Source organism: Notolepis coatsorum (assembly GCF_963971535.1).
Source record: "Notolepis coatsorum genome assembly, chromosome: 1".
Taxonomy (NCBI): domain Eukaryota; kingdom Metazoa; phylum Chordata; class Actinopteri; order Aulopiformes; family Paralepididae; genus Notolepis; species Notolepis coatsorum.
This window is the reverse complement of record NC_140165.1, coordinates 25,275,886-25,347,974: the sequence shown is the minus strand read 5'-3', so window position 1 is coordinate 25,347,974 and position 72,089 is coordinate 25,275,886. Positions and strand designations below refer to the sequence as shown.

Below are 72,089 nucleotides of genomic sequence, written 5' to 3'. Positions count from 1 at the left end.
CACCAGTAATAAGCCTAAGAGCAGAATGATGAACTGCATTCAAGGGCAGAGTAGAGGCAGAGGCTGTTACAGCCACAGCCAGGGCCTTTCTCTCCCCTGTCTATTAGCAGGTCCCCGCTACCATCTCTGGTGGGGATGAGTCCGCCTATGGGAGATTGACCATCTGCTGACCTGGTGTAGCCAGAACAATCTGGAGCTGCCAAACCTGCCAAAGACGACGATGGTGCACTTTTACACAGCCATCATTGAGTCCATCCTCACCTCCTCCATCCCAGTATGGTACGCTGCAGCCACGGCCAAGGACAAAGGCAGGCTGCAGCGTGTCATCCACTCTGCTGAGAAGGTGATCGGCTGCAATCTGCCATCCCTCCAGGACCTGTACGTATCCAGAACTCTGAAGTGTGCAGGTAAGATTGTGGCCGACCCCTACCACCCCGGTCACGACCTGTTTCAGTTACTCCCCTCTGGCAGGAGGCTGCGGACTGCGGTTCATCAGGGCCAAAACCTCACGCGACAAGAACAGTTTCTTCTCCTCTGCAGTGAGCCTCATCAACAAGGCTCAGAACCCTCTCTGACACCCCCCCACTGTGTTACATTAACACACCCTACTGGCCTATATACTTGCCCACTGTATTGTTACATTCTAACTAGTGTATATAATTGTATAATTGACTACATCTGCCCAGTTGCACAGCCCTGGCCTACTCCTTGTTAGGGTAGCGATAACTTCAGCCCAAGAGCAGAACACAGGGAGAGGAGAATTAGGCGGTTTAGGTTGTTTAATACCAAGGTACCATGCAGACAGGATTTTAGAATGAACAGGAATGTGCGACAGGTACGAGCAGGAGCACTCCTCGTGATCCACGGGAACGTCCAGGCGGGTGGTGTCTTGGGAGACAGCATAGACCGAACGGCAGGCGATCCAAGGTAGGTGTAGCAACACTCGGACAGGGAGTGGCAGGAAACCCAGGTCTCTTGTCAGGGCTGGTGATGACCTGACGAGTCTCAGGTGCGTCGATTGATCCCAGGTGACAGCGTGTGGAAGCTGGGGTAGGAAGCTGCCCATATAAGGGCGTGGAAGCAGGGGGAGAGAGAGAGGCTCTGGCCGTGATTGTAACACTCCTATTCCTATTTACTACATCTATCTATTGAGCTATATTTAATTTAGTTTATATCCCACATAATTTTATTCAACCTCTTATACAGTCATACAGCCCTGGGCCCTCATTTATCAATGTTGCGTACGCACAGATATGTGCGTAACCCGTGCGTACGATCATTTCTAAGCAACGTGTGGGACTTATCAATTTGAACGTGTGCTTGACTTTGTGCGTATATATACGCACAGCTCCGACCGTGCGTACATGGCGCCCAGCGGTAGAATATGGAGACTGCATACGCGGAAATAAGCTTTCGTGCATTACTTCCAACACTGGTGCGTGTTCTGTATGAACCGTAATTCATTATAGTTAATTGTAAAATAGCGACAGTAGTGTAATTATAATGGGCTCATGCGCGAACAAGAGGTTGGCCTGCTTGTTTGGCACGGGGGGGCAGACGCAGAACACCCACCTCCAAACGCGATTAAATATTGTTTAAAATAAAAAGCGAAATACTATTATTTTGTGTGTCATGTTTCCAAATAAGATCGGTCACAATGAAATGCTTTCTACTTCAATTTGTTGGTTAGAATAGATGACCTCCGTTGAAACTTCACTGAGACTAAAAGACAGTCTATTTGTGAGCTCCCGCACAGACGTGATAATAATAATAATAATAATAATATAGCTTCATTTTACATAGCGCCTTTCAAGAGACCCAATGTCGCTTTACATAGGGGAAAAAAATAACAAAGTAACTTAGTGGACAGACACAACATATAAATATGATGATGGGATTCAAGTTCGCGTTTTTATTGATCACATAGGCAGGCTATACATAGGCTACATGGCACGGTCCATCGTGACATTGGAGATCGATCGAGCAACTGTCTGTACCACCCATGTAGCTGTCAAAGCTCCATCACAAATGCAGTTATGTGAATAGAAAGGTTTTTGTATATTCTCGTATTATTGTTTATATAGGCTACCTAATACCGACATCAAAATAGATTGTACGCCTCTACAAATCATATGCAGGTAGAAAATGTACTTTAATCCCTGGGTATTAATCGAACGAAACGAAGAAAAAGCAGTCATATTCCAGCATGGTTATTAATGACCAGTGTTGTGCTAGTTACTGAAAAATAGTAACTCAGTTACTTTACTAGTTACTTCATTTCAAAGTAACTTCGTTACTGTACTAGTTACTTACACCCAAAAGTAATGAGTTACTGTGAAAAGTAACAATTTAGTTATTTAAAAAAAAAGATAAAAAAAAAAGATTGCTCCCGAGTCCCATGCCCTATAGTACTCAAAATCGGTTGATCAACTTGACAGTTTCCATTCACATCACCGAACTCTGCTAAGCAATGTGGTCTAGATACAAACACAAATCTGACACAAACAAATGTTGTCCCGAGTCATATAATAAGAAGTGCGCCGGTTGAAGGAACAGCCTTGATGTCGCCGGAGCGTTTCATTATAACCATTATAATTCAAGGGTACTACGACTATGCTTGCACCTCATGGTACCAAAGCACCTCAAAGGCGCTTAAAACAAAATTACAAACATCACAAAACAAACTGGTCAGACTACTACTTGACCTGAACCCCAGAACCCACCTCACCCCTGCCCACTTTGACAACCTAGGATGGCTTAGAGTAGACGACAGAGTACAGCAACTTGCAATGGGCCTGGTCTACAAGATACACTATACGACCGGGGTACCCATGTACATGTCAAAATACTTCCCAAAGGTCAGTGAATACCACAACCACTACACCAGAGGAAGCTAAACAAATCATGTAAAACCCAGATTCGGCTCAAACAAGGGACTAACGTTTCGCAATTATGCCACAACAATGTGGAACGCCCTACCCAAAGCTAGGGGTAACAGTACTGTATATTTGAATACCGTTTATGTCACAAATGTATCAGTACTAAATACCTATATGTCCCTATGCCATAAATGTCATGTATGTTGTGTATGTCATAAATGTCTATATGAATTGAAAATGGGGGACCCTGATGGAAACAAGACAAACGTCTTTCTCAGGTCTGCATCCCCTTAACACTTGTATGTATTGAGCCGTACTGTATTGTACCCATTCTGCAATCTGTTAAATAAAGTTTTCATTCATTCATTCATTCACCATCTTGCAAGTTGCAACGTTGTTTAAGATATCAATCAAAGCATTGCAACGTTAGAATAGTTAGGATATCAATTGTGCATGAAAGGACTATATTTATATTGTTTGATTAGTATTATGAGATTCCCTGGCAGATTTCGTACAGTCAAAATCCGTTGATCAACTTGAGTTTCAGTGAACACATTGCACTGACTCACCAAAGTCTGCGGTGGTTGAGATGTAGTAACGTTACGTTAGTCCAGTTGACTCCAGCAGCGCCTCAAACATGTTCTTTATCTCGTTTCCATGTTGTATATTAATTATCTCTCCAAGTAGTTGCTAAATGGTTTGTTAGTTTGTTACTGCGTTCTTTTTATGTCGATTCATAGCGAGCGTTTGTTTTGTTTACAATAGAGAGGGTCTATTTCTTTCCGTAGCCGCATTTCTTGCGCACTTCTGATTGGCCAGTGGCCAGACTCGCCTCGTATCATTCTACGCGGGTGGGGATGAGGATAATAATAATAATCACTACCGCTCGCTATCAATCTACGCCGTATATAACGCAAATAACGCAGTGACGAACCATTCAGTAACGTAAGTAGCGTTACTGAATTTCAAAAGTAATGCGTTAGAGTACTAGTTGCGGCAAAAAGTAACTTCGTTTCTGTAACGCGTTACTTTGTAACGCGTTAGTCCCAACACTGTTAATGACACCAATGGCAAACAGTGGTTAACGGTCTTTATTAGTGTTTGCGGTGCCCAGGCAGCAATGGTCTTTAAGTTAATAGATATAATTTCCGACATCACCTTGTAGCCTACATGTCTGTCAGCCTGTCGCGTATTTCTCCCAGGCATTCGCTCGGCTTAGTCCACTTTTCCACATTTCATGGGGGTGTTTCATGACCATATATGGTTAATTACGGGCGGTGCTATATGCAAATACGTAAAACCGTGCACGAGCGCGGAGTGTAGAACAAGTGGCATTTATCAACACGGAGTGTGCGTAGAACCTGTGTACGCACGTGTGATAAATCCCGATTTTTCTGTACACATTCTAAATTCTGTGCTTAAGAACGAAAATAGAACACTTTCTAAGAATTGTTGATAAATGAGGGCCCTGGCCTATATTTTATTTCATAAATATATTATTCTAGTGCTTAACTTAGATCATATTTCATTTTATTTTACTCAACCACTTTATTGTATTATCTGTCTGTTAATGTCTGTCCACTAATGTCGCACCAGTAACGTCCAAAGCAAATTCCTTGTATGTGAAAAGTATACTTGGCAATAAAGACCTTTCTGATTCTGATTCTGATTCTTAGATGGGTCTCTCCATGTTCCCACTTCACCCTCAGCCTGCCTACCTGGGCCGGCCTACACACTGAGAACCATCACATCATCACAGAGCCAGGATAAGAAGCCTGCACCCCTGCCACTCCTGGTCCAAGTGTTGTTTTCACCTGCCTTGGTAGTAGGACCTTCTCTGGACCTCTAGTTAGCTGTTACACAATTCTGTGTTACTCCTTGTGTATTCTGTATGCTCAGTACTCTGCGTCAAACTTACCCTTGTTCTCCTGTGTGTAGGATCGCACACCTCTGGCCTGCACCACCACCGTTGGACCTCACCAGCCTGCACTATCCCGGGCCTCTCACTCCAACGATTGACTCCCTGCCTTCCTTGTCATTCTCTGGGTTTCACATTAAATACCCTAAACCGCCTCATTCTCCTGTGCCTTGTGTTCTGCTCTTGGGTTCTCCCGACACCCCCCCATAACAGAACACTCTGACCACCATGGACCCAGCACCACAGGATTCAGGAGAATTGGACCGGCTCCAGTGGGCCCTCACCAGCCAAGGAACTCTGGTAAACCAGCACACACACATGCTCCAGGAAATATCTTCCGCACTCCAAGCCCTCACTTCCAACTCTGCACAACAAGACAATCAGCTAAGTCAGATTGCCGCACACCTCACTGCCTCTTCAGCCCAGCCCCACATACCGGCACCTGCCCCTGACCGCCTGCCCCACAAGCCCTTATTCAGCCTCAGTACAAAGAGCCTTTTGTCTCAGCACCCGAACGCTATGACAGCGATGTCACTAAATGTCTGCCTTTCCTTTTTCAATGTGCATTTGTGTTTGAACAACAGCCCCTCAGCTACCACACAGAGAAATCAAAGATTGCTTACCTGATGGGGTTGCTCAAGGGAGATGCGTTAGCGTGGGCATCAGCGCTCTGGCACCGTGGGTCACCCTTTTGTTTGTCTTTTGTCAGTTTCACCGCTGAGCTACGGAAGGTTTTTGACCATCCCGTCAGGTCCACCGCAGTGTCAGTGAATACTCTATTGAACATATCTTTTCTGCCAACTCCGGGTGGAACGATGAGGCGCTAAAAGGGGTATTCCGTCATGGACTCAGTCAGTGACATTCTCAAAGACAAGTTAGCCGCTAGAGATACGTCGGATTCTTTCGATGAGCTAATTACTCTATCTGGAATCTGGACACTCGTCTCTGGGAGCACTGTCGAGAGAGGGCCAGTGTTACCTGTCCCGCGATGGCGGAATCACCTCGTTCTTCCCTCGGCCTTCAACACCCCACTCTGTCATTTTGAGTACAAAGTCATGCCATTCGGGTTAACAAACGCTCCCGCTGTCTTCCAAAACCTCGTTAACGATGTTCTCCGTTCTCAACTGTTCAGCTTTTGTCTATCTGATGATATTTCGATTTTTTTCCCGCAGTGTTGACGAACATATCCAGCATGTCTGCCAGGTCCTCCAACGACTGCTGGAGAACAAACTATTCGTCAAGGCTGAGAAGTGTGAATTCCATGTCCACTCCGTCGGGTTCCTGGGGTACATCATAGAGAGCGGGCAGATCAGGATGGATCCAGAGAAGATCAAGGCGGTGTCATAGTCACGGCGAGAGCCTTCCTCACCCCTCCTCCTTCCACACCATCACGGTGGAAGCCTTCCTCACCCCTCATCCTCTCACACCATTATAGGGGCAGCATCCAACCCCAGGATTCCCACGCTCAATTAACGCGGCTGTGAGGGATTCCCTCGTCAGCAAATTCCTACTTCAGCCCACGGATCCTGCTCTAGTTAGTTAACCTAACTTCCTAGGTACGACAACGAACCCTAGCCTTGCTACTCTATCCTTGTTGAAATACCTTGTCCTAATCTTGCGCTCGTCTAGACAGGGTTATCCTCTTAGTCCCGGACTATTTGCTCTATCCCTAGAGCCTTTGGCACAGTACATAATCCCAGTCCATAGCGCCGATCTCAATTAAGGGAACACAGCATCACATTAGCTTATATGCGGACGATGTATTATTGTTCATGCAAAACCCTACCACCTCCCTACCTCATCTTCTCAAAGTAATAGATGATTTTGGCAATCTATCGGGATTTAAGATAAACTGGCCAAAATCGGCCTTCCTTCCACTCAATGTGACTGCGAAGGCTACCGCCCTCCCAGCAAATATACCCATGGTAGAACACTTTAGATGTCTTGGAGTTGAAATATTCCCCACTATATGCCAAACGGTGAAGTATAATTATTCCGGATTCTTAGATAGGATCACAAATGACTTCGGCAGATGGTAAAGATTAAAAAACTCATTACAGGCCCGAGCATCAATAGTTAAGATGGATGTTTTACCCAGGATTAACTTTTTCAGCTCGATGTTGCCATTACCCCCCCCCCCCCCTGTTGGTTACTGGAAAAAATTACATTCCGCTGCATATAAATTCATTTGGAACAACAAACCTCCACGAATAAAAAGATCCACTGCACAGAGAAATAAAGCCGACGGGGGTTTAGCATTTCCAGACTTCAACTATTATTTTAAAGCGTTCTCTTTAAGACCACTGATCACCTGGTTTGATTATCAAGCATCTGTATCCTGGAGACCATTAGAGGAGAACATAGTGGCACCACATAGACTGCAGGATATAGTGTACACCAACTTATCAATTAAGCAATGCAACTTGAGATTTGGCCCTCTTATTACACATGTGATCCGGATATGGCGTGACACACAGAAAAAGTGTACAAACCGCCATAAATGGCACAGTCATTCTCCCCTATTTAATAACAATTTACTCCTTATTGCACAACAACCTATCAGATTTCCTAAATGGGAAAAGAAAGACATACATACATTGGGGGATATCTTCGATGACCATGGTTTCTGCAGTTATCAAGATATATTTAACAAATTTAACCTCACCAGCTCCACTTATTTTTTCTATCTACAATTAAGAGCAGCTTTAAAGGCTCACGGAGTTCCATTAAAGATTCCACTTGAGCACCACAGATTTTACAAATTCTTTTATGGAAAGGAGACATCGAGAGGCTTCGTCTCTGACTTTTATCGTCACTTACTTACGTCCTCATATGAAATCCTTCCCCTAGACTCGGTTTGGAGGAAGGATATCCCAAACATGGAAGTAGATTTTGATTGGGATGAAGTCTGGGCAAACGTACGGCTATCATCACGTAACCCAGATCACCAACAGATTAACCTTAACTTTGTTCATAGGACTTACCTGACTCCTAGACGTTTGCACCTAATGGGGCTCAGACAAGACCCTCGATGCTCCTTATGTTTAAAACGGTGATCTTGGTACATTTATGCATATGTATTGGGAATGCCCTCCTGTTAAGATATTCTGGGAAAAAGTAACCACTCAATTATCAGATTTTTTTTCTCTGACCATACCTATACTGCCTTCTGTATTGTTGTTGAATGTTGTTTCTCAGTTATCAACCTCTGTACATGTAAAAAGACTAATTTTGTCCGGTCTTACGGCTGCCAAAAAGTTGATAGCGTCACGCTGGATTCAACCGGATAAAATGTGCCGGAAGGTGTGGGTTCTTACCTATCTCGATGTGATTTATCTAGAGACATCTACTGCACGAATTTGAGGTGTTAATGAAGCCAGCATAGCAATCTGGTTAGCTGTGGTGGAGAAGATAAAGGGAAGCATATGAACTTGTAATTTCTGATGTTAAATGGAATAGTGGATGTATAGTCCAAGAGGGGGTCCTGAGGGGGGGAGGGGTGGAGGGGGAGGAAAGAGCAAGGAAGCAATGTATTGTATTGTATTGTATTTATTATTTTTATGTCTTTTAATCTACATTTATTTTGATTTAATTACTGGACTGTCATTATTGTTATTATTATTTCTGTCACTGTCATGTGATTTATCATTGATTTGTACTGTTACTGTATTGTTTGTCTAGTTTTATGTTAAAAAAGGGAAAATAAAAAACATTTGTTCAAAAAAAAAGAACCTTGCCTACTGTCCGTTCACAACCCACCATTGTACTATGTATCAAACCTTAGACTGGCCTTCTCCTACTTTAAGAAGACAGAGACATTGGCTGCAATTGATTTTCAAATGTATCCATTCTGACTATCCTGCTTACCTGAAACAGTTGATGGTCCCTTTCCCTTGCACTTATCGTCTAAGACACTCCGTACAGTATTTTTTCACAGTTTCTCCATTTTCAAAAGCAATGGCCAAAAAATCTTTCATGTTCAAAGCCCCTTCGGACTGGAACAATCTTCCGGTGTCCATTCGGTCCATATCTTCATTTTACCTCTTTAAAAATGCTCTTTGTTCTAATTTTATTGGCAAGTGTACATGCTTCCTTGGTGGGGCTCCTGCGCTGGTGAGGGGACGTGGAGCACAGCCGTCCTTTATGCGGGTGTTACGGGTTAGCTAGTTGGCTCTACTCCTATTTTTAGGCAGGGGGGGCCGATTGGTTGATTTGGGGCGCTTGTTGGGCAGGTTGATTGCTCCTCTTCTCCTGCCAGTCCTGGAGCTCAATTTCTATTACATCCTGTATTCTACTCACCCTTTGAATGTTTTGTTGGGCCTTTCTCGCGGCGGCTGCATCGCAGGGTAAGCATATTTGTTTGCCCTGCGGTGGCAGCGTCATGTGACTGCCGGGGAGTGGGCCTCTTATGATGGAGATTGAGACATATCCTCTTATCCTCTTATAATGAGACATATCCTCTTACAATGTGTACTTGTTCTGTTGTGTTTTTGTATGTCCTGTATTTATTACATTTTTGTTGTTGTTGTTGTTGTTGTGTGTCATGTGTTACATTGCACAAAATGTGGGACCCTCTCGAAAACGAGATACTGTATCTCAAGTGGTTTTTCCCAATAAAAGAATTTCAATAAATATTCAGACAGGCAAACGTCTGAATTCCCGCCAGGCCCGGTGGGCGCTGTTCTTCTGCCACTTTAATTTCACCCTGACCTACAGACCCGGATCCAAGAACCTCAAGCCAGATGCCCTCTCCCGCCAAAGATAAGAGGCTCCTGTTCGTCCCAACACCATCCTTCCCTCCTCCTGTGTGGTGGCCTCCACTACCTTGGAGATTGAGTCTGTTGTCAGGAAGGCCCAACAGACTCAGCCAGACCCAGGTAACGGACCCCTTAACTGGATTTTTCCCCCTGACTCTGTCCGCTCTCAGGTCCTCCAGTGGATCCGCCTGCCACCCGGGATCAACCGGACCCTGTCCCTGCTGAGGCGTCACTTCTGGTGGTCCACCATGAAGGAGGACACCCATGCCTTCATCCTGGCCTGCATCTGTGCTCGTGGGAAGTCCTCCCACCAACCTCCTGCTGGGCTACTCCCTCCGTCACCTGTCCCGGGTCGACCATGGTCCCATCACAAGACACTTGGATACACCCCTTTCCAAGATGGCAGCATCCCAATAGTCTGTGCTAATTGTTTGTTAATGTTTGGTCTTTTTTGTTGGTTTTTAGTACTTTTTGTTGGTTTTTAATACTTTTAAATATCCATTTTTAGTAAGTAAGTAGTAGTCTTAATTTCTTTAATCGCAAGTTGTGGATACTACAATGCTGCATGCGTGGCAGCCAGGCACTAATTGATCTTCAGCCAGCTGGCTCCGACAGGCTACACCCAGGCTTCTGGAGCAACCTACCAACACCAGGCCCAGGCTACTGGAGTACTAGCTCTAGGCTCCACTGGACTCCGACAGGCTACACCCAGGCTTCTGGAGCAACCTACCAACACCAGGCCCAGGCTACTGGCTGCTAGCCCCAGGCTCCACTGGACTCCGACAGGCTACACCCAGGCTTCTGGAGCAACCTACCAACACCAGGCCCAGGCTACTGGAGCTACTAGCTGCTAGCCCTAGGCTCCACTGGACATCTCCATTCTCCAGCAGCCTTCCAGCCTGCAACCACCAGGACTATCTCGGGCTACAGCACAGCAGCTAGCCTCCAACCAACTAAACAGCCCAAAGCCTCAGCAGCTTACCTGGCACTACCAGGTGAACCACAGGCACACTGGAACAGGCTAAACAGTTAAGTAAGCTTGAGAACTTCATTGACTTACACTACGACAACATGGTCAAATCACCGGTAAAGACTAACAAACAGAGGCAGCTTCAAGGTGCTAAATCACAGAAGATCACAGACTCTGTCAAGCCTTCTCCATGTAAAAGGGCACGCTCTGATGCTGAGAGTACTGAGGAGAACTCCACATATGGTGCACAGGCAACCAGTGAGGGGGACACTCATTTGATAACATTAGAGTCCATCAACAAGAAACTGGACAAACTGGGAATGTTAGACTTGATGATGGAGCAGATAATAAGCCTTAGAGAAAGCTTAGAGTTCAGTCAGGAACAAATTGTCGAGTTGGTTAAGGATAATGCGGAGATGAAGGGTAAGATGGAACTCATGGAAACCAGAGTTAACATAATTGAAACAGAAAACAAAAAGATGAAAGAATCTCTTCTTGATGTACAGTGCCGCTCAATGAGAGACAATATTGTGTTTACTGGGTTACCAGAGAAGGAGGGAAAGGACTGTGAAACTGTCATTAGGGAGTTCATGTCAGACCAGCTTAGTTTGCCTACGGACACTGTTCGGGGTATCACATTCTCTCGGGTGCACAGAATGGGAAGACCCTCAAAGGACAGACCCCGTGCAATTGTGGCTCGTTTCGAACACTATAAGCAAAAGGAACTTGTCAAGGGGAGGGGCAAAGAGCTGAGAAATACCACCTTTGGCATGAATGACCAATTCCCTCATGAGATTAATGACAGCCGTAAAGTACTTATCCCTATCCTGAAAGAACATCGAAGCCAAGGCAGATGGGTCGCTCTGGTAGTTGACAGACTGTACATTGAACACCAACTTTTCAGAGACTCCAACATCACACCCTGGTTATTTTAATGTCAAGGTAGATGAACTGATCTTTTTATTTTATGACTGGTAGGCCTACCAAGGATTCCTGCATTAACAACCCAGGAGAGAACAGCAAAACAGCTCTAATAAGTAGAAGTAATAAACTGTCGCCCAAGGCTTTACTTGCTCATTTTAATGTGTGTAGTCTGAGGAACACGGTTTTCCAGTTTTTATCTTATTTTGTTTTTATCTTATTTTATTTTAATTTCTTATTTGATCTTGTTCATTTAATTAAACTAAATCATGACAATGTCACTTAAAATACCTAAAAAAGGTCTAAGACTTGCTCATTTGAATATTTGTAGCTTGAAGAATAAGGTGCATGAGCTGAGCTCTATAATGCTAGATAACAGCTTACACATAATGGCTATTTCAGAGACACACCTAGATGAAATAATAGAGGATACACCACTGAATATACAAGGATATAATATTTTTAGATTAGATAGAGACAAATATGGAGGGGGCATTGCTCTCTATGTTCAAAATCATATCCCGGTCAAAGTAAGAAAGGACTTAAGTATTACAGGGGTGGAGGCCTTATGGCTACAAGTTCACATGCCTTATTTGAAACCATTGCTTATATGCTGTTGCTATAGGCCACCAAGCTCTAGCATTGTATACTTAGACAATATATGTACAATGCTGCAGAATGTAACCGACAGAGATAATGAAATCTGTATATTAGGAGATATGAATATTGATTGGTTTTCCAGAAGTTGTACACTGAAGAAGAAACTGAATGATGCGGCCGCTGTATGTAATTTGTTTCAAATTATTGATGTACCAACAAGAATTAATAATAGTGCAGGATCAGTCTCATCGACCTGTATAGACCATTGTTTTACGAATGCCAGAGAAAAATGTTAAAAAGTTGTATCTGAGCCTGTGGGCTTCAGTGACCAATGACCACAACATTATTGCGTTAACCTTAAAGATGAAGGTTCCTAAGGTAGGACCAAAAATAATTTATAAAAGAATATATAAGACATTTTCTGAGGATGATTTTATTAATGATGTAAAAAATTTACTCTGGAATAATGTGCTAGAGACAAGGCATACAGAGGCTGCATTAGAGAAGTTTATGGAATTATTTACAGATGTCTGTGACAAACATGCTCCTGTAAAGAAGCTCTCCGTCAGAGCAATCAAAACACCCTGGCTGGATCCTGAGTTGAAAAATGGCATGAAAGAAAGAGACAGACTGAAAAAAGTAGCTATTGCATTAGAGAATCCAGAAGATTGGAAAGTTTACCGCTCATTGAGAAACAAAATAACCAAAATGAATAGGCAGAAGAAAAAACATTATTATCAAACCAGATTGGAGGAGTGTAAAGGAGACAGTAAGAGGCTATGGAAAACATTGAATGAAGCTATGGGTAGAAATAAAATGGGCAAAACGCCATCATTTATTGAGTCAGATGGTATATTCATCACTAAACCATTTGACATTGCAACCCATTTCAACAACTACTTTGTTTCCAAGGTAAACACAATTAGAAATCAAATGTTGCCAATGAGTGGTAAGCTGTCAGACTCTGTAATTAAAAAACATATAATGTATGACAAGAAATGCCGATTTAAATTCAGGAGCACAAGTCCAAATGATATTGAAAAGCTCCTCATAGCACTTAAACCAGATAAACCTTGCGGTGTTGATAATCTGAATGGCAAACTGCTACAAATGTCTGCAAAATTTGTGGCTAAGCCACTATCACATATATTTAATTTATGTTTTGAAGAGAGGGTCTTTCCTCAGCCTTGGAAAATAGCCAAAGTAACTCCACTACCAAAGAACTGTAAAGAGCCATTTACAGGTTCAAACAGTAGGCCCATTAGTATTTTACCAGTAATAGGTAAGTTATTGGAAGGAATTGTGTTCAAGCAGATTCAAAAGTATTTCAATGAAAACAACATTAATTCTGATTTCCAGCATGCATACAAAGCAGGATACTCTACAGGAACTGTTTTAACATCTCTTACAGATAGCTGGCTACAGCTGATTGATAGGAAGTTAGTAGTGGGTACAGTGCTCTTGGATTTCAGTGCGGCTTTCGACATCATAGATCATGACCTATTATTATTGAAATTACACACATGGGTTTGAAGACACTGCCATGGAATGGATGAGAAGCTACTTGTCTAATAGACAACAATGTATTATATTTAATGGTTCCATGTCAAATATGGTAACACTCCAGTGTGGTATTCCCCAAGGAAGTTGTCTTGGACCCCTCCTTTACTCTATATTTGTAAATGATATGCCTTATGTATTGGAAAGTGCAGGTACAGCGATTTATGCTGATGATACAACTATATATGCATCCGCTGAGAGCACAGAACAAGTGAATAAGATACTTCAGAGTGAATTATTTATGATTTCGAATTGGATAACTGAAAACAGACTAAAACTAAATGTAGCAAAAACAAAATGTCTTATACTCGGCTCTAAATATGCCTTAAGGTCGGAGCATAGACTGAGTCTCTCATTACAAGACGCTGGTATTGAACAAGTGAAGGAGGCCAAATTGTTGGGTGTAACTATTGACGAGGCACTACTTTGGTCTACCCAGATTAACAATATGGTTACCAGGATGAGTAGAAACATCTCCATAATAAGAAGAAATGCCTACCTCCTAACAAATACAACAATTAAAATGGTAGTACAATCTTTAGTCTTGTCCCATCTTGACTACTGCCCAGCAATTTGGTCTAGCGCGTCAAAGCAAGAGCTTAGTAAACTCCAGCTCACTCAAAATAGAGCTGCCAGACTCACTCTTCACTGCTCTATAAGGAATAGTGTGGAGGGAATGCATGCTAGACTGTCGTGGATGAGGGTGGAGGAGAGACTAGCATGCAGTTTGATTAGGTTTTTAAAGAACATTTGTACCTTGGGTAAACCCACTCAATTGTATTCTATGCTTTTATCCACCAATGATAGACATGACCATAATACCAGACATGCTTCAAGTAGTCGCTTCACCCTACCTCTGCCTAGAACCAACGCTCTGAAGAAAACTGCAATGTATAGAGCCATAACATACTGGAATAGGATCCCATTACATATTATACGGACGGAAAACAAGGACAGTTTCAAAAAGAGACTCAAAGGAGCCATAATCCGGAAGGAGATTAATATATGTCATGCATGAGTGTAGCTGCAGCCATGTTATCCAAAACGTCTTCTGATCACTTTGTGTTTTCTTTTCTTTTTAAAGGTATGGTGAAATTGATGTTTTAGTAACACTGATGAGCATTCTAAAAGCAATTCTTAAAAATATTCAATTTTAAAAACAATCTTAAATTGTATTTAACACTGTATTTTGTAATTTGTTTTGTTTTTTGTTTTCTGTTTCTTTGCTTGCATGTAATTTTAGCCATCTTAATTGTTAGTTTCATTGTGTATTGTATGTTGAGTACTGGCTTTTAATAATTAGTAACATTGATGAGCATTCTAAAAGCAATTCAAAAAAATACTCAATTTTAAAAACAATCTTAAATTGTATTCAACACTGTATTTTGTATTTTGTGTTGTTTTGTTTTTTTTGTTTTCTGTTTCTTTGCTTGCATGTAATTTTAGCCATCTTTGTTAGTTTTATTGTGTATTGTATGTTGAGTACTGGCTTTTAATAATTCTGTTTTGCAATAATTGTTTTGTATGTTTTTTTGTGTGGACCCCAGGAAGATTAGCTGGTTGCCATGGCACCAGCTAATGGGGATCCGTAATAAAATCAAATCAAATCGCCTTGGATTTCGTCACTGGTCTTCCTCCATCACATGGTAACACAGTCATTCTCACCATAGTAGACAGATTCTCCAAAGCTGTCCATTTTGTTGCCCTTCCCAAACTCCCCTCTGCTCCAGAGACCACGGACCTGCTGGTGGTCCATGTCTTCCGCCTTCACGGGATACCGGTGGACCCACAGTTCATCTCCAATAAATAAATAATAATAATAATGGATTGGATTTATATAGCGCTCTTCTCTGACTCAGAGCGCTTCACAGAGTCCATTATTTGTTCACTTCATACACAGTCATACCGGTGGTGGTAAGCTACAATTGCAGCCAGAGCTGCCCTGAGGCATGTCTGGAGGCATTCTGCCAAGCCCTGGGTGCCTCTGTCAGTCTCTCCTCAGGGTACCACCCACAGACCAATGGGCAGTCTGAGTGGGCCAACCAGGACCTCGGGGCAGCCATCCGTTGTGTCACAGCCTGGAACCCCTCAGCCTGGAGTGACCACCTGCCATGGATTGAATACGCCCACAACTCCCTCTCCACTGCAGCCACAGGTCAGTCTCCCTTTGAGTCCTCTCTGGGCTATCAACCCCCCCCCCCCCCCCCACAACAGAGGCATGTCTAAAAGTTATTTGGATCACCGATTGGGTGATCCAGATGAAGTTCACTGGCTCAAACTGTGCCAATTGTGTTAAGGCGGAACTTCACAGATTTTTTTACCTGAAGCCTATCGTTGTGTTGTGAGGACAATCACACATAATACTTACGGTCAGTAAGTAAGTAGTCATTTACCAACCGTAGCCATGTTTCACCGGTTTCAATTGAAACAGCCCCACCTGCTAGCAGGGCCTCAGATTGACAAAGCGAACACACCTTAGATTGACAAAGAAAATGCAGGACTGTGCCAATGTGGATAACTGATGCATGATGGAAATGCTTGAAAAGGCACATCACCAACACAGAGATGTTCAATGATAAGGTCTTTCACCTTGTAGAAGAAACCTTGCTCTATAAAACAAGTAAAGGAAATCTTCAAGGTCTAGTCCTTTTTAGGTTCCTAGTAGTTGCAGGGACTGTCTGGCAGCAGTCCCTGCCCACTGTTGTGGAGCCTGATGGCCGCTGGTATGAAGGACTGGCCGAGGCGGTTAGTTGAGTGTCGGGGGGGTATGAGTCTGTGACTAAACATGCTTCTCATCTTGACTAGCTCGTCGTAGAGGGGGTGGGAGGGATTCTCCAGGATAGCAGCCAGCTTCCTTCTCATCCTCCTCTCTGCCATCACCTCTAGTCTGACAAGCTCAACTCCCACCACGGAGCTAGCCTTCCTCACCAGCTTGTTCAGTTTGGTGGTGTCCCTCGAGTTGATGTAGCCCCCTATGCCACAGCATAGAAGAGGACGCTAGATTCTATTATTATAAGGTGGCAGCTTTTCAATAAGTATACTATACATACATTATATTTATCACATAAATATCACATCACCATAATCCATAACAGAGAGAAAAACAGCTTCAATAATCATTGTGATGAACACGAGCGTCACAGTTTTTCCTGGAACTACTTTATGAAGTGACAGTGATCACTTAGAAAGTAGTTCAGGTTCAGGCAGACTCGAGGCGATCGCTTTAACTCATATCTATCTACCTGTTGTCTAATGGTAGTTGTTTATATTTGGATCACGGATCCACGCGTTCTGGGTTGTTTGTATTTCTTTAAACCAATCACAATCATCCTGGGCTGCTATTCTTCACCTGTGCCCTCCAATAGTGTCTCAGAAAGCAGAAGCGGAGGATAATTCGGCATGGCATGCTTATGACCACAGTCATGTGATCCAGACTATAACAAATCAGACAGGCTTATTAAAACGGGTGTAGTCTCCCTTTAACCAAGACACTGACTGATCTATCCGCAAAATGTATCGTGCTCAACAATGGCAACACAACACTAGTGTGAGTTAATGGTGCATTGATGCCTCCCTGCGATTCATGCGGTTCATGCGTGCGTGCTGGTGATGTGCCTCTCCAAGCCTCCACTGCCTCACACTCTCCTCCCACACTCAACCTCCTCTCTCTCTCTCTCTCTCTCTCTCCCTCCCATGATCCCTGCACTGTAAGTGGGTCACATAGCGTTACAGCGTGGCAGAGCTCATTCAGCAGGGCCCAGATGAAACCCTCCCACGGTTGATTCATAGAGAAATAATGGGGCCAGCTACTCCCGCTCCCCTCTGAGCACGCAGCCAGAGCAGTAGTAAGCTGGCAGGGACAAGCGCTGTAGGGTTTCATTCTATAACCCCGACCCCAAAACACAACATTCAAACATTCAAACAGCCTCCCCATCCAGCTGAGGGCACCACAGAGCCTGGACTCTTTTAAAGCAGGCCTGAAAACATTCTTATTTCAAAAGGCCTTTGATTGCTAGCTATTTCTTGCGATGACATTTTATTTTGTATTTTATTAATTAATAAAAAAGAATTTTACTATGTTTTAACCCTGTAGCACTTTGGGATCCTAGTGAACGAAAAGTGCACTACAAATACAATTTTTTATTATTATTATTATTATTATATTATTATTATTATTATTATTATTATTATTATTATTATTATTATTATTATTATTATTATTATTATTACTGCTACAAAAATCATGTGAAAATTAACAATAGTTCATTCATTCAATCTTTAAACTCATTGAGGGCAAGCTCTCATCTCCAATGACGTTAAGCCTACAAACATAATAATAGATACACGATAAATACAATAAATATACAATAAACAATACAATATACAATAAGTGCAATTGTAATAGAGTTTGTGCAATCAATTAGATTCTGGTGGAATGGTTGGTCATTAATGTACATATATTAAAACAGCTTGCAGTGGCCTTGAACCCTTGAGACAAATAACCATAATACGTCCATTTTCAGCCCACTTTTGTAGAGTAGAGTCCAAAGTACAGTAGTTCATCTGAAAACTTTGTCTCAGGGATTTATTTGAAATGTTGGACCAAAATAGAGTCCAACATCAATATAGTGTCAATATAATGAGTCAATGTATAATGTACACTGATATTTATCGACTGTAACGATTGCAGCAGCGTATGCATTTTTGGAAAGATGTTCTGAACTTGGTCCCGCCCCCTCCCCCCCCCCACGACACGCTCACACGCTGCAGAAGTACGGTCCTGCCCCCCCCCCCCCCCCCCCGAAACGCTCACACGCTGCAGAAGTACGGTCCTGCCCCCCCCCCCCCCCCCGACACGCTCACATGCTGCTGAAGTACGGTCCCCCCCCCCCCGACACGCTCACATGCTGTTGAAGTACGGTCCCACCCCCCCCCCGACACGCTCACATGCTTCTAATCTACAGTGCATACCACGCATACTAACATACTGTACGGAGAGAGGGCACTGAGTCCATCGTGGTCTCATGACTTGGCGCATTAAATACCGAAAAGTGTTTCCTCATCGTTCCCTTCCTAGAATAGGAGCACTGATGAGGTCAACTACAGGGGAACACCGCCCACATGAACCTGTTAAGATCTAGCCCCCCCCCCCCCCCCCCTGCTGTTCTCGTCATAAATCGATCAATACAGACCGCATTAATTAATGTTGTGTTTCTTTTTCAAATGTAGCCAAGAGTAAAGACCCTAACCCTATCAAAACAGCAGTCAAAGTCTATATTTTCAGGCATACGTTTGTTTACAAATTATTTAAAAAAAAATCGAATATAAGAGTTTTTGAATAATTTCTGAATAATGTGAATTCTCTGTGCATTGCATCGGAAAAAGGTGAGTAGTCACGCGAGGAAATGACTAAATCCAGATTTAACACTGCAATTTGAAAGAGGAGATTTGGCCCTATCCATAGATAGACTTGGACATAATAAGGTCATTTATAGGCCTATATTATATATTCAAATGCATTATAATTCAAATTGCATGTGTCCGGATGGCAGAATTCAGTACTGTATCTACAAATCCTTGTTTAATCATCTTCCCATTATTCATTTGCTTAGAGTTTTTGTACACTTGATCTCAAGAAGGTGCTGAATGAGCTCAGTGAGCGAAATCTGATCAACCGCAATGTTAGCATGGTGTTATTCACTGTCAAAGATGCAAAGAAAAATGATAATTTATATTCTCCTTTGTTTCATTACGATTTGCTCAAGCATAGTAACAGACACAATATTTCTGATACTGGGAATACATTACCTGAGGTCCATAGATGTTCCTAGATACCAATAACATGCCAATTGACCTTGTAGAAGTGGAGCAATCTTCCATTTACTTGGGAATGTACTTTTAGGCGGATTTTCGGAAAATAGGGCTAGAGAGCTGGCTTCCAATATACTATTTCCAAGGCCCAGGGAAGTCGATCGATATTTGTGAACATGAGCTACTCTCCCTCCCGAAGCCAGAAACCACAGAAGTGAGACTCAGACTTGTAATGTCAACAGGTATGAAGTCTGGAGCTGCTCCATAGACCAGGGGTTCCCAAACTTTTCAGGCCGGGACCCAGAAAATAAGGCGTCAGAGAGCTGCGGCCCAATGCACATCGTCAGGCTTTTTTGCCAGGCGACTGATTTTTTAAGCCAAATATCACTTCAATCCTATTAAGTTAGTTCAAGTTAGTTATTCATTTATATGTGCTATTTATGAGAGGGCTAACTTGTTGCAAAATAATAATGATAATAATAATAGCCTCATTAAAATACTATTGTTGCTTCGGTTGTTTTCAGCGTTTTATGTGCATAATCTGTTATTTAGTTTGAAATGTTCGTTGAAATAAGTAGATTTTTCGTTTTTGTTTATTTATTAAGTTAATATAAAACCATATAGTCACATTTTAGAATACAATAGAATAGAATTTTAGAATACAACTAGAAACACTGTCCTGGCCTGCTTCTAAGTTCAGTGGCCTAAAAAAAAAAAAGAAAAAAGGTTTTTTCTTTACTTTTTTTTTTAAAATCATCTCACGGCCCTCCCGTGGCTGCTCGCGGCCCACCTTTGGGTCGCGACCCCGACTTTGCGAACCACTGCCATAGAAGACGACCTCCGTCTTTTATTTCTTACACCTGAATGAGCTTCATTCTATAGTAGTGTTCTCAAGATCTACCTGTATACTCTATACTCTATGGCTATGCTGTATGCTCTGTGTCATCTTCGTCATCTCTCCCAATTCATTGTCTATGGACTATGGTGCAGCTGCAGACTTTATGCCTCACAAGTTTTAGTTGTAACACCCTTTGGGAGGAAGTTGATCATATTCACTAATATTCTTGGACTGTGTTAGACCATATGAATAACATGTACATACACATGTAGCTGTACATATATAGTGGCATACATACACATGTAGAGCTGTGCAGATATAGTGGTATACATACACATGTAGAGCTGTGCAGATATAGTGGTATACATGCACATGTAGAGTTTCAAGTTTCAAGTTTCTTTATTAGTTGTCATACAGAAATAAAGAAACTTTTGCATGAAATGCTTCTTTCTGTTTTGCTCCTGAGAGTGTGCTAGATCAAATAAAAAGATAGTATAAAATAAGTATAATATAAGTATAAAATAGAAAGTCAAGTACGTAAACAAGTGTAAATGTTAGGGCAGCGGTGGCGGAGCCCAATAGCAGAACACAGGGAGAGAGAGAATGGAGCGTTTTAAGTAGGTTTTAATTCCTTTGGGTTCCGAACAGACAAGGCAGTAGAGAATATACAAGAATGTGCGACTTTGGACGAGTAGTGACTCTTGCTAGAGTTCCTCAGGAATGTCCAGGCAGGTAGTACGTCAGGAGACAGCATCGGCCAGGAGTGGTGGTCCTGGGCACAGGGAGAACAGAGGTTAGGACATGGCAGGCAGTACAGACAGAGCAGGCAAGGCTAAGTATGTCCTCGTACCTAGAGTAGATAGGATAACACTGAGACGATCAGGAACAGGATCCGCAGGGTTGATATCCAGACCGTTGCTGAGCTGACGGCTCTCAGCTGGGCTGATGGGCTGATGACTCTCAGCTGGGCTGATAGATGGCGTCGGAAGCTGCCCATATAAGGGCATGGAAGTAGGTAGAGAAATGGCGGCTCTCGCCATGATTGTGACAGGACCCCCCCCCCCCTCTACGGGCGCCTCCTGGCGACCCTCCAGGCTTGTCCGGATTGGCCCGATGGAAGTCCTGGATGATGAGGGCAGGATCAAGGATCAGCTGGCGGGAGATCCATGCTCCTCCGGACCGTAGCCCTCCGAGTCCACCAAGTATTGGAAGCCGCGGCGGCGCACGTCCAGCAGCTGCTGGACAGTGTAAGCGGGATGGTCATCAATGATCAGCCGGGGAAGGTCTCGGGACGAGAGCCAAACCATCTGACCTGGTTGATAGTTGGGAGCCGGGGTCCGGTGGCGGTCAGCGAAGCGGCGATTCCGGTCAGCGGAGCGGAGCAGCGCGGCTCTGGTATCCTTCCATATCCTCCTGCAGCGACGAAGGTGCGCCTGCACCGAGGGGACTGAGATCTCTTCTTCCTGAGTAGGAAACAGTGGAGGCTGGTACTAGCCCAGAGAGGATTCGAAAGGGGACTGACCTGTGGCAGCGGAGGACAGGGAGTTGTGAGCGTATTCAATCCACGGTAGGAAGGCGCTCCAACCAGAGGGATCCTGGGTAGTGACGCAGCAGAGGGCGGACCCTAGGTCTTGGTTGGCCCGTTCCGACTGTTCGTTGGTCTGTGGATGGTACCCGGAGGAGAGGCTGACCGTGGCTCCCAGGGCCCGGCAGAAGGCCTTCCAAACCTGAGAGATAAACTGAGGCCCTCTGTCAGAAACGATTTCCACCGGAATCCCGTGGAGGCGTAAGAGGTTGAACAGGCGACTAGCGGGGAGCGGGGCCCCCGAAAGCAGGTCAATGGCACAGTTGTACAGACGATGGGGTGGCAGGGAGAGAGCATGCTGTTGCTTGGAGGGATAGAGGAAAGGTCAATGGGTTCATTGGGAACGCTGGAATCAGCGACCTCCAGTGGTGGCAGAGCAGACCGCAGGCAGGTGGTGTGGCAGTGGGCGCTCCAGCTAACGACCGAGCCAGTAGGCCAGTTTATCACTGGGTTGTGTCATTTCAACCAGGGCATGCCGAGTACAATAGGGTTATGGGGGGAATTAGTGACGTGGATGCGAATAACCTCGTCGTGATTTCCCGAGAGCAACAGGCGGAGTGGCTTGTGTGATGGGTTATCCGTGAGAGCAACCGCCCATTTAGGCCGTGGGCATTGCGGGGAATAGGCAGCGTGTCGGTAGTAATGTGGAAGCGGGATACGACGCCGGCGTCAATGAGGTTTTCGTCAGCGCCCGAATCGACCAGAGCAGACAGGGGAAGTGACTGGCCGTTCCAACACAGGGTGGCACTGAATTGCATATTGGGACCGGAGCTGGGAACACAATTGAGGCTCGAAGATGCACCCAGCATTACAGTCAAGCCCCGCCGTTTGGGCGAAGCGGCCACAAATCGAGGAAGTGACAGAGCTGGCCGCAATAAATACATGCCCCCGTTTTGAGCCTGTGGAGGCGGTCGTCGGGGTGAAGACGGGACCGGTCAAGTTCCATTGGCTCAGGGGAGTAGTGCTCGGCACGAGCAGCGCACCTGGGGGGAGTAGAGCGAGATGTTTTAGACAACGAGGAGCGGGTGCCCTTCGTCCTTTCACGGCGGCGTTCACGAAGACGCATGTCTAGTTCTCTGGCTAACTCAATTAGCTCGTCCAAGGAATCCGGTTTCTCTTTGGACGCCATTTTGTCTTTATGGACGTCGCTGAGGCCTTGACGGAATGCCTCTCTTAACGGAATGTCATTCCACCCGGAGCCTGCTGCTAGGATACGGAATTTGATGGAGTATTCGCTAACGCTGAGGTGGGCCTGACCGATGTTGAACAAGCCAGCAGAGCTATCCGAGCCACAGGTAGGGTGGTCGAAGACCTTTTGCATGTCGGCGACGTATGCGGAAAACGAATTGCAGAGGGGAGACTGACTGAAATTAAGAGCTGTTGCCCATGCTAACGCAGGACCCTTGAGCAGACCCGACAGGTAAGCGATTTTAGATGTATCACTTTGGTAGGTGTATGGCTGTTGTCCGAATACTAGCGTACATTGAAAAATAAAAGCGCGACATTTTGAGACGTCTCCGTTGTAGCGCTCTGGTGCTGGGGCATGGGGCTCTCTGCACAGGGGTGCGACTGTTTGGGCTGGCTGGGCTGCAATGTATTCATCAAACCGGTTACATCGTTTGTCTCGCTCAGCACGGCTGATAGTCAAAGCGTGAAGTTGGGCAATAGTTTCAGCAAGTGAGCGTGTGTGTTGGTTTACCAACCCGGCGTGTCCGTTGATGATGTTCCGGACCTCTCTCCATTCTCCGGCGTCCTGTGTTGCTGGACTCATCATGTTGGTCTCAGTGTTCTGTTAGGGCAGCGGTGGCGGAGCCCAATAGCAGAACACAGGGAGAGAGAGAATGGAGCATTTTAAGTAGGTTTTAATTCCTTTGGGTACCAAGCAGACAAGGCAGTAGAGAATATACAAGAATGTGCGACTTTGGACGAGTAGTGACTCTTGCTAGAGTTCCTCAGGAATGTCCAGGCAGGTAGTATGTCAGGAGACAGCGTCGGCCGGGAGTGGTGGTCCTGGGCACAGGGAGAACAGAGGTTAGGACATGGCAGGCAGTACAGATAGAGCAGGCAAGGCTAAGTACGTCCTCGTACCTAGGGTAGATAGGATAACACTGAGACAATCAGGAACAGGATCCGCAGGGTTGATATCCAGACCGTTGATGAGCTGACGGCTCTCAGCTGGGCTGATGGGCTGATGACTCTCAGCTGGGCTGATAGATGGCGTCAGAAGCTGCCCATATAAGGGCGTGGAAGTAGGTAGAGAAATGGCGGCTCTCGCCATGATTGTGACAGTAAACAAAACAAAATGTTTCAATATACATATATACAGTATATGTACAGTATATACAATGCAGTAGAGAAGGTAACTGAGTTACAGAAATATACAGTACAGTGTAGAAATGGTGAGGTATAGCTTAGCTTGTGGTGCCACCTTGTGGTGGTGAGGTGCAATGAGGTATGAGATTGATGTGCAAATCTCCTTACCAATAAATATAAAGTGTGTTAGCGTCTAAAGTGGGTAAAGTGGGTGCTACAGTGTGTTGTTTATTTAAAGTGAGTGTGTGCGTGTGGATGTGTGTGCTGTGGGTGTATTTTATGGTTTTTTATTGTTCATTGAGCATCCTGATGGCCTGGGGATAGAAGCTCCTTCTGAGTCTCTCTGTGCTTGCCATGAGACTCCGGTATCGCTTGCCTGACCGCAGCAGTTCAAAGAGGCAGTTGTTTGGGTGGCTGGGGTCTTTGATTATTCTCTTAGCCTTACCCATGCAGCGCTTGTTGTAAATGTCTTGGAGAGTGGGAAGCCCCCCTCCAATTGTGCGATCAGCTGAACAGGCCACTCTCTGTAGTCTGCTACGGTCTTGTGCGGTGCTATTCCCAAACCAGGAGGTGATATTGCCAGTCAGGGTGCTCTCTATTGTGCATGAGTAGAAGTTCTTGAGGATCTTCTGACTCACTTGGAACTTCCTTAGGCGCCTAAGGAAGTAGAGGCGTTGTCGTGCCTTCTTGATAACACTGTTAATGTGTGTGGTCCATGTCAAGTCCTCGCATATGTGGACTCCGAGGTACTTAAAACTGTTCACTCTTTCAACCGGTGCCCCGTCGATGCTGAGGGGGCTGTAGTCCCTGACCCCCGACCTCCTAAAGTCCACAATCATCTCTTTTGTTTTGCTGACATTCAGGGAGAGGCTGTTCTCTTGACACCATCCCGCTAGAACCTTTACCTCTTCCAGGTAGGCCCTCTCGTCGTTTGCAGAGATCAGGCCCACCACTACTGTGTCGTCAGCTAATTAGATGATTGTGTTGTTGTTCCGCTGTGCCACACAGTCATGTGTGTACAGGGAGTAGAGGAGGGGACTCAGAACACAGCCCTGGGGGGCACCTGTGTTGAGGGTGATGGATGAGGAGGTGCAGTTGCCTGCTCTCACCACCTGGGGTCTTCCCGTCAGAAAGTCCAAGACCCACTGGCAGAGGTCATAGTTCAAGCCCAGGTCCCTGAGCTTGGCTACGAGTTTGGAGGGGACTATGGTATTGAATGCTGAGGTGTGATGCTGCTGTGTGCAGCACATGGGCTATGGCGTCCTCCGTGGACCTGTTGGGGCGATATGCAAATTGCAGGGGGTCCAGGTTGATGGGGTGGGAGGAACAGATGTACTGTAGCCCTTCACTAGCTTTTCAAAACACTTCATGGCTATGGAGGTGAGAGCTACAGGGCGGTAGTCGTTGAGGCAAGTGGGCTTGGATTTTTTGGGTACAGGGATAATATAATGGTGGACTTCTTCAGACAGGTGGGGATGACAGCCTGTTCTAAGGACAGGTTAAATATGTCAGTGAATACCGGGGCCAGTTGGTCGGCACAGACTTTTAGGACGCGGCCGGGGATACCGTCCGGTCCTGCTGCCTTCCTGATATTCACTTTCTTAAAGGTCCTCCTCACCTCACCTCCTCATGTAAGAGTAATATATATAGTGGTATACATACACATGTAGAGCTGTGCAGATATAGTGGTATACATACACATGTAGAGCTGTGCAGATATAGTGGTATACATACACAGAGCTGTTAAGATATAGTGGTATACATACACATGTAGAGGGAACATAATTGTACATATATAGTTGTATACATACACATGTAGAGGTGTAGAGATGTAGTGGTATATATTCACATGTAGAGGTGTACATATTTAGTGGTATACACAAAGGTAGAGGTGTACAGATATAGTTGTATACATACATAAGTAGAGGGTGGGTACACTGCTCTACAAAGACAAACCAGAGTACTGCTTTTTGTCTTCATAGACGGTGTCACTGGAATTATGTTGCTAGGGAACCATTTGAACCCAAGTGTATTTCCTGTCAGCTATTGTATTAGCAAACATTGCAACAAGAGATTAAGATTTTGCAAGTCCATTTAGGATGTAACATTGTCAAGTTGAAAGCGCCTGTAGGGCAGTACAGCTCCCCCAGGAAACGTCTGTAGTTGCTTTAGATGTATACCTCGACCATGTGTCTTGACTTGTGTCTCTACATTCCTACAACTCCTGGAGCACCCTCGTGAAATAATTGAGCACCCCCCCCCCCCCCCCCCCATAGCACTGACAAGAGAAGAACCTTCTGGAGTCACCACCGGGTGTGTAACACACAAGCAAGCCAATAAATATTCCTTTTCCATTATTTTCTCTTTACAATTCAGCGGAAGACCTCTATTCTTTTCCTCTCCGGTCTTTCAGTTCCTGAAGATTTGACTCTGGTCCAAAACGAGGCCAGTGATGTAAAAGCTGAGTGAGACAAGCAGTTCAAAGGGGGGTATGGGTGTGTGCGTGTGCGTGTGTAACACTTTGTCCCTGATGTGGTGACACAGGCTGGTTCTTACATAAGGCTGGGTTTCTGCCTGGCAGCAGAGCCCCATGGCCCTCGGTGTGTGTGTGTGTGTGTGTGTGTGTGTGTGTGTGTGTGTGTGTGTGTGTGTGTGTGTGTGTGTGTGTGTGTGTGTGTGTGTGTGTGTGTGTGTGTGTGTGTGTGTGTGTGTGTGTGTGTGTGTGTGTGTGTGTGTGTGTGTGTGTGTGTGTGTGTGTGTGTGTGTGTGTGTGTGTGTGTGTGTGTGTGTGTGTGTGTGTGTGTGTGTGTGTGTGTGTGTGTGTGTGACAACGTTATGAACTAGAGAGATGCCTCAGCTTGCTCCTCATCTCCCTCTCGCACTATTTTGTGTAAATAGATAGATAGATAGATAGATAGATAGATCAATTGTTATGTGTGTATTGTCCTCTGTTGGAGTTTATATATTGTCCTTGGTTGGAGTTGATATATTGTTATGTGTGTATTGTCCTCTGGTGTAGTTTATATAGTGTTCTGTGTGTATTGTCCTCTGGTGTATTTTATATATTCTTCTGTGTGTACTGTCCTGTTTACTAGTTTATAATCGGGGTTTATATAATGCATTGACCTCTTGCACTGATGTGTGATTACTGTATGGCCTTGTACTATGTACTGTATGTAAGTCGTTTTGTGGCAGTTAATTGTTGGTTTGTGTGTCAGACTGCACTGTGTGAGTAGAGAAAGAGTAGCCTATTTTAGTTATTTCTTATTATGTATATTTTGTTGTTGTTGTTTGTTGTCATTAAATAGTTCTTGTAACAACATTTGTTTGATTGATTGATTGATTGAAAACTTTATTAACAGATTGCAGAACGGGTACAATACAGTACGGCTCAATACACACAATTGTTAACTCATTCCGTGCCAATCACGACTATAGTCAGGTTTTAATCGTTATTTATTTTATTAGCGATATCCATTCATTTTCATCCATCCAACCTGATGTTATCATTGGGAATGGGTCTGAGCTCGCAAAAGGGCAAATACCGCCACCTATCGTCTCCCGGATGGTCTTGCACATCATTGGATTGGATTGGCTGGGACTGTGCATAGAAAAAATAAGTCCGGTCCAGGTTTGACTTCTCGGGCATGCAGCTGGATATTGCATTGAGTCCCCCCACTGGGAGCATCGTGGATCATTGTGTTTTGGACTATAACGTTGAATCAATGGACGCGATCGATATTTGGAATGGCGATCAGGAATTGGATTAATCTTTTTGCATGACATCAGATGTGAGGTAAGGCCTTTATGTTACGAATCTTGGGGTAATTAGATGATGTTCCTATCACTGCCATCGGAGCATGTGTGTGTGTGTGTGTGAGATTCACGCCGACCAAAGTACGGAGAAGCGATTTTTCAGACCCCGCTTCTCTTCCTACATGAGGACACATATACTATCGATAATCTAGCATTTATTTGAAAACTATTCATAAATCAGCCGAAAAATTACAACGTGTTTTGTGTATTCCACTAAAGGGCTATTATCGTGTCTTTCTCTGGAATTACTAGAAATCTCCAAAACTATACTCGTATTCAAAACGGTATAAAACGGAAATGTACTGATGAAAAAACAATCCGTTTCGTACATGTTGACTGGAAGCAACTCATTGACGATCACTGTTATTTAGATCTGTTGCTATTATATTTGATATGTTTTATGCACTCGCAAATAAGTCCTATTCTCCATTGGATATAGCGTTGGCACGGAAGGGCCATCAGCAGAGGGCGCTGTTGGCCCGGAATGAGTTAAGGGGATGCAGACCAGAGAAAGACTTTCGTCTTGTTTACATCAGGGTCCCCCATTTTCAATTAATCGTGAATTCATCATGTCGATAAAGTGTATTGATTTGTCCTATTTCCTATTTATAAAACAGAACAAATATTGCTGTGTGTGTGTGTGTGTGTGGTTATTAAAAAATATATAATAATAAAAAAAATAACAGCCATTGCAATAACAAAAAACACCCGACGAGATATTCTGTTTACATAGCAACGTCATAGTGAAATAGGCCAATTGAATTGAAGCGAGAGAGCGTGCGTCAGAGAGAGAGAGAGGGAGCTACAGAGATGATTATGTCCTAATTATGCCTCGCGCGCTGAACCCTGTGGCCCTTTGACCTTGTCTAGCGAGTCCGTGGCTTGACAGGAAGTTATTGGCTCAATATGAGCTTCCTGCGGTCTCCTTCTAGAGAAAGGAGGGGGTGAGGAGATGTAGCGGTGGCCGGAGCGCCTCCCCCAACGAGCCTGCAGTATCCCGTATCGCGCGACACAGAGCTGGGATATTCTTCTAGTTCAAGCCACGTCCAAGGGAACTATAAAAGAAGGAATTGACGTCAGAATACTAGCACTCTATGTTCTGCTTGGTGCCAGCTCTATCGAAGCCTGTATTAAAATGCAAAGAGTGAGAGAGAGAGGGTAGGTGGAGAGGTGTGAGCAAAGTACCAGAGATTCTCTGTGGTTCTCAACCTTGTTTGGGTCAACGCCCCCCTATCTTTATCTCACGGAGGAGATAAAACTGGGAACGAGGTTACCCCTATCTGACTTGTGTGGGGGGGCAACCACCCAATGGTAATTTAATTCCCGGCTCTCAATTATGATTGTTTTCTGTTAATCATGGGTATCTAATCTATGATTATCAGCCATTACGTTTTCTATTTGGCTCAGTTTGTTAGGTCAATTAAGCCTGTCAGTGTTGTGTGTCAAATGAAGGCTTCTAGCAATGGGACCCAATACAATTTTCACCATTATAATAATTTTACCTGGATTCTCATTTGTACTCATTTTACTACCAAGTGTGTATGAATTAAACATTACAAAAGCAAACCCTTTCTTTAATAAAAAAGTGACACTTTGTGAAGTGATTTTGATAGTAGGCTTCTCTCTGGTATACAGTCAAGTTTTTGTCCTGATATTAAAACAGTGATACATAAATCAAATAAACTAGCGCCCCCTTTGAGCATCTCAACGCCCCCCCACCACCTTCTGAACAGCCCCTGGGCCTGGTGGGTGGTACCACTCCTGTTAAGAAACCCCAGCTTAGAGTAACCATGTTTTATTGTGAACGACACACGTGTCCTCTACCAATACCAACTGTAATTCTTTAATTTGGATACATGAGTCGGACTAAGCATATTTCTGGCATAGACCACCGCAACACTTCCGGTATTCTGAAATCATGGGAGAGAGTGGGGGGAGAAAATGAATGAATGTGGATGAGAGCCTTGACATTAAGTGGTTGTAGCTACGGCTGTGGGGGTGCTGGAGACATGATCCAATATACTTTTATACTTCTGAGTCTCCTGAACACGGAGAGACCAATCCCAAGTCGATCGGAACTTTCTCTGCCAAGCTATAGTCACTTTTCGGCACCTACTCCTCCCTCAGGTAAGAGTCTATTGGATTATGTCTCCAGCACCCCCACACCCGTAGCTACAACCACTTACGTCAAGGCTCTCTCATCCACATTCATTAAATTTAATTAATACAGTAGTCTATATAACTTTATAATACTTCAGTTAGTCCTTCATGTCCTATGTGTGCAACTGTGCACACAGAGGTAAAAATAGGAACACTTAAAAACAAAAAAAGTAGTTAATTACAATTACTCTGATTACTATACTATAGTAGTTACACAACTCCCTCAAGTACTTTTAAACTTTTACTTGAGTTTTATTTTATGATTATTATAACTTCAGTAATAGATATTTTAGTACTCTTTCCAGCTGTGTGTGTGTGTGCTCGCACGTGCATTCATGTGTATACATCCAATCGGCACATCCGGGTACTGTGGCTTTTGTCGTGGCATTTATGCCGTTGTGAAAAGTTAGGCTTGATCCGTTTTCAGGCTCCTTCAGTCTCTATGGTGTTTCTCCATTCAGCTGCAGGATATTTCCTCATCTCCCTACCTGGACATTTAATATCACTTGTGAACTCGCTTATGAATGAAGTGACTTGAAAGAACACGCCAACATTTTGGGAAATTAGCTTATTGTCTTCTCCAGAGAGAGACAAGAAGATAGATACCAGTTTCCTCTCTGTGCGTTCAGTAGAAAGCCATCTGGCTGCACGGTAGCCTAGCTTAGCACAATAAATGGAAGCGGACATGGCCGGTTAGCCTAGGCATTGTCCAACTAACACCTCTCCCGAAGGCTAACCGGTCATGTCCGCTTTCATTCATTGTGCTAAGCTAGGCGAACATGCAGCCAGATAGCTTTCTACGAGGTAATGACTATTTCTGGACATTGATAGTCCTTGGTGTGATTTATATCCCTAAGGTCGTAGTTTATGAACAAATGCTGTGTAATCCCTGTTTATTCCTCAAGTTGCCCCCCCTCACATGTACGGTAGGTCATGTCTTACAAATGAAAACAACGGCCAGACAAAAGGTGTACCTCTTTAAATAAATTCATTTTTATTTCTGTAGGTTGCTATCCATAATCAATACAGACAAAAGCAATACTTTAACTACCAGATATTTAAATCATCATCATCATCATCACCTCATGAGCATTACAATAAAGAGCATATTGAACTATTTACAATGGAAGACACATTCGAACCCGGGATCTAAGACCAATAGAGATAGAGAGAGAGAACTGTGGAACAAAATATCAAAACCAGAATTTCCAGTGGCAAAACAAAAATAGAAATCGGCAGAAATGTTGATATAAAAAGCAAGATAGCTTTCCTTTCTTCACTCACACGCACAAAAAAGGTACAATGTGTTGAAGCAACGGTACGTTTTGGTTCCACTGTTGTAAACTAGATCTTAATATTCTTATCTCGGTATTGCATCTGCCATCCGGGTAAAGTGTATCGACAAGGCGAGGAGATCCTCTAGAATAATAAAATAGAGCGCAAGTATTTTTTCGTAAAATGTTTTAAAGTCACAGTAACTGTGAGGGAGAGAAGCCTACAATATATACTGTACAATCCAAAAGCAAACCCCCCCCCCCTACCCACCCTTATCTGAAAAACTGGTAGCCAAAGAGTTTACACAGGAATATCGTTTGCAACAAGGGTAAAATCTAAGTATTCTATGCGTAGTAATTCAATAACTTTTGCAGTTAAACTTCTTTTCTGTATGTACACAATTTACACATTCAGGACTTTTGAAAACAAATAAGATACATCTTATATACCGTGTAGTACTATCCCCCCACACACAGGCTGCTCCGCGATACATTCACACATGGTTTGTGTGTGTGTGTGTGTGTTATACAATCCACGCTTAACCGGGTTGTTGGACTCGAGTTAAGAACATCACAGATGAACCGTTAACTACAGTGGGACACGCTTGACGAGTGTGTCCGTTAACTACAGTGGGACACACTTGACGGGTGTGTCCGTTAACTACAGTGGGACACACTTGACGGGTGTGTCCGTTAACTACAGTGGGACACACTGATGGGTGTGTCCGTTAACTACAGTGGGACACACTGATGGGTGTGTCCGTTAACTACAGTGGGACACACTGATGGGTGTGTCCGTTCAGTGTGGCGTGTATTTCCCCCGCGCTCGTATCCAGCACTCTAACTGTTGCAAGCACCACCCGCCTCACCGCCTTTGGGCTCACTTTCCGTTTCAGTTCAGCAAGGTGACTTTTCTTTTAACTGGTTGTTGATTAGGGGCAGGAATCACTAATGTGGCCTCACAATACAGTATAGTAATAGTAATCACAATACAGCCCTTTGATAATATTGTGATTTAAATTTAATTTCTATGTTTTATGTTCTGGGATACCTTGGTTTTCATTTGGTCGCAGTAAAAATAAATACTGAAGAAATATCCCTTTGGGGACAGAAGATTATACTTGTAGAGTACAAAGATTATACTTGTAGACAAAGCCGCACACAAATGACTAGACTTCAAGACGCTTCACCATTTTTGTTTACAATTTTTACAATGTAATAATTTGTTACATTTTGTTTAACTAAGTTAGGAAAGTAATGTTTTAAGTCAAGCCTGATGTTGCACAAAATAATAATTTTAGTCTCTTCCACACAGTGAGGCATACAGCTTATTAATTGAACAATGGGTATCGGATCGGTACTCGGTATCGGCCGATACCCAAAGCCCAGGTATCGGTATCGGGACAGAAAAAGTCGGATCGGTGCATCCCTATCCGTAAGTAACCTTGAAATGTGAATATATATATATCACAACACTCAACGTCATACTGGGAGTTCAATATCACTGGGTACTGATCCTCCATTGGCTATTATTGTTCCTCATTGACGTAAACATTGGCCGTCTCGACTGAACTGAACAGGAAACATGCCGACCCGCGCCTAGACCCGATTTGTCGAGAAGATTTTTGTACCGTCCAATGATATCACAGCGATGAGGCCTGTGTTGAGGGAAAATAAACAAGCAGGCTCATAGATTGAAGGTAGGAGTGTGAGAGGTTTACAGGTGCATGGGCTCACGTGACGTGACTGGAATTGTGGGAGATGAAGTGCATTCAGAAGCTTGGGAGGAGGGGGATTCTGGGTAAAAATACATGCATAACTCTTTTTTCAAAGACATTTAGGAACAAGATCTCTTTTTTTAACACTTGCATATCATTTCAATGTCATGGGGTAAATTCTACTATCATTTAACAGTATATCATCCACTCAAAAATATTTAATATAAACTAGGTTAGAATAAATAATAATTAAGAAAATACTTTTAATGTCAAATGCAATCAATCGGATCTCGAGGCGCCTCGCTGTACAAGTTGGAAATAATATCACTCTTCTTTTCTTGGTAGATTAGCCTTTTTTTCTTTTTTGACTTTCCACAAGATAGAGATGTGGATTCCGAACAGGACATAATATAATATAATATTTCATCTTGTATTTAATAGAAAACAAAAGGACAGTATAGACATTAAGGCATCAAGGTTGGTCATATGAAACATTCTTTCAAAATAAATAAAGATATCTCATCTAAATATTTATTTATGTATATATATATATATATATATAATATAATAATATATAATAATATAATATATATATATTTAAATCCTGCCAGGCTAAATCCAGGTGAGGTAGGGAAATGTTTCGGTAGCGGTAGGTTCCAATCGATTGGCTTGGTCGTACACGGTATCAAAACATAAACGCGTGTGACGCAGACGCTACACATGTCGTATCGCAAGTGGGTACATTTATATAGAGGAGTACCTCAGGGATCCTTTGCTCAGAAAACGGGTGAAATGAAGAGAGCCAGGCGCGCGCGCACACACACACACACACACACACACACACACACACACACACACACACACACACACACACACACACACACACACGTCCTCGTCCCTTGGGTTGTTTTCCAACATGCATAGAGTTGACGTTCTGGATGCTTGACAAAGGTACGCTTTGTACTACGTGTGTGCGGAGTGTCTGTGGAGTGTCTGTGGAGTGCGAGTGTGTGTCTGTGAAGTGTACAGGAGCGTCCACAGAAACCAGGAAACCGCTCGGAAAAGGACGGGGGGGGGGGTCCAGCAGCGGGTCCACCGCACACTCCGACCTCCGGCCCGCCTCCGACGTTCAGTCTGAGAGAAGAAAGAGAGAGAGAGAGAAACGAGGGGTTAATGTCTTCTGAAATTCATTTATTCAAAACCTTTATTTTAGATCATCACCCTCGTTCACAGGGGCTGGGTATCGGCACCGATCACCCGACTCAAAATGTGGTTCATTGCATAACCAGAAGATGTCGTCTGGTGAACTGGGCTTCAGTTTTTTTTCCAACTGCAAATTATGTCCCCAATGGAAAACTTCTGTTCCCGTTTGATCTAATAAGATAACATTTTCAGTCTGTTCACCTCACTACCAGTAATTTGTTATTGCAGCGAAATGGGATAGAAAAGGGGCGACAGTGGCTCAGGTGTTAGAGCAGTCGTCTGGTAATCCGGTGGTTCCGGTTCGATTCCCGCTCCTCCCAGGCAGCGTGTCGAAGGTTGTCCTTGAGCAAGACACTTAACCCCTAATTGCTCCCGATGTGCAGGTTGGCACCTTGCATGGCCGCCTCCGCCATTGGTGTGTGAATGTGTGCGTGAGTGAGTGAATGGGTAAATGTGAGGAACAAATTGTAAAGCGCCCCCCCCCCCCCCCCCCCCCCCCCCCCCCCCCCCCTATAGTCCAGTACACTGTCTTCCACCCTGGCGTCGGAGGCAGCAGGCATAAGGAGCGTTTCAACGCAGCGTTAACTGCATTACGCGGTCGAGTTCCAGAAGGAGCTCAGCAGATTCATTTGTGACACAAATAACAAAGAAAACAAAAACTGACTGAGAGCGAGAACACCTTGGGCAGCAGGAACACGGTGACGGAGTCCAGTGCGTCACATACAATGTTATTCTCTCTCTCTATCTCCCAGAGTGTCTCTCTCCCTTTCTTTCTTTCTTTCTTTCTTTCTTTCTTTCTTTCTTTCTTTCTTTCTTTCTTTCTTTCTTTCTTTCTTTCTTTCTTCTTCTCTCTCTCTGTGTGTTGTGTGGAGATCCAGTGTATGACCTCTGACCTTCTGTTCCTGTTCTGTGCACTAGCTAGCTAGCTAGCTAGCTCCTAGCATGGCCTCTCCGTCTGAATGAAGGTATACCATCTAGACTCCACCCCCACCTTACAACACCCCAGGGCTCCTCCCTCTGTCCTTTTCTTACATACAAAAACATAATGCGTGCGCGCGCACACACACAGTCACACACACACACACACCTTCCTATTTTATAGCCACAGAAACACTAGAGATTCAAGGTAGGGCTGGGCGATTAATCCAATTTCAATTACGATTGTGGCTTCCCACAATCATGAAAACACGATAATCAAGATAAAACTATTATTGTGCCGCATGCCAGGTTGCTCTCATTGTGTCTTGTGTTGTAAATGCAGCACACCCTTCCTTCACATCAGTGTACTCCGCCCCTCCCCCCAAGGCCAAACAGTAGTTTCAGCTCGTGTTGAGAGGGGAGGAGGGAGCCTCTGTGAATTTGTCCCAGTTATTTTGAAACGTCTATGGTAACAGAAAGGCAGCCTTTGGTCGAGAAGAACATTATATGATGTTCTCAAATCAACGAGTGATTGTGTTTAATAATTGTGATTTCAATATCAGTCAAAATAATTGTGATTATCAGGTATCAGACTGATATCAGGTGAGAGGGTATCAGCTATCAGTAGAATTTCTCCAAAACTGGTACAAGGAGCCACGTGTGACATGTTAGAAATCAAAACAAAGAGACTTGCTTTTATGTATTTTTGGCACATTAAAAAGAAAGTTAGCTCTCTATAATGGATTCTATATTCCAACTATTGTTTAACGACTACTTAGACTAATGGTCTGAGTTAGGCCTGCCGCGATAAGCAATAAATCGATGAATTGCCGCGATAATTAAAATGAATGCAATGATTTTGACGGGCGCGATTAATTGCTATTTGCGCGTTTGTTTTAATGAGGCGGACCCAGTGCCCCTTGTCAGTCACTGTCCGTGTTGGGAGGCGGGCCGCTGGCTTTACTACAGAGCACAGCACAGGAGCTCCGTGGGGCTAACGTTACCCCTCATTGTGTCTATTCTACTAGCATTAACGTTACTCATACAAACAGAGTAAACAGTTTTCAATCAATCAATCAATAACAACATTAACGAGACCCTCGTTGTGTCTATTCTGCTAACGCTAACGTTACCTCTCATTGTGTCTATTCTACAAGCGTTAACGTTAGCTAGGCTGTCTATGCTAACGTTAACGAGCATTAGGCTAACAAGCTGTAACGTTACCAGTTGCGTCTATTTGCTAACGTTAGCATTAGGTAATAACCGGTTTAAAATGGATGGTGATTACCTCACGTTGTGTCTATTCTACTAGCATTAACGTTACTCATACAAACAATCAATAGCGAGTTATATTGATCACGCTATGTACGATAGCCATGCTAAAACGCTAGCACAACATTAGCACCTAACCTAACAACAAGCCTTAACAAGTCAGCGATCTTTTTGCGAGACTAAACTCTCCGCTCGGTGGCAAATTGTGTTGATGTCGGTTTTGTTTAATCAATAAATGAGGCAGAATACACAGTGACTGTATCCTTTGTTTATTGCACTTGTGCCTGCTGCAAACATAATGATTATGAAATCCTAGAGACGCGTCTCTATTCAGTGGTCTGCAGTGTTTCACGTGACTTTTCTGGTACCCAAAAAGTACCTGATAATCACAACAATACTTCCGGTCCGGTCGGTGGGCTTCAAAATAAAAGTCTTAAACACCGGAAAAGACGGAGCGGTGGGCTTCAAAATAAAAGTTTTGGGAAATAAATTTCTCCAAAAAAAAAATTCTCTAACCGGTCGCAATAATATCGCTTATCGCGATATTTTCGGGGGCAATTAATCGCCCAGCAAAATGTGTTATCGTGGCAGGCCTAGTCTGAGTCGATACTGTTCAGTAGAAGAGTCATCGAGCGTATTGGTATTCAGTCAGAGGATTGAATAAACAACCACACACACACACACACACACACACACACACACACACACACACACACACACACACACACACACACACACACACACACACACACACACACACACACACACACACACACACACACACACACACACACACACACACACACACACACACACACACACACACACACACACACACACACACACACACACACACACACACACACTTCAGTGGACAACTCCAGTTGCAGCTTCCAAGCTGGGCAGTTCCTCTACACTAGAACTCCCCCGGGATCAATATTCAACCAGGGAAAATGGTTGTGTGTGTGGGGGGGGGGGGGGGGGGGGGGGGGATTCTGTTCCAGGGGTATTTCTCATACTAAGGTTGCCATGGTGATGTGGAATTTCCCATGATTAATAAGCTCATGACAACACCGGTATTACCGGTGACACCGGACATTTTTATAAAATGACGCTCAATATCTGTGGAACGCTTACGTTGTGCAGCTACGTTTATCCGCTGGGTCTGTCTGTGTCTGTGACACGTATCCATTTGTTGGACAGACAGAGTTGATGTTTTTGAATAGATTCTACTGTTTTTACCAAATAGTTCTAATTGTAATATAGAACAATACGATTCATATATTCCGTAAAACTTCTATCCGTTCATTGATGGATCAAGCTGCAGCCTTATTTAGTGCATTGCGCAAACATACTGTTGCTGGTCTCGACTGGTCCTCTGAGCTCCTCTCCAGTCGAGCTTTCGCTGCTCATCTGTACTTCACTTCTAGAGGTTAAATCCGAAAGATTGCCAAATCCTCTGCCATCGTGTGTAACCTGTCATGACATCTCTAGAGCCTTCTTTCTCTTCTTTGCGTGAAGTTAAATCTACTCTAAAAGTGAAAGTGAAACTTAAGCTACTCTCATCTGCTGTCCGCGCAGACACTTTCAGTTTATAATGTTGTCTGACTAAGTATAGTCAGACAACATTTGTAAGTCGCTTTGGATAAAAGCGTCAGCTAAATGACTAAATGTAAACATGCTTAATATTTTACAAATTAAGAGTTTTTTTTATTTTATGAACATGAGCACTGATGTGCGAAAATTAACTAAATGGGTTTTATTTTTAAAAATAAAATAAAGAAAACAGCATACACCGGTGGACAAGTAATGTACCTGGTGGAGCCAGAACACAGAGTAACACCAGTATCACCGACTACCACGGCAAGCCTACCTGATACCTCTGATTTTGAGGACATTGACGAGAAGCAGAGGTCTAGGATGGCTGTGAAGGGGTTTCCTTATCCTGCTTATTACACAGCTACCAAAGCCATTGGTCATTTGACAGGAAATATAGATAAAAAAAAGTTTACATTTTACAACGTTTTCGTTATTGTCCACAGTGGTCATTAACCGCAGAATGCGTTCATTCATTGACCAATCAAAATAGAATATTCAACAATGCCATGTAATTAACAGTATATACAGTGCAGCTCAATAAATTTGAATATTGTGGAAAAGTCAGCAGTCTTCCCCATGACTGTGTAGCTCTCTGAACCAGACAGTTTAAAGGCTCAGGAAACCTCAGCAGGTGTTTCAGTTAATGTTCTGATTAGCGTGTGTCTAATATATTGAACTTTTTCACAATATTCCAATTTTATGACATACAGAATTTTGGGTTTTCATTAGCTGTAAGCAATAATTATCAAAGTTATAATAACAAATAAAGGCTTGAAATATTTCACTTTGTGTGTAATGAATCTATAATATATATATATGTTTCACTTTCTGAATAAAATTACTGAAATAAATAGGGATGCCCCGATCACGTTTTTTGCCACCGATACCGATCACCGATCGTCGTGAGCCATATCGGCCGATACCAATCCGATACCGATTGTTTTTGATTAAAAAGAAATTAAAAATTATTTTATATAAATTTTTTTTAATTTTTTTTAATAAAATATATATATTATATAATTAGACTTGTACTTGTATTATCTGCGAGACATCGCCACCACGCAACAAGTCAAAATGCTCGCTATCTGCAAACAGCTCCACTGTCTGTGTGTACTCTAGTAGCCTCCAGCTCCAAAAAGGATTCTCCGGCGCTGCAGCGGGACCCTATTGGTAACGTTATGCTTTGGTCATTTCACATTCAGCAAGCCCTCAGCTCGAATACGCATTAAATCAATGTTATAAGACATTGATATCAAGAGCTATCTGTAGCTACTGCTAGCCGGCTAGATGACGTTAAGACAGAACTTTAGTTCAATGGGACATTTCGTTTTGAACAGTAAACTAACGTCAGCTGACGCAAGCTAACGCAAGCTAACGGAGGTATGAACATGGACTACTAGACTTTCTGGATCATTTGTTGATATCAGGAGCTATCGGTAGCTAGCCGGCTAAATACCGTTAGACAATGCCTACTAAACGTGAATAGTTGACTGGGTAATTTTGTTTAAACAGTAACGATAGCTAGGTAGCTAACGTTAGCGCAGGTCGAATGCACTACAGACTCGAGCAGAGGAGTCGCACCTCTTTGTTTACAAACTCTACACGGGGGCGGGCGGGGCTAGGGAGGAGGAGCAGCGGCAGTTTGCAGGTCGTGTGTGTCTGAGACAGACAGCGAGTGAGAGGTTTCCGCGATCGGCGAATATGACTCATTATCGGAATTCACAGATTGCATATTTATACTGAGTATCGGCCGATAACGATCGGTGGCCGATCGATCGGGGCATCCCTAGAAATAAATGGACCTTTCCACGATATTCTACTTCATTGAGCTGCACCTGTATATATATAATATGTATGTGTGTGTGTGTGTGTGTGTGTGTGTGTGTGTGTGTGTGTGTGTGGTGGACGGGTTGGACAGTCGGCGTGGAGCTCGCCTTGAGCCAGCTGGGCTAATCCTGGACTAATCCTATTGCTGTAACGTTTCAGAGGCCATGGTGGGGTGTGTGTGTGTGTGTGTGTGTTTGTGTGCTCGTGTGTGTGTGTTTGTGTGAGTGTGTATGTGTGTTTGTGTGCGTGTGTGTGTGCGTGTTTGTGTGCGTGTGTGTGTGTGTGCCTGGGGTGGATTGTCGGGAGAGCGAGCCCTTTCTGCCAAGAAGCTCGAGGGTGGTCCACAACATCTATATACAGTAATTACATAATCTCGCATCCAGAGAGATTGGAGGGGTCTGTGGGAGATGGTGTGTGTGTGTGTGGGGGGAGGGGGTGTTGGTGCGTTGCTATGGTCACACAGCAGAATAACAGCCGCAAAGGAAGAGAGGTGACAAACTGTACTACTGTATACAGTATCTAACCATATTCCATGTATGTGAGAGAGAGAGAGAGAGAGAGAGAGAGAGAGATAGAGAGAGAGATTGTTTTGACACTGGCTTTGGCAATGTAAACGTTCCCATGTCAATAAAGCCCCTTTGAATTTAAATTGAGATGAGAGAGATGAGAGACAGAGAGGTGAGAGACAGAGAGATGACAGATATGAGAGATGAAAGAGAGAGAAAATGAGAGAGAGAGAGAGAGAGAGAGAGAGAGAGAGGGGGACCACAGGCAGTATATTAGAAGATACGGCCCTTTCGGTCACTGCTTCAGAAGGAGAGGGATGGGTTGGATGAGAGAGAGAGGGAGAGATAGAGCAGTACGAGAAAGAAAAAGAACATTGCAGCCCACTGGTATGACCCTTTTCCTTGTGGGTGCATAGTGTGCAATTGAGAGAATGAGAGTACAGAACGTGTGCAGGACATGGAAGTGGCCATATGTATGTGTGTGTGTGTGTGTGTGTGTGTGTGTGTGTGTGTGTGTGTGTGTGTGTGTGTGTGTGTGTGTGTGTGTGTGTGTGTGTGTGTGTGTGTGTGTGTGTGTGTGTGTGTGTGTGTGTGTGTGTGTGTGTGTGTGTGTGTGTGTGTGTGTGTGTGTGTGTGTGTGTGTGTGTGTGTGTGTGTGTGTGTGTGAGGGGGTGGGTGGGATGCTGTCACGCCAAGCTAAAGGAGAGGAGGAAGGCTTTACTGGGAGGCACAGGGGAGGGGTGGAGGAGGTGTTCCGCTGGCCGCTGGTTGGCTAAAGGACCGCAGAGGCCAGCGAGCCATCTGGGTTCTTCCAGGAACCGGTGTGTCTGTCCAGAGGTCCAGCGGCTTAGGGACAGTGGCAGGATGGCCACCTAGGCCTTGTCCAGACGAAGACGGATCCGATCTTTTTCAGTTTCATTTCGTTTTTTTTATTTCAAAAAGGTTTTCAGTAAAACAAAATTGTCTCAAGAAATAAGTGCGTGCCACAAATGTACAAAATAAAAGTCTTTCCTGTTTTAGACATTGCTCTTTTATTTTAGAAACCCCCCGACCAGAATTGTTATCGTTGTTTTTCGCTAGCAGAACAACTTGTGTCGTCCGGTTCTGTGCTTTTGAGCCAACGCTAGTTTTCCAAAGGAGAGGAGAGAGAACCGCGGCTCACATGGGCAAAATGCAGCTACAGGCAATCGATGATGAGGAGGAAGAGAGCTGATTTTAATTGGCAGGATAGAATAGAATAGAATAGAAATACTTTTATTATCCCGTGGGAAATTAGACACTGCAAATCGCTCAACATTTAAACATTTAGACAGGACAGGTCACAAATTAGAATAATAACACAAATCAAATCAAGTTGCCTAGGATAAGAGTAGAGTAAAATAAAATAGGATAAAATGAAATGAAATAATATATACAGAAATAAATACAGTAAGAATATACTGAGCATACTGAGCATGGGGTAAACAATTGTCAATATAATTATAATTATAATTTAAATCTAAATCTAACTAAATGAAATGAAATATGAACTATATATTCCAGTATTCAGTGTAACTAGGTGCAGTATGCTTTAGGTAGTGTATTGTCCTCCTTGGGTTCCAATAAGACTTAGATCAATGTCTGGCAGCCGTCGCTGCCCCCTGTTGTGGAGCCTGGAGGCCGCTAGTCGCGTCCTCCTGCCACTATTGAGCTGCCGCTCTGTGCTCAGTGATGCAGTGAGGCACAGTGATGCATTATATAGTCTGATGGCTGTTGGAATGAAGGACTGTGCCGTTCAGTGCTGCATTTGGGTAGTGTGAGCCTAGCACTGAACATGCTCCTCCTGTCAGCCAAGTCTGTGTATAGTGGATGGGTGGGGTTTTCCCTGATGGCCTGGAGCTTAGCGAGGCTCCTCCTCTCCGCCACCCTCGCTAGAGAGTCCAGCTCAACCCCAACCACGCTGCTGGCCTTCCTGACCAGCTTATCCAGCCTGGTTGTGTCCACTGCTCTCAGTCCGCTGCCCCAGCAGGTCACAGCGTACAAGAAGGCGCCCGCCACCACCGACTCATAAAACATCCTCAACATGCTTGTACAGACATTGAAGGATCTCAGCCTTCTGAGGAAGTAGAGTCGGAGGAGACAGAGCGTGTCAGAGCGTGTCAAAGCTGTATATAATATGGTGCGTCGTAGGTGTAACGGAGGTACCGCAGTCTATCCACAGTCACGAGGGACAGTAAGTGAAGTGGCTGTGGACGTTAAGCGGTACTGCAAGTAAACTCACTCCCCAGAGGCATCCAGACCCAATAGCAAGAAGTGAATTCACCTCTTGGTACAGTGGTCTGCGATGTCGCCCGTGGTGCGGGAGACCGGGGTTCAACTCCCACTCAGGGCGATCCCTTAACAGGGGTCTAATCGAAATAAACAACACAGTAAGATCACACCGGCTACACGTGGTGCCGATAGATCCGGATGCCCTGGGTGGAGTGAGTTTAGGGGGGTGAGTGTAACGGAGGTACCGCAGTCTATCCACAGTCACGAGGGACAGTAAGTGAAGTGGCTGTGGACGTTAAGCGGTACTGCAAGTAAACTCACTCCCCAGAGGCATCCAGACCCAATAGCAAGAAGTGAATTCACCTCTTGGTACAGTGGTCTGCGATGTCACGCGCGGTGCGGGAGACCGGGGTTCAACTCCCACTCAGGGCGATCCCTTAACAGGGGTCTAATCGAAATAAACACAACGCAGTAAGATCACACCGGCTACATAGGCACGAACTACCTGTTGTATTAAATTAATTGATTGATGTTTAACTTGTCCCTGTGTCCAGTCGTTTTCGACTAGCCCCACCCGTTCACTGTAAACAATGATGCATGTAATTGTATTAACATTACTTTGTGTTGTAGCTATGTTAATAAATTCTGAAGGGCATTAACGTTAACGTTAGTTGGGTATGTTAGCTAGTATGATAGTCCAGACAAACAAAGCTATTTAGTTAGCTTGCTAGCTATCGTTGGTATAGCTATTTAGCTAATGTTGATAGCATTGAACAGCATCAATACTATTTACTAAATTATGGAGGCTTTTTAATCGTCAAGGTAAGAGAGGATTTGTCATGATCAACTGAAGGCGTATGCTATGGAACAGTCTATGTGCTTGCTTGGCTACTTAGCTAGCTTACTTGGGTTTTTAGAAAAAGGCCCGCTATGTGACGCTAATCTCTAGCTAGTATCGTATCGTGTATTTCATCACAGTAGCCTCCCGGTGTTTAATAAACACTTCTAGCCAGGACATATCTGGACATATAAGACATATATGTATCATGTTTATTTTGGCTGGGTTTGTGCATGCAGATTAACTCATTCTGCGCCATCGCTTAATGTGTTAGAGGGCGCTATTACGACAGCGCTGTAAGTCAATGGGGCGCTTTGTTCACTTGCGAGTGCTTAAAATATATCTTATATTAAAGCTATGGGTCTAATACACCCGTCGATTGTCAGTGAGTTGCTTCCAGTCAACATCCACGTACATCCTCGTACATTTCCGTTTTATACCGTTTTGAATATGAATAGTTTGGGTGCTTCAGAGTAATTCCAGGAAAAGACGCGATAATAGCCCTTTAGTGGAATACACTAAACACGTTGACATTTTTCGCCTGATTATCGAATCTTCCTGAAATCAATGCTAGATCATAATTATTATCCTTCCTCATGCAAGAATGAAAAGAGCCCTGGACCGCAGGGCTCCCCCGCCACCTCCTCCCACCCAACGGCACACAGCCACACACACACACACAGAGACAGCGTCGATCAGGGTAGAAAGAAATATCAGATCAACGCAAGATTTTTTCCATAGTGTTCTTACCTGGTATCTGATGTAATGCAAAAGAAATAATCCAATTATCTGATCGCCATTCCAAATACTGCTCGTGGAGGTCCGTCCCACATTACAGAGCGTTACACAGGAACGGGCGGGCGGGGTTACTGTTCCACGCCATTGTTGTAAAGCCCTGCCTCGTCTGAGTATTTAAACCCCGTCCGCACGGCTCAGATCAGCCCTGAAAAGAAACTACGCCATTTTTAATAGAGTGCAATACCTGCTGGAAGGCGTAGGCGGTGGTATTTGCCCTTTTGCGAGCTCAGACCCATTCCCAAATGATAACATCAGGCTGGATAGATGAAAATGAATAGATATAGCTAATAAAAGAAATAACGATTAAAACCCGACTTTTCTCGTGAATGACGCTGAACGGTTGGCGAGTTAACCCGACTTTTCTCGTGATTGGCGCTGAATGAGTTAAGGGAGAGGTGGGCTATCGCGTCAACGGTTCAGAAAAGATGCGTATAGGCTTGTAAAGACGGGTACGCAAGGGTGGCGTTGATTGATTGATTGAGTCTTCAGATTTGTCCGCTCTGGGACCCGTTCTCAGAAAATAGCGCATTCAGGCTCCCAGAACGCGGTTCCGTGTGGACGAAAGGTGCATAGTCATACAATAAAATACTTTGACGGATACAACCGAAATCGTCTTCGTCTGGACATGGCCCTAGACTGCTACGTCACTACAAAATGGCCGCTACTTTATTACAAAATGACCGATACGTCACCAGTACGTCATTACAAAACGACCAGTACGTCACCAGTACGTCACTACAAAACGACCGGCCACACAGCGAATGAGATTTGGAACCCCTTTCAAAATCGGTGGCCATTGTAGCTGTGATGTAAAGTTTTTTTTAAGTCGGTTTTAAAAAATGCTGCATTCCTGTTAGCAGCAGCTAATGTTATCACTTCTGGTATTTTGGTGTTAGCCTTTCAATTCCTATTGGTCTATTGGGGGGGGGGCTGACTATAGTTTCAACATTTTGGACCCCAGGAAGAGTATAGTCTCACCTTGGTGTAGACTAATGGGGATCCACAATAAAACTATAAAACAATAAAAACATTCCAGTTCAAAAAGGTAATTCAATCCACTATAAACACTTGACTGGCCAGTGGAGAAAGGAAACGATTTCTGAAACAGGTTTACACAACCTTTTACAGTCATCTTCTTCAACTTTTTATTTTTCAAATTCCAGGACTTTTACAGGTCTTTCCAATGAACTTAGGAACCCGTACTACCAACCCTGCTTAAGGCCCCTAACTCTGACAGGCCTGGAGGCCCCTCAGGGAATGCAATTGGAGAGGAGAAAAGAGGAAAAGAGAGGAGAGGAAAAGAAAAGGAGAGGACAAGAGAGGAGGGGAAAAGAAAAGAGGATAGGAGGAAAATAGAGGAGATGAAAAGAGAGGAGGGGAAGAGAGAGGAAAGAAAAAGAGGAGAGGATAGGAAAAGAAGACACGAGAGGAGAAGAAAAGAAAGGAGATGAGAAAAGAGAGTAGAGGAAAAGAGGAGAGGAGAGAGGTGGAGAGGAGAGGAAAGGGGAGGAGGAGAGGAAAAGAGGGGAGAAGAGAAGAGCAGAGGGGCTGAGTTCAGTCACAGGGACAGATATTTCCGGATGTGTTTATGTGCGCTGTGTGAGGCAACAGAGAGGAAGGGGAGGGGGAGAGTGAGAGAGAGGTGGGAGACAGAATTAATGTACAACAGGAAAATAACAGATGAAGGAAAAAGATAAATAACTAATATTTTGCTGTTCAATGTTAAAGAACATTTTCTATTCAGTGACGTAACACAATTATTTCCGTGACAATATGTTTGTCAACGTCTGTCTATGTTCAGTTGTCTGTGTTTAAATGGGTGAATAGCTGATTTGAAAGTCCCAGGTCTTGATTTTGATTTTGGGTTCATCATTCCTTCAAAGTGTAACTCAATCTATCACCTGCCAAACTTGATGTTCAAATACTTGAAAAGAATACCCATGATTTATTTTCCAGACCTGGGATACAAAATGTCTCCAAAGTTCCATGATTTTTTCCCAGTTTTTTTCCCCAGGACTGTATTACGTAACCCAGCAGTGAGGAGGAATAGTAGAAACGCTGGCTCTTGTCAGCTGCCAAACTGGCAAATGGTGAGTTGTGCCGGGCCGGCCAAATTACCCCGTGTGTGTGTGTGTTCTCATCTGGAGCAGTGGCGGGCTACATTTGGGGAATGCTGGCCATGCAGCTATCTAGCACTGGCTGGCTGGAACATCCTGGCCTACTTTAGTTCCCCTCCTGTGTCACAACACACACACACACGCACGCACGCATGCATTTGTGTGTGTGTGTGACTAAAAACGAGGAGAAAACTAAAAAGAGGGAGGAAGCGAGGGAGCGAGGAGAGAAGGAGGTTCTGTGTTGTGGTCGTGTGGCCGTGGGAAGTGTTATGGTGTAAACTGGCCTGGTGGTCGCTGCGGCAGAAGACTTCCGCTCAACGACAGTGGAGGATGAGCATCGCGCAACTAACTAGCTAGCTAGTGCGCTCTCTTTCCCTCTCTCCCTCTCTCCCTCCCTCTCTCTCCCTCCCTCCCTCTCTCTCTCGCTCTGTCAGAGTAAACAACACAGGTCAGCGGATGGCAGCGGAGATTGGATGCGCGGCCAGGGGCCCAGTGGGTGTTTACACGGTCCAGCGGCTGCTCAGCGATGACACGGCATGTGATGTGATGGGTCACGATGAACACAGGGACCTCACGACAACAGGGCGCGTGACCTGGCGTGGCGGACAGGCGCACACATGTGTACAGTTTATATGCAAATTACGCATGGGTTCAAGCTGAAATAATCTTCTTCTGGAGCCTCCCGACACGGCATGCAGACCACGCGACGCCGAGACCCTCCACTGAAACCCGCGCTACATGAAGTTTCTCTGAAAATGGCATTTAGACAACAGAACACACCTCGGTCCCCCTGTGACTATAGGGTTGGGTACCGAACTACCGACCGAATTACATCGGTACTACCGATTCACACTAGATCAATCGGTACAAAATGTCGGTACGTTTACATATTTAGTACAAGAGTGTAATATTACTAGACAAGAGGGAGCCTTTTTCCACAAATATATATATATTACTGTCCCGTCTCTTGGGTCTTTGGATGGCGAGATAATGTTGATATTTAATCATTTAAAAACATAATACATTTATTTTGTGTGGTGTTTTACAACAATAAATAAAATGTTCTAAATAAATAACAATGTTGAAATTGAGAGAAAAAAATAATAATAATAAACTGAAATAAATCTTTTTGTTATTACAGAAAGATTTAAGTACCGAAAAAAGGTACCGCTGGGTAACCGATACCGAATTCCAGGAACTGGTACTGGTACCGGTATCGTTTCAAATGTGAACGGTACCAAACCCTACCTGTGACCAGACACAACTCCCCCTACAGAGTGGACCGTCGTACCACCTGGGCCAATGCTGGCGCTCAGGAGATGCTCGTGGGCATCGCAGAACCTCCTCTGGTATTGACATGTCTAGAAAGAATATAAACTGCAGACTCGGAATTCCTCGTAAATGTAAACCACCCGACTACTGCAAAGCGTAGTTAAACTACCACCCGACTACTGCAAAATGTAGTTAAACTACCACCAAACTACTGCAAAATGTAGCTAAACTACCACACAACTACTGCAAAATGTAGTTAAACTACCACCCAACTACTGCAAAATGTAGCTAAACTACCACCAGACTACTGCAAAATATAGTGAAACTACCACCCAACTAATGCAACATTTAGTTAAACTACCACCGACTACTGCAAAATGTTGTTAAACTACCCAACTACTACAAAATGCAGTTAAACTACCACCTGACTACTGCTAAATGTAGCTAAACTACCATCAAACTACTGCAAAGTTTTGTTAAAATACTACCCAACTACTGCTAAATATAGTTAAACTACCACCCGGAAACTGCAAAAGGTACTGGTACCGGTATCGTTTCAAATGTGAACGGTACCAAACCCTACCTGTGACCAGACACAACTCCCCCTACAGAGTGGACCGTCGTACCACCTGGGCCAATGCTGGCGCTCAGGAGATGCTCGTGGGCATCGCAGAACCTCCTCTGGTATTGACATGTCTAGAAAGAATATAAACTGCCGACTCGGAATTCCTCGTAAATGTAAACCACCAGACTACTGCAAAGCGTAGTTAAACTACCACCCGACTACTGCAAAATGTAGTTAAACTACCACCCAACTACTGCAAAATGTAGCTAAACTACCACACAACTACTGCAAAATGTAGTTAAACTACCACCCAACTACTGCCAAATGTAGCTAAACTACCACCAGACTACTGCAAAATGTAGCTAAACTACCACCCAACTACTGCAACATTTAGTTAAACTACCACCGACTACTGCAACATTTTGTTAAACTACCCAACTACTACAAAATGCAGTTAAACTACCACCTGACTACCGCAAAATGTAGCTAAACTACCATCAAACTACTGCAAAGTTTTGTTAAAATACTACCTAACTACTGCTAAATGTAGTTAAACTACCACCTACTACCAAGTACCACCCAACAAGTGAACAATTTTAAACTAGAGATGTTCCGATACCATTTTTCCCTTTCCGATCCGATTCCGATACCTAAGCTTTGGGTATCGGCCGATACCGATATTTATCCGATACCAGTGCATAAAAAAAAATTAAAAAAATATATATATAAATTATACCTTTTTTTTTTTTTTTCAGATACTGTTATACTGTTTTTTAGTAATAACTAGAACGTATAGTATTTATTCAACAACAGGTGATTGTATAGATTTGTATTAGTATCATTAATCAATGAGTATGGGCTGCAGCACTGCAGATATACCCTACTCCAATGATCCACACGGTGTTGCACTCGCTACTCAGTGGCTCTGCAGATATACCCTATTCAGTCTGTAAGCTAGTGGCAGATAGAACGTTGTGATTTTTGATGCAAAATAAATATTCAACATTCTCTTTTGAAACTCCGCCTCAGACTCTTATCCTTTGGCACTTGCTGTACTTTGCTTGCAGGTCTGCAGCCATTATTGCTGGATTATGTGAATAGCACCAACTTTAGACACGGTAACGTTATCAAGCTAAGCTAACTGACCTAGCTCGTCTTCCCGCATTGCCATTAAGATAACGTTAGTAATAGTCAGCTAACGCTAGTCCGTAGCTACTTAACTTAAATACAATTCACCGTGGGTGCATTATTGTTGATAGACGGTCACGGACAGTGTTAGGTCCTGGAGAAAGGACAGGCGATCATCTGATTTGATGTAACGTTAAAAGCGGATGTTGTTCCAACTAGCTATCTTTCCAGCTAATGCTATCATAACACCAGCCAAACACATCCCGATTCCCGTCCGAGCTCCCCGTCACACCGCACTGTCGGGGACAATGGAATTTAAGAAAGTGTATCTGCTGTTAAAATGACACAGCATCACACTTTAAAACATGTTCATTTTATAATCCTCACTCTCCGCAGGACTCGGCAGGAGATAAATTACATCATGGGATCGGAGGCTAGAATTTACGTGTACTCGCCGATACCGATAGCAGCATTTTAGGCAGTATCGGCGGCATTTCCGATACCAGTATCGGTATCGGAACAACTCTATTTTAAACTACCACCAAACTATAGCCAAACGTAGTTAACTAGTAATTGAACTGCATGTACTTACTCCATGGTTGTCTACTATGGAGGGTTGAGGTCAGGCAGTGTTGTTCCATCATGGTGTACTGTGGACAGTGTTGCGATGCTCATATCAACACTGGTTGCACGCACGCTAATGACGCCACGTGCACGCTCGCTCCCAGGCGCGCGCTCGCGCTCCCGTGCATTCGCATAAATGTTCCCTCGCATAAGGACAGACTAAAAACAGTGCCTAATTGCCTCTACGAATGGAATGTAACACCTGACGACCGGCGCTATTGATATGCAAAGTAGCCAGGTGGGTCCTGCGAGTTGGTGCATCAGTCGAGTGCAGCGCATTCCTGTGTGCACGCGCGTGCACATCCGTGCGTGTGCGTGCACGCGCTTCTGCTCACAAAACTTTGGTTGCACGGAGTGCAACCTCGTCCCATGAGCAACGCATCACTGACTGTGGACCTGTGAAGCCCATTGGGACAAGTCATTGTGAGACTGGACAACAATATATAAATAAACTTGACATTGAATAGAGGGGACAACCCTAGTGGGAATCCTACATCTACCTAGGGTCCTAGGCCTTAGATATTACACAGCGATAAACCATCTCCTTGTGTTCAATCTCACTTTGTCTGATTTATATTTGCTTTTTATTAATATCATGCAAACCTGGCCATTGATTGATTGATTGATTGAAAACTTTATTAACAGATTGCAGAATGGGTACAATACAGTACAGCTCAATACACACAATTGTTAAGGGGATGCAGACCAGAGAAAGACTTTCGTCTTGTTTACATCAGGGTCCCCCATTTTCAATTAATCGGGAAATTGCGGTCTTAGCAACAAGGCTATTACATTCCTTTCCATTTGCAATATCAATATGAGTGATACATTGTTCAGGCCCAATAGAAGAGAGCGGGGGGGGGGGGGGGGGGGTTCATTATCAGATGAGAGCAGTGAGTTCATTATCAGAGAGCAGTGAGTTCATTATCAGAGAGTGGGGGGTTCATTATCAGAGAGTGGGGGGTTCATTATCAGATGAGAGCAGTGAGTTCATTATCAGAGAGTGGGGGGTTCATTATCAGATGAGAGCAGTGAGTTCATTATCAGAGAGCAGTGAGTTCATTATCAGAGAACGGGGGGTTCATTATCAGAGAACGGGGGGTTCATTATCAGAGAGCAGTGAGTTCATTATCAGAGAACGGGGGGTTCATTATCAGAGAGTGGGGGGTTCATTATCAGAGAGCAGTGAGTTCATTATCAGAGAGTGGGGGGTTCATTATCAGAGAGCAGTGAGTTCATTATCAGAGAGCAGTGAGTTCATTATCAGATGAGAGCAGTGAGTTCATTATCAGAGAGCAGTGAGTTCATTATCAGAGAACGGGGGGTTCATTATCAGAGAGTGGGGGGTTCATTATCAGAGAGTGGGGGGTTCATTATCAGAGAGTGGGGGGTTCATTATCAGAGAGCAGTGAGTTCATTATCAGAGAGTGGGGGGTTCATTATCAGAGAGCAGGGGGTTCATTATCAGAGAGCAGGGGGTTCATTATCAGAGAGCGGGGGGTTCATTATCAGAGAGCAGTGAGTTCATTATCAGAGAGTGGGGGGTTCATTATCAGAGAGTGGGGGGTTCATTATCAGAGAGTGGGGGGTTCATTATCAGAGAGTGGGGGGTTCATTATCAGAGAGCAGTGAGTGCATTATCAGAGAGTGGGGGGTTCATTATCAGAGAGTGGGGGGTTCATTATCAGAGAGTGGGGGGTTCATTATCAGAGAGCGGGGGGTTCATTATCAGAAGAGAGCGGGGTGGTTCATTATCAGAAGAGAGCGGGGGGTTCATTATAAGAAGAGAGCGAGGGGTTCATCCTCAGATGAAGAGGTAGGAGACAGGAACAACAGATGAGATCGGGGGTTCATCCTCAGATGAAGAGGTAGGAGACAGGAACAACAGAGAAGGTTGACTTGGCTAATCTGTAGGGATGCCCCGATCACGTTTTTTGCCACCGATACCGATCACCGATCGTCGTGAGCCATATCGGCCAATACCGATCCGAAACCGATCGTTTTTGATTAAAAAGAAATTAAAAATTATTTTATATAATTTTATTTTATTTTTTTATAAAATATATATATTATATAATTAGACTTGTACTTGTATTATCTGCGAGACATCGCCACCACGCAACAAGTCAAAATGCTCGCTATCTGCAAACAGCTCCACTGTCTGTGTGTACTCTAGTAGCCTCCAGCTCCAAAAAGGATTCTCCGGCGCTGCAGCGGGACCCTATTGGTAACGTTATGCTTTGGTCATTTCACATTCAGCAAGCCCTCAGCTCGAATACGCATTCAATCAATGTTATAAGACATTGATATCAGGAGCTATCTGTAGCTACTGCTAGCCGGCTAGATGACGTTAAGACAACTATTTAGTTCAATCGGACATTTCGTTTTGAACTGTGAACTAACGTCAGCTAACGCAAGCTAACGCAAGCTAACGGAGATATCAACATGGACTACTAGACTTCCTGGGGCATTTGTTGATATCCGGAGCTATCAGTAGCTAGCCGGCTAAATACCGTTAGACAATGCCTACTAAAAGTGAATAGTTGACTGGGTAATTTTGTTTAAACAGTAACGATAGCTAGGTAGCTAACGTTAGCTCAGGTCGAATGCACTATCTAGACTCAGCAGAGGAGGTCCGCCTCCTCTGTGTTTACAAACTCTACACGGGTACGGGCGGGGCTAGGGAGGAGGAGCAGTTTGCAGGTCCTGTGCGTCTGAGACAAGCGAGTGAGATATCCACTTGATCCTTTTTCCGCGATCGGCGAATATGACTAATTATCGGAATTCCCCGATCGCATATTTATACTGATTATCGGCCGATAACGATCGGTGGCCGATCGATCGGGGCATCCCTGCTAATCTGGGTTCGGTACAGAACATCCACCTGGTTGAGCTGTGGCTAGCCAACGTCTACCTCGACTGTACTTCACTTCTAGAAGAGGTTGATGCATGAACAACACGTGACCTCGAACAAAGCACTTCTACTCCTGCATACTTTCTTGGAGTACATTTCAGAGTAAACAGAGTACAAATCTTATCTGGGTATTTTTGCGGCTTTTGCTCGTTAAGTACAGAACGCGGGCGGCGCTTCCTCCACCCCGCCGTGCATTCCGTTAAGCAAGGCGCCACGCGGCTCCCTGGGAACCTCGCTACATTCCGACGGGCGAGTTTAGGCGACATGGGGCCCCCGTGACCAGGAGGCCGGGTCGACGGGGTCGGTCGTCTGGGAGGGTTTTACTGGTACTTTGATCCCGATGCCGTGTCACACGTCTGTTCCTTCACAGGCGCGGCGGCGCACGGCTCTGATAAAAGAAACACCCATATCAGGGCCCTGCCTGCCGCAGGAGGAGGAGGACGCACTTTGACCCCCTTCACCCCGGGTCGTGCCGCGCTGCAGTGGGACAGAATGTTCAGTAAACAAGCGAGCAGCAGGGGCCTCGGCTGGCGCTCCCAGAATCCACCTTGGTCGGGGGGAGGGGGCTCACCAACGGTTTGTTTGTTGCTTTAAAAGGCACTGGCTTTGACCAGCCTGCTCCACCCCCTCCCCACTCCACTTTCTCCTGTGAGCATTCAAGGCTGTGGGCCACCCCCCCCCCCCCCCTCTCTCTCTAAACTAGTGATCAGCCTAATGAGGCTATATATATTTTTTTTTGTTCTTCTCTCTCTCTGTGTCAGTGTCTCTCTCTCTCTGTCACTGTGTCTCTCTCTCTCTCTCTCTCTCTCTCTCTGTGTATAACTGATCAGCCTAATGAGGCTATATATATATATCTTTCTTCTTCTCTTTCTCTCTGTGTCTCTCTCTCTGTGTGTCTCTCTCTCTATAGTATATATCTTTCCTCTCTCTCTCTCTCTGTCTCTCACTCTCTCTCTCTCTCTCTCTCTCTGTGTGTCTTAGTGACCAGCCTAATGATGCAGAAAGGCAGCAGAGTGCACCATTACGCACACATTCGCTCTCCCTCAAACACTGAGCACTGAAAAACAAACAGGCTACTCTTCCTCTCTCATCTCTCTCATCTCTCGCTCTCTCTCTCCCCCTCTCAGCCAAGTGTTGGCGGAGGTATAGACCAGGCAGCTGCACTGGAAAAACAACCCCAGTCTGTGCCAGTCCACATGTATGTGCTTGACTGTTTTTGCTTGCTCTCTCTCTCTCTCTCTCTCTCATACCAAACAGGCGTCCCAGTGAAAATAAAGGCCTCTGCTATCCTATTCAATTGCCTCTCTAAGCCGTGACAAAAACAGGCAAATATGTGCAACACAGAAACTATTTTTTTTTAACCCTTTCACTACCACACTACAGAAGGTTAACATTTCACTACTGTGGCAGTGAAAGGGTTATTAACCTTCTGTAGTGTGGTTGTGAAAGGGTTAACCCTTTGTCGTGTGGCAGTGAAAGGGTTAACCTTCTGTATTGTCGCAGTGAAAGGGTTAATCATTTTGGTAGTGTGGCAGTGAAAGGGTTTAAGCACACATCGCCAGGAATGTGGACGACCGTGACATCTACGTTACCTGTGGCGGTCGCCAACTCGCCACACAACAGAGGCACTTTTAGTGACAACAACCCCCCCTTAAATTAATCAAATTTAATTTATTACCTTTTTTCAACTGCAAAGTAAAACTTTGTCAACATGTTTTATCTAATAAAATAAAGTTCAGTCTGTTCATCTCACTTCAATAATTTTTCTTGCAGAACATGGTATTTTCTCAAGCAGACAGATGTAAACACTGTAATCTGTGTTGCATGTACCTGACAAACTGAACTGTTTGTATTACAGTCATATTCCAACTTAACTGAATGCACATGTGTGTGTGTGTGTGTGTGTGTGTGTGTGGACTACTGTACTATTACAGGTATTGAAATGAACAATGCAACTTCCTTATACAATTTTTTTTTATTATTTTTTTATTATTATGAATAATTAAATATCGATACTTGGCGTCCCTGTATCGATACAGTATAGCCAATGATTGATCTTAATGATTCAAATTAATAGTATACGAGAGCAAACACAAGCGTCAGGCCTCAGATGACCGTGGCCAACAAACACAGCGAGAGGAGCAGAGGGAGGGGGAGGGGGGGGTGTAGTCGTCGTGACCGAAAAGGGGACAAGAGGGTCTGACTTCACCGAACATTTGAAAATTGTTACAAAAAAAATATTGTAGGTACTACAACATATTGGGCAGGGGGGGGGGGGGGGTGGCTGCATTGTACTTGTGTCGGAATTAATGGAGCACGGAATGAAAGCGAAATCTTAACTTAAAATACTGATTCAATAACAGGCCGAGTACCGTTTTCCGGAAGAGGAAACGCTTGTAAGCTAGGACAGGTCTTTTGGGTCATTGTCCTGTAGCCATTGATTTTGTGACCTCACTCTCTGGAAAGTGTGAACGGTGCAGGCAGAGGCCAGGGCTGCGTGGTTGGAGTACACAGGCTACATCAGATGAACGGTGCAGGCAGAGGGCTGCGTGGTTGGAGTACACAGGCTACATCAGATGAACGGTGCAGGCAGAGGGCTGCGTGGTTGGAGTACACAGGCTACATCAGATGAACGGTGCAGGCAGAGGGCTGCGTGGTTGGAGTACACAGGCTACATCAGATGAACGGTGCAGGCAGAGGGCTGCGTGGTTGGAGTACACAGGCTACATCAGATGAACGGTGCAGGCAGAGGGCTGCGTGGTTGGAGTACACAGGCTACATCAGATGAACGGTGCAGGCAGAGGGCTGCGTGGTTGGAGTACACAGGCTACATCAGATGAACGGTGCAGGCAGAGGGCTGCGTGGTTGGAGTACTAGAGCTGCCGCGGTATTGATATTTTCCTTACCGCACGAATTTGCGAAATATTTCCTACCGCCGCGGTAATTACCGCACAGTGCACACAAAAAAAAAAAAAAGTTTGAATGCATTTTTTTTTTTTAGTAGTCTACTCTTATAGCCTGCCTCTAGTCTAATGGCGCGTTTCCACTGCATAGTACCTACTCGACTCGACCCGCTTTAGGCACCTGGTACTTCGTTCCTTTTCCACTGCAGCCAGGTACTACTCTGTTTGTCTCCGACGTGGGGATGCAGGCGGGGCCGCTCGCTTGTCTACACTGAAAGCTCCGTGGGCATAGATGTCCGAGGGCTTGCAGCAAGCCAGAGTTTAACACAGTTTCAATCAATCAATCAATCAATAACAACATTAACCAGACTCTCGTTGCGTCTATTCTGCCAAAGCTAACGTTACCTCTCATTGTGTATTCTACCAAGCAAACCCGGGTTTAACGTTACCTCTCGTGTATATCGGCTGACGGTAGTATTAGGCTAATAATAACAACAACAAACTTAACACATCAGCGATCTTGTTGTGACACTAAACTCTCCGCTCGGTGGTAAATTGGGTTGATGTCGGTTTTGTTTCATCAATAAATAAGGCAGAATACACAGTGAATCCATTCTTTTTTGTTTATTGCTTGGTTCTGTCGCAAACAAATCCTGAATGAAATGCATCCTTAGCGAGGCAGTAAAGATGGCGGCGTTCTGTTTTCGTTCAGAGGCTACAAAGTGTGACGCGTCTCTCTTCTGACCAGTCAGTGGTCTGCAATGTTTCACATGTCTTTTCTGGTACCACTTCTACCCAATAGGGTCGCTTGGAACCGAGTAGGGTATATCTGCAGAGCCGCAAGCCGCAAGCCAACTTTATTATTATGATAAAAAAACAGCGGTGACGCGGTATTCAGCCTAACTCTGCGGTGAGCGTGATGCAACAGCGATACCGCGGTAATGCGGTTATCGCGGCAGCTCTATGGAGTACACAGGCTACATCAGATGAACGGTGCAGGCAGAGGGCTGTGTGGTTGGAGTACACAGGCTACATCAGATGAACGGTGCAGGCAGAGGGCTGTGTGGTTGGAGTACACAGGCTACATCAGATGAACGGTGCAGGCAGAGGGCTGCGTGGTTGGAGTACACAGGCTACATCAGATGAACGGTGCAGGCAGAGGGCTGCGTGGTTGGAGTACACAGGCTACATCAGATGAACGGTGCAGGCAGAGGGCTGCGTGGTTGGAGTACACAGGCTACATCAGATGAACGGTGCAGGCAGAGGGCTGCGTGGTTGGAGTACACAGGCTACATCAGATGAACGGTGCAGGCAGAGGGCTGTGTGGTTGGAGTACACAGGCTACATCAGATGAACGGTGCAGGCAGAGGGCTGCGTGGTTGGAGTACACAGGCTACATCAGATGAACGGTGCTCTCGTCAATTTGGTCGATCTGCTTTTGGTTTACAACTCAGATTCGGAAGTTGTGCTTGCCAGTGCTGTGTAGAGTTGTGTGAGAGTAGCCATGGTGATTTTGAGTCAGGAAACGCATCGAGAGTAACTGCAAAATGTATCAAGCCGCGAGCGATGGCCGACGTGCAGTAGAACCAGCCCTGCCAGCACCGTGGCCCCGACTTCCCCTTGGTGGTAAACTCACAACATAAATGGACACCGGAAAACTAACAAATGTAAGACATACCTGCCCTGGGTTAGAAGCTTTTCATCTTCCAGAAAATAGTGCTCCAGCGTCTATTATCGAATATGTATTTTTGTAGTTTTAATTTAGCTATAACGTTGCACTCCATTCATTTCCTCATTGAGCTGACTGGGCGAGATAACTTTGAAGAGACGCTCTCTCCCCCAAAAGGTTTGGAAGCGCGTTCTCAACGAAGGCGCAGGCATGAGTACAGCGCAGGCTTCATCTTCCAACATGTTGTATTGCCCTCTAATAATAACATAATTTGTTTTAACACATTGAGTGCCAGCAGGGGGCGCACGATTTATCGCTTGAATGCCAGCCTTTTGGGACTGATTTTCCGATTTCATGATTTTCGTGGAGCTATTTCTATATTCTATATTATGGCTATCAGGGGAGGAAACTAACTTTTTGGCTTACCAGCCAACTGGCGAGTATCTGATTTTTTTTACCAGACAAACAGATTTTTTACTAGCCAAAAAAAATCGCTAATTGTGATAATTACTTCTTTGTACGTCTTCGTCTAAATTGATTTTCAATCATAGTAAAAATCACACCGTGTCTCTACTCTTTAAAATATTTATTAGCATAAAACATTAATAACAGTCTCTACTCTTCACAATATTAGCATACAACATGTATTAATCACACTGTCTCTACTCTTCAAAATATTAGGATATCACATATTAACATGAAAGAGGGAACTATTCTGGACTGGGTTAGGCTGAACTAGGCAGTGAAAGATGCTGGGCTGGACTAGGTTGGACTGGGTTGGGCTGGTCTAGGTTGGACTGAGTTGGGCAGTGAAAGAACCAAGCATTTCACTGTAATGTAATAGCTAAATAAAACAACTTGACTTGTTACATTTGCACTCTGGTTGTATGCCAAATGTATTCTGGTTGTACTGTACTTGTGCTGTAAGATGACAATACATTGGAACCGAATCGACAACGCTAGGGGTTCAGCAGGTGTATTCTGAATGCCAAGTATGACAACATCACCGTTGTGAAGGGCATATGGGCGAGTGGTGATATGGGGGGAAACCCGGTAATAATAAAATGTCACTCGGCTGCATTTAAGCAAAGCCGCTCAGTATAGTCCACTATGTTGAACGCGCGTTATGGTAGCTTGTTACATGCTAGGTAGCTAGCCGGCTAATGCTGGTTGACTTGTCATTCTCATCCGACTCGAAGGAGACGTGTCGTGTGCTGTTGTTCGCCCCCATGTCAGACCGCACTGATATCCGAAAGCGACGACTCTACATGCAATTATTTTCATCCACTGATGTGTTTTTGTCTAAGTTTGTCTACGTTGTCAAGCCGGTGGCAGGAGTCTGTAGGTCCGCGCGCAGTGATCTGTCCACTTCCCCTAGATGGGCGGCATCTTCTAGAAAATGAGTGTTCATTGGAGGAGCTTAGAGCGCATCTGTACAACGATGATGTTCATTGGTTATGGTTGGATTATTATGAGGCGCAAATGGGAGGAATCAAGGGGGGAGTCAGAGTTCGGCTTGTGCCAGTGAGCGAATCAGCAGATTGCAGAATGATTTTTTTGTTTTGTTTTGTAATTACTAGTACTCGCCAGACTGGCGAGTGCTCTTCATGAATTACTCGCCAAACGCAAAAAATACTCAAATTTTTGGCCTAATTTCCTCCCCTGATGGCTATGTGTCTAATACGCCCATCGCTTATCAATGACTTGCTTGCAGTCAACATGTACGAAACAGATCGGTACATTTCCGTTTTATACCGTTTTGAAAAACTGAAGTTTTTGGAAATTTCTAGAAAAAAATTAAAGATTCCGCGTAAATAGCCATTTACTGGAATACACACAACACGTTGTCATTTTCCGGCTGATATGTGAATCGTTTTCAAATGAACGCTATATTATCGATAGTATGTGTACTTATGCACGCTAGAGAAGCGGGCTGAAAAATCGATTATCTATGACCTGGTCAGCGCTCATATACACACATAGGGGACACGTTGTGGAATATGTGAAAAAAACATCTGATTACCCCAAGACTGGTAAAATAGATTTCTTACCTCACATCAGATGTTCTACAAAAAGATTATTCCAATTCCTGATCGCCATTCCAAATATCGATCGTGTTTATTGATCCAATGATCGAACCTCGAAACACATATTCCACGCTGCTCTGAGGGTCTCCAGTGAATGCAATCGTCTCGGGTTACATGCCTGAGAAGTAAAATGTGGAATCCGGGTTTTTTTCCCCCCATGCATTTCCATCGAGTCCAATCCAATGGGTGCATTACCATCCGGGAGACGATAGGGGGCGGTATTTTCCCTTTTCGAGGTCAGAGCCAGTCCGAATGATAACGTGAGGCTGGATTGATGAAAAATGAATGGATATCGCTAATAAAAGCAATAGCGATTAAATAACGAGATTTCTCGTCGTTGGCACTCAACGCAATGCATGGCGGCGAACAACAGGATTTCTCGTTGTTGGCACTCAAAGTGTTAAATGGCCGTTGTTCCCCTTTAATGTCACTCTCACACACACACACACAGACAGAGTGGTGTTTGGGATATTCTTGGATACAGTATTGATCATGGGACACATGGACAGGGTCATCTCAACTATAGTGCCACAGTTGCTGCATCCTGATGAGTGCCCAAATGGAAGGACAAACCGCCGGAAATCCCCCGGGGCTCGGAGTGACATCACAGTGTCAGTCAGAGTGACATCACAATGGAAACAAGCGTACACAACTTTGTGAGAACAAACAGCGTATCATCACCAAGGTGCTTTTTCATGCTCCCCCCCCCCCCCCTCCCCCCCACAGTATTACCCATCACATGCACCGTAGACGCTGGACGGCCTCTAAAAATAGCTCCATTTACAATTCTGTGAAACACAGTGTTCATTGAACGTGATTCACACGGCCGGCCATTTTGCTCTCGTGCTCGGGTTGGGATTCCCTTTCCATCCGGGTTTCCCACCTCTTGTAAGAAAATAAATATACATCTATGGAGATTCTTCACATAATTAAAACAGAATCGGTCATTTTACATCATAGCCATCCAGTATGCATTCTAAAATAAAACATTTAAAAAAAGGAACAATTTTAAATTGTGCCTATGCCCACTTTAATTAGAGCGACGGCATGACATATCCTGCCTCGATATTGTGCCTCTAGTCTACGCACAAGCCTGTTCGCTTCATTGCCTCTCTGCGTCAGGCCAGTGACGTTTGAAAGGAACCCGGGGCCACCTGCACGCTTTCTCTCTTTAGAGTAAACAAACACTTTCATTTTGAATGACCCCCCCTCCCCCAGTTATGCCCGTTTTTCTTTTTTTGTATTAACTTTTTTTACTGTTTAAAGGAGTTTCCTGTCCTTCAAACGTTTTTCACGGCACACCGCAGCAGTATTATTATTTAGCCTATACAATAAATAATAATAAACAATAATAAACTATTAAAAATAATAAAAGAAAATCATGAACTGGTTGCCATCACAACATACTGGTGGAGGCTCCCAGATACACAGGGAAATAGATTATGTTCCATTCATCCAAATTAAATCCAATCCATCTCATATTTCATATACCGACAGCACAACCTGTGTGAACTCCACATTTAGACACGGAGTGTGCGTCAGTCATTCACTCCTAATGTAAGCTGCACTCACCTTTCGCAGTAGTCGCGGCCTCCTTGAATCCCAAACAGACATACGGTGTGGCGTGTAATCCATTGATGCCACCCTTGCAGCTGCCCGTGGGCTTGAAGCCAACCAGGTCCTGGCACGTCTCTATGTCCCCGCTCTCCAACAGGTTCAGAGCGATGTAGTTCAGGCCGTTCTGGAAGCCGGCCGACGTCCGCCGGCTCATGGGGCTGCCGCCGCACTCCTCGTCCGAGCCCTCGCTGCTCCGGGACGAGATGTTCTCTACCGAGCTGTGCCTCTTGGCCATCGCCTCGCCGCGGGCGTAGGAGGGGAACACGGGCGTGACCGTTGCGGTGGAGGAGAAGGTCTCGGAGCTGTGGCGTCGGCGGTCCTGGGGGTCGGCCCGGATCACCTTGGCCGAGCGATCCGGGTCCACCGCCGGCGAGGTGGCTCCCAGCAGGAACACCCCGATACCCCCTGTGATCCCCGGGTCCTGCTCCTCCAGGGGGAGCCTCCTCTCCCTGCCGCTCGTGCTGAAAAGCACACATTTAGTACATATTACATTCATGAACGCGCTCAGACTACATATTGAGTTAATTAGGTTGATTACAGTTTAAGCCCTCTCTTGGATGGGTGAATTAAATTGTATTATGACACAGCTATATTATCATTATAATACAGCTTTATTATGACACAGCTATATCCTACGTACTTCTCTATGGTCTGAGGAACGAGCTGCGGAGGCGTGCTGGCCATCCCGAAGGTCATCTCGGTGTAGTCACTCGTCACGTCATCGGAGAGGCCTTGAGAGCCCCCCTCACTGCCCAGATGGTACGCCCCGTCCTCCTCCGTGCAGGGGCAAGTGGACAACTCTGGGAGCGTGTCCAAATGTTCGGCGGGGGTGTCGCCCGCCTTGGGCGAGCGCGACACCAGCTCCAGGTTCATGTAGTCGGAGAGCGGGGACCTCCTCCGGCCGCCGCCGCTGGAGCCCAGGGACGACGAGCGACTCTCCGTGGACGCGGCGGAGGGGGGCGAGAACTTGCGGCTGCTGAAGTCAATGTTGATGTACTCCCCCGGGCTGCGGGGCTCCCCGGGCAGAGGGTGCTCGTTCATGCTGGGAAGCGTTCTGAGGGTGTCCAGCGACAGCCTGTTGGGCCTGCCCAGCCGCCCCCGGTGGGGCGGGTTCTCGGCCCGACCGGGTCTGACGGGGGAGGGCGCCGGGGGGCTGAGGGCCGAGGTCTGAGTCACGCTGGGCTGCATCGTCAAATAGTAGTCCGACTCCCCCTCTCTCTGTCTTTGGCTCTGAGGGCTCATCATCACATACTGGCTGCCGTTGTCGTCGCTCTTGGAAGCCTGCGGTTTAGCGAGGTACGGTAGGGAGCTGGCCGAGTAGGTCGGCCTGACCGACGGTGGCTCGCTGGGAAGCGGTCCCAGGTAGTAGTCGGGGGGCGTCTGGAGCTGGGTCGGGTTGCCCGGCGACATGTTCATGTATTCTCCGCCACTGGCTAGCCGGCTGTCGGGGCTCTCGACGGAGGACTTGGAGCCGCACCACATCCTCATGTAGCCGCTGTCCTCCAGTGACCCACTGCCGGGGGAGTTGGTCTTGTAGCCGCCTCCCATCGCCTGCGGGTGCACCCGGGGGTTGATTATCTGCTTCGGGGCCGAGACGCACATCGGGCTCATGGGCACGTAGTTATCGGCCTTGGCGCCCACCGGCGCTGCTCCGGGCGTCATGGGCATGTAGCCGTCCTCTGCCAGGTTGCTACTGGAGCTCCTAGAGGAGCCGATGTCGATGTCGCCGTAGTCCTCGGGGTAGGACACTTTGGGGGAGGCGGAGTGAGAGCCGTGGCCACACGCGGCCCGCATGAGCGTGTACTCGTCCAGGGAGGCCGAGGAGAGCTGCGTCGGGGCCCTCTGCTGACGCGGCGTGGTGAGGGAGTAGGTGCGCTTCCTGTACGTCTTCTCCGCCGCCAGGCTCTCCCCCCCGCCGCCGCTGTGCCTGTGGCCGCCAGGCCCGTCCATCATCATGTAACCGCACGGGTCGCCAGCCTCGCGAGAAGGTGGCGTGCTGGAGAGGGAGTCGGGGGTGTCGCTGCGGGTCAGCGGAAGGTACCTGGGGTCACCAGGGCTGGAGCCGTACTCATCGCACAGCATGAAGCCGGTGTCAGTTAAGGAGCCCGAAATGGAGGCGCTGCAGCTAAACGGCCGCTGGACCTTGTCAGGGGTGGAGTTATTGGTCCCTCTTCTGGGGGACATGCTGAGGGGGCTGGAGGCTGCCGGAGGTGAGTTGGACACAGGCATGGATCTACTGTGCTGGAGGTTCGACAAGGACTCCAGCATCCTGCAGGTGCGCCCACTGCTGAGGGTGTGTGACCTAATTAGGTGATTTCCAGAGTTAGGGCTGGTGGGACTCCCGCTCACAGATATGGACATGGACACCGGCCGGGCCATGCTTCCATCTCCTTCACTCGCCGTTCTTATCCGACAGGATGTGAACTTTTGTCCGGGAGACGACGTGACCGCTACGCTGTCCGTCCTGGACCGTCTCACCAGCCCCGTTTGACTCGGGGGGAGGTGGTTGAGATGACGGCGCGTGGGCACGGAGATGGGGTTGGTGCTGGCGGACTGACTTTTGCTCCGTGGCCTGAACTCGGACAGCTCTTTCATGGCCTTCATGGCCTCCAGGATGGTCTCGTGGATGTTCTGCGCCACCACGGGGTCCTCCGCCTGCATCCAGAACTCCCCGGGTCCCGTGACCGCGGAGCGACCCACCTCGATGAAGAAGAACGTGTCCGAGTGGCCGCAGCGTCGGATGTTCATGAGCTGCAAGCTGACCGCCGCCACCTCCGAGTTCAGCTTCACGAAGCCGATCGTCCGCTCGGACAGACACAGCCGGTACACCCCGGTCAGGTTCTTGGTCTGACCCAGTCCTTTGGACTTCAAGTTGACCTGCCACACTTCCCTATATGCCGCCGTCGCGGGCGCAACCAGGCCGTAGCTCGCCTCGTCGAAGCCCACCAGAGAGGACGTGGAGGCGGGGCCGTCGTACGCTTTCCCCTCGGCTATTAGATCGGTCAGAACCACATACCAGCTCTCCTGCTCCTGCTCGCTCTCGGCCGCCACGGCGAAGTACTCGTCCTTGAATGAATGAATGAAAACTTTATTTAACAGATAGCAGAATGGGTACAATACAGTACGGCTCAATACACACAATTGTTAAGGGGATGCAGACCAGAGAAAGACGTTTGTCTTGTTTACATCAGGGTCCCCCATTTTCAATTCATAGTGACATTTATGACATACACACACAACATACATGACATTTATGGCATAGGGGACATACATGACATACAGGTATTTAGTACTGTTTGTTACATTTGTGACATAAGATATTACCTTGGTGTAGAGGGCGACCAGGTGTCTGTGTTTGGCGTCGGCGCGCTTGTTTACGCACAGACACGAATCCAAAGGGATGACCCGCTTCGCGGCGCCGGACTTGTTCCTCCACTTCTTCTCACTCTCGTAGTACTCCAGCCGGGCAGGGGACGAGTCCGTGTGCTCCTTGAATGAATTTATGAATGAAAACTTTATTTAACAGATTGCAGAATGGGTACAATACAGTACGGCTCAATACACACAATTGTTAAGGGGATGCAGACCACAGAAAGACGTTTGTCTTGTTTACATCAGGGTCCCCCATTTTCAATTCATAGTGACATTTATGACATACACAACATACCTTCAACACGAAGAAGCGCCGGTGTCCGTGTTTCTGCTTCTTCAGGTAGCCGCACTTCTTGACGTCGCTCGTCACGTTATTATTATTATTAGATAATAACAGGTGTCCTCCCGTCGCCGCCGCCGGAGGACTTGCCATGTCTCTGACGCGTCCTGCGCTTTTCTGTTCCGTTTTTTTTTGCCGCAACTCCTATTATATATAATATTATTATCTTAAACGCAAAAAATATATATATATGTGTGTGTGTGTATAAAGTAAACCCGTGTTCTATTCCATAGCCGATAATCCTGCCCGCAGCGGTTGCCACTACAGCGACTGAGCTGCATGGAACAACAACATGTGACGCTGCTGCGCTCAGAACGCGGAGTCATAATAAAAGGCGGTGCGCGGCTGGAAGGGGCGCGCCTGTCAATCAAGCAGATTTAGCTCAGCTCATTGGACTCATTGGCTGAACGAGCTGGAAAAAAGACCCTCCCCCTTTTCAACCTTTTCGTTTTGAGAGACAACAGTTTGTGTAATCGCCCCCCCTGTACAGTACAATAACGAATAGTGTATAGTTGTAGTTGTAATATTATATGATATTTTTTGTTGCATATTGTCATTATGTCGTTTTGAAATAGGCCAATCGCTGAGTGAATAACGCACCACGCAGTACTGTATTTGCAAATCTGGTATGTCATTGTATGTAGCAGTAGGCCTACTGACTATCTGTATGTCGTGTATGTCATATGTTATGATGAATTGAAAATGGGGGACCCTAATGTAAACAAGATGAAATGGTCTGCCTGACTGCCTCCCCTTAACAATTGTATCATGTATTGAGCTGTACTGTATTGTACCCATTCTGCAATCTGTTAATAAAGTTTTCAATCAATCAATCAACAATTGGAATCCCCCTGTGAACAACACAATCACTGATCAATAAACACTTAAATGTCTGGATGTAACAGTAGCATATATCTGTATGTCCACTCCAGTATGTCTGTCATACATGTTATGATGAATTGAAAATGGGGGACCCTGATCTCGGCCTGATGTAAACAAGACGAAATCTTTCTCTGGTCTGCATCAGCATCCCCAACAACATGTGTGTGTATTGAGCCGTATATTGTACCCATTCTGCAATCTGTCAATTTCAATCAATATAATCAATGGATCAATAGGAATGGATACTTTGACTCTCTATCCAATAAGCCTGCATGTTATGTATTCCGTTGTTATGGCTGCAATCACGTTTCGCAGCCAGGAACACTGAGAAAACACCCCGAGCGCCCCACTTGTTACATAACTCCAGCTCTGGCCTATTTTTATGTGCGCTGGGTATTCCTGTCCAGCTGGAGTCCTATTTTCCAAGTGCAATACCTCACCATTGCATTATGCGCACAATACGATTCTATGAGATGGACATCGTGTGTGGTTTATCATTTTGCCGTTATCTGTCTTAAACATATTATCCCAGCATACAAAACAACAGCCAGACACAATGCAAAATACAAACGGAGAACGCGTTACATGATGTAAGTTAGTAACATAAGAGAGGCCGTCTATACATGATTGATGACGCCGTCTTTATACTGTCCACGTATATTGTTTTCCTCCAGTTAAAAAAAAACTAAACAAAACACCCAGATGCCAGATCACAGTGTGGAATGAAAACCAAATGCAGTCAAGAGATTCAGAGGCGAACAGGGGGATGCTGCCATCGTCTGGCTGTTCAACCGTCGACGCTGCAGTAACCAACCGAGATGCTTCCAGCTGCAGCTCCGGAGACCAGCGCTTACAAGCCCCGCACATACAAGCACCGCACATAGCAACCCCTCGCTTCCATTGGCTGATTTTGGTGACGTGATTTGGGTCCCACCCAATGGCTGAAGTTCTGCAGACGCCTCTCTGATTGGTTGGGCTCCATTTCTGCAGCCCCCTCTTTGATTGGTTGAGCGAAGCCCCTCTCTGATTGGTTTAGCTCGCCATGCGGTAAAATGCGGATGTTAATGTTATCATCTCAAGAAGATACAAATAAATATACTACCAGATTCGCGTTTATAACGTTATTTCGCGTGACTTCGCGGTTTATTCATAACGTTATGCACATTTCACAACACAGCCAGCTGTCAGAAACTGTACATTGTAACGTTATATGTTTATTCACGTAACGTTATTTCACGTGACGCGTTCAACTTGTTTACACTCCCCACTTACTGAAACTGTACCATGACGCACTCCCCACTTAACCCAGTTAATGCCTTAACTAGACAGTTAACAATATAACATTTAGATTAATTAACCCAGTTAATGCCTTAACTAGACAGTTAACAATATAACATTTAGATTAACACAGTTAATGCCTAACTAGACAGTTAACAATATAACATTTAGATAGAGAGGCTGGTGGTCAAGTCAAGAGTTTTATTTGTCACAAGTTGTTTATTTGCATACACGTTTATGGGACAGTTTTCTACACCTGACTGAACGGTCTGGGGACAAATGATTAAGGTGGGGTTACAATGATATCAAGGATGAATATGAAAAAGGGGATCTGATCTGATGGTACTTGTACTTTATAATGTGTTATATATGTATGTACATGGATTTTATGTCCGGATGGTATATCTATGGAATGGTCACTGTCTCTATCACACTCTCATATGTGCATGTTTAGCCGCATACAAGTATCTAGGATACACATATTCGTATGTGTACATAATAGGTTTACACACACTCATATGCACAAGGCTAAGTTATACATGTCAGGGGCACACATACATGCACATACTCACTTATAGGAAATAGGCATACACACACCTACATATACACATAGTTGAGGTATAGGCTCTCACTGACACATATGGGGGATATACATGTACATAGGACACACACACATACGTAGCTGAGACGCACATATATATGCACACCTGAGATATACACTCACATAGGGGGCGGAGGCACACATGGATACGAGACACACACAAGAGATAGGAGTACAGTCGCATACCTGGAAGATGCACACACACACACATGTGAGGCATGTACACATGCTTACGTACACAGCCCTCACCCAACCCACCCAACCCCACCCCACCAACCTCCTCCAATGTACAGTTTCTACGCCAAATGTATATACACTCCTTTTCTGGACACTTTTGTATCACAAACAGTACTGTATTTGCAAATCTGATATGTCATAAATGTATAGATGTAGCAGTACTGTCTATCTGTATGTCATGTATGTCATATATGTTATGATGAATTGAAAATGGGGGACCCTGATGTAAACAAGATGAAAGTCTTTCTCTGGTCTGCATCCCCTTAACAATTGTATGTATTGAGATGTACTGTACTGTACCCATTCTGCAATCTGTTAATAAACTTTTCAATCAATCAATCAATCAATTCAATCAATCAATCAATACACGTACCCACATACATATGTTGGAGACACACATGCATGCATGCTATCATGCACACCTACATGTGTCTGGGACGCTTTCTCTCACATGCAATATGGAGAAGGGTGGCATCCCGATAGAGGATGCAGCACATACCTGCTCGCAGGTAGATCGGTCTACATGCAAAGTATATATATCAGGGATGTATACGCACAATGTATAGTATAGTATTTTTCTTTTTTTCGTAAGTCTTTTTTATTTTCCATGTCAGTTGTACCCATTCTGCAATCTGTTAATAAACTTTTCAATCAATCAATCAATCAATTCAATCAATCAATCAATCAATACACGTACCCACATACATATGTTGGAGACACACATGCATGCATGCTATCATGCACACCTACATGTGTCTGGGACGCTTACCGAACACTGTGACCTCATTTTCTTCTTCTAAATTCATGCTATATTATGTTATTATGTTATTTGATACTATCTTGTCTAGCACAGTCTCTGGAGCGTAACAGTAAGAAGCATTTTGTATGAAAGTATTCTGTACTTCTGTATGACAACTATTAAAGAACTTGAACTTGAACTTGAGTTGTTAATGTATTTGTATGAGTCCTTTACATGTTTTGTATGTTCTTACAAAAAAGAAAAAGGCAAATCTTGGAAGTTGCATATGGTGATGTGGAAAGAGATGTTTTGAATATTGGAGAGATTTGTGCAAAAAATATCAAAAAAAAAAAAAAAATTAAATGCGGGTGGTCGTGCCCGCAAAGATGTGCATAATACAATAGTAATAACATATAATAGAATCCAATAGAACGACATTGTGCAATAAAACAAGTAAACAGAGTAGGGCATATCGGTATATGTACATAAGTTATTTACAGAGCATGGTAGGACATGCTAGGTCCTGTGGTAGTGCAATATTAGCTACGGATGAGGCACTGGGTCTTTATGTACATGCTATATTGGTGGTCAATGTCACTTCGGATTGCTACGACACATCTCTACTGCTTGTGACAGGCTGTGGTGCGTTCCAGACTTTACTCCTGTTGGGAAACTATAGCGATGGTCTGTGCTCACCACACTTTTCTTCGGCCTCCCCGCAGCGAGCCGTCGTCGACCCCCGAGCTTCATTTTACGACGGGCAACAGAGGTGGGTTGAGCCGCTATACTTGGCCCAGCACGGTTAGCGACTCGCCTGAGTGCGTGTGCACGTTTTGATGCATGGCTGATACCAGAGCGGCCGAAGGTGTGTAGCGCTGACAGCAGCTTGGAGGGATTCCCCTTCAGCTGATTGAAGGTCTTTATCATGGCTTTATCATCACCACCCTCTGTAGAGCCTCTTGCTCTGCCTTTGTGCAGCTGGATAACCACACAGACTTCACACAGACTGTCTGTACAATACTGCTGTAGGCCTATAATACTTATGTAAATAAGTAAGGCAATTGAAATATATCTGCAGTACAGCTCAATACACACAATTGTTAAGGGGATGCAGACCAGAGAAAGACTTCCGTCTTGTTTACATCAGGGTCCCCCATTTTCAATTCATCATAAATGTACAGTTCCCTCCCCCTTGTATATATTTACTGTATGTCACAAATGTAACAGTACTGCATGGTCTGCATCCCCTTAACAATTGTGTGTATTGAGCTGTACTGCATTCTGCAATCTGTTAATAAAGTTTTCAATCAATCAATCAATCAATCAATCAATCAATCAATCAATCAATCGGTCACTGTACCCATTCTGCAATCTGTTAATAAAGTTTTCAATCAATCAATCAATCAATCAATCAATCAATCGGTCAGGTCACGTGTACCCATTCTACAATCTGTTAATAAAGTTTTCAATCAATCAATCAGGGCCTGTGGTCACGTGTACCCATTCGGCAATCTGTTAATAAAGTTTTCAATCAATCAATCAATCTGTTAATAAAGTTTTCAATCAATCAATCAATGAATCAATGAATCAATCAATCAATCAATCAATCAATCAATCAATCCCGCAGTGCAACGTGACCCAAATCATACGGCAATCTGTTAATAAAGTTTTCAATCAATCAATCAATCAATCCCACAGTGCAACGTGCAACGTGACCCAAAATCACGTGACCAAAATCAGCCAATGGAAGCGAGGGGTTGCTATGTGCGGGCTTGTATGTGCGGGGCTTGTACGCGCTGGTCTCCGGAGCTGCAGCTGGGTACTATTGAACCAACCTCAAGATTCAAGATTCAAGAGTTTTATTTGTCACATTCACATACACACACGAGACATGCAGTGGAATGTAGGTGGACATGCCTGCCTTGATTGTGCAAAAATACAAAATAGAATAATAAAATAAAATAGAGTAGACATGATACAAAGGTAATAAGAATAAAATACAATGCTAAGCTTAAGAATAAAGGCAATGAGTAATATATACAATAATATACAAATATACAGATCTGTTTTTTTTTGTGACCTTTTTGTAGTGTATTTGTGTGGGTGTGTGAGCGAGTAAGTGTGTGTGCGTGCGTGTGCGTTTGCGTGTGGAGAGATTAGTGTTCAGTGTTCTGATTGGGGGAAGAAGCTGAGTCTTAATTGATTTTCACCTAGTTTTGGTATAAAATGTACTATAAACCCGACTATGAATGATATATCAACAAACCCTTCTGGAATTAGAAGCAGGATATGGATGGGAAGAAATGTGGAAAGTTTGGTGTGTGTACTGTAGGCAGGGCCGCGTCAGGGGGTGTGCGAGCAGTGTGGTCGCACAGGGCCTCGCGGGAAGGGGGTCCTCGCACAATTTTTATTTTTTTATTTTTTATTTTTTTTATTATTATTTTTTATTTTATTTATTTTTTTACGAGCCCCCCTTCCCGCGAGGCCCTTTTTCATCACAGACCTAAAATCTAGTTTTGCTTATATGCTTATATATTTCACATTAGACACGTTTGTAGAATGTGTCTGACTTGTTCCTGGCTCTGCAGCAGACATACTATTGGTTTTAACGAAGGGAGGGGTTACTTACATGTGTACAGTCGGCCGGTGTGCGTCAGCTGCGTTTGACTATTTCGCGCATGCAGCATTGAGGTTATGCTTAGTTATGCCAGCCAAGACGAAGAGGACGGTCATTCGGCAGATGGACTGAAGATGAAAGTTGTTGCATGTTAGACAGTTCATTCAGGCTAGCCATGTCGGCTTAGCTAAAGGCAGGGACAGCTAGTTAGCTTTAGCTACGTTATAATATCGAGTGCTAACGTGTGGTTCAGTCGGGATAGCCATGATGATGTCGGCTAGTAGCTAGCTTAGCTAAAGGCTAACTAGCGTTAGCTAACCTAGAGAGAGCGCGTGCAGCATTGTTATGCCAAGATGAAGAGGACGGTCATTCGGCAGATGAACTTCGTCAACTCCACGCGGTTGTCTCCATTCTCTTGGACGTTTGGTGAGTTTTTAATGCACTCTATTCTATTCCCGCCGTGGATATATCTCTCTCTCTCTCGGGCCGGCTAGCTATTGTGGCTAAGGCTAACGTTATGTTGGCTAACGTTATATTGAGCCAAACGGGCCGGCTAGCTGTTGTAGCTAATGTTATATTGAGCCAAAGCGGGCCGGCTAGCTAACGTAGCTAATGTTATATTGAGCCAAACGGGCCGGCTAGCTGTTGTAGCTAATGTTATATTGAGCCAAGCGGGCCGGCTAGCTAACGTAGCTAGCTCATACATGCTCTCTCTCTAACACACACACACACAGACATGCTCTCTCTCTCTAACACACAAACACACATGCTCTCTCTCTCTCTCTCTCTCTCTCTC

The 72,089-nt window shown here is 44.8% G+C and overlaps 1 protein-coding gene across 1 annotated transcript; it reads right to left on the bottom strand.

The window, feature by feature from the left end:
* Nucleotides 1–31,099: 31,099 nt before the first annotated feature.
* LOC311233017 (insulin receptor substrate 2-like) lies at nucleotides 31,100–65,193 on the bottom strand. The gene is made up of 5 exons (XM_084319871.1): nucleotides 64,895–65,193; nucleotides 64,552–64,716; nucleotides 61,868–64,293; nucleotides 61,183–61,688; nucleotides 31,100–34,254 (listed from the first exon to the last, which is right to left on the bottom strand). Exons 1-5 carry the CDS (start codon nucleotides 65,030–65,032, stop codon nucleotides 34,250–34,252), a joined length of 3,240 nt encoding a protein of 1,079 aa, XP_084175997.1. The 5' UTR covers nucleotides 65,033–65,193; the 3' UTR covers nucleotides 31,100–34,249.
* Between the last annotated feature and the right edge of the window lie 6,896 nt (nucleotides 65,194–72,089).

Excerpts from the sequence above, each read along its gene's own strand:
- LOC311233017 (XM_084319871.1), bottom strand. The coding sequence starts at position 65,032 with ATGGCAAGTCCTCCGGCGGCGGCGACGGGAGGACACCTGTTATTATCT. Across the intron at positions 64,294-64,551 it reads TGGTCGCCCTCTACACCAAG|GACGAGTACTTCGCCGTGGC; the intron begins GTAATATCTTAT and ends CATTCATTCAAG. Across the intron at positions 61,689-61,867 it reads GTTCCTCAGACCATAGAGAA|CACGAGCGGCAGGGAGAGGA; the intron begins GTACGTAGGATA and ends TGTGCTTTTCAG.